The 71,686-nt window shown below is 44.9% G+C and overlaps 3 protein-coding genes across 4 annotated transcripts; all 3 read left to right on the top strand.

Moving 5' to 3' along the window:
* The first annotated feature begins 20,998 nt into the window (after nt 1–20,998).
* On the top strand, nt 20,999–25,577 carry LOC123113703 (diphosphomevalonate decarboxylase 2). Its single transcript, XM_044535010.1, has 10 exons — nt 20,999–21,364; nt 21,930–22,128; nt 22,830–22,893; nt 23,226–23,289; nt 23,384–23,464; nt 23,635–23,721; nt 23,985–24,142; nt 24,227–24,275; nt 24,930–25,051; nt 25,146–25,577. Exons 1-10 carry the CDS (start codon nt 21,149–21,151, stop codon nt 25,366–25,368), a joined length of 1,263 nt encoding a protein of 420 aa, XP_044390945.1. The 5' UTR covers nt 20,999–21,148; the 3' UTR covers nt 25,369–25,577.
* A 1,522-nt stretch (nt 25,578–27,099) lies between these two features.
* Nucleotides 27,100–35,625, top strand: LOC123113702 (ankyrin-1). Of its 2 annotated transcripts, none has more exons than XM_044535009.1 (11): nt 27,100–27,302; nt 27,416–27,589; nt 28,229–28,354; nt 29,473–29,612; nt 30,124–30,228; nt 30,351–30,479; nt 33,228–33,380; nt 34,200–34,301; nt 34,762–34,941; nt 35,027–35,103; nt 35,413–35,625. In XM_044535009.1, exons 1-11 carry the CDS (start codon nt 27,218–27,220, stop codon nt 35,456–35,458), a joined length of 1,317 nt encoding a protein of 438 aa, XP_044390944.1. In that variant the 5' UTR covers nt 27,100–27,217; the 3' UTR covers nt 35,459–35,625. The 2 variants fall into 2 exon arrangements, with proteins under 2 accessions (XP_044390944.1, XP_044390943.1); XM_044535008.1 differs by having other exon boundaries at nt 35,024–35,103.
* A 4,527-nt stretch (nt 35,626–40,152) lies between these two features.
* Nucleotides 40,153–54,099, top strand: LOC123113701 (ankyrin-1). Its single transcript, XM_044535007.1, has 11 exons — nt 40,153–40,380; nt 40,475–40,648; nt 41,112–41,237; nt 43,581–43,720; nt 44,062–44,166; nt 44,306–44,434; nt 51,741–51,893; nt 52,394–52,495; nt 53,211–53,390; nt 53,470–53,549; nt 53,822–54,099. The coding sequence occupies exons 1-11, from the start codon at nt 40,296–40,298 to the stop codon at nt 53,865–53,867; spliced, it is 1,320 nt and encodes a 439-aa protein (XP_044390942.1). The 5' UTR covers nt 40,153–40,295; the 3' UTR covers nt 53,868–54,099.
* The last annotated feature ends 17,587 nt before the right edge of the window (nt 54,100–71,686 follow it).

The raw sequence follows: 71,686 nt of genomic DNA, 5'->3' as shown, positions 1-71,686 counted from the left end.
TACCTGTCCTCTTCGCCCATTGGGCTATTGGGCCTTTGCGGGCCTGCATCCTGGCCCAACAAAAGCTTGTGTTCCTAGTCGTATGCAGGCCGCTTTGGCCCACTAGGCGGGCTTTTTTATTTTCTTAATTTTTTTGCTTTATTTATTTTTGTTTTATTTATTTTTGAGTTGTTTTTTGCTGTATTTAGAGTTTCTTTGTGAATATTTTTGCTTTAGGTACAAAAAATTACAAACTTTCTGTTAGTGTCGGTAGTTTTCAAATTTGAATAGTTTAAATTTTGAATTATTTGAAATTTGTGTGAATCACTAGTTTGTGAATAACTTAACTTTGAAAAAAGTTTTTTCGGTGATTCTTTTTACTTATGTTTAATATTAGTGTGTTTTATTATTATATTCAATTTGGTAATGCTTAGGTTATTTAAAAATGAAATGCCTTTGTAACAGTTCAGTTTTCGTCGGAAACCCTGATACTTCGAAAGAGATTGTCGATTTTGTACACGAAGTGCATCCAGTTTTTGCCGTAACCCTCTCTACTTTTTTGCACATGCTATTTGTATGAAATTATGATACCATGCCAACTTTCAACCTTTTCTGAGTTCATTTGAAATGCTTTTCAATTTCAGGGTCATTTATTAGCTGGAAAAAATCAGTAAATGCATGAAAAGAATTTGTTTGCACATAAAATTTCTTCGCGTTTCAAATGCCAAAACCGATAACTACCCTAACTATTACAGACATTCCCTCCTGGGTGTGAAACACAGAAGAAAGTGATGATAGTGAAGCCGATCACATCCCAGATCTTTGGGTGTGAAACTTTTTCTTCGCGTCTGTCCCTTTGCGCCGTAGCCATGGAAAATCTTCATCATTTAACTGGATGCTCGGGTCAATATTCACTGTGAATGGAGCAATTTCATCAAACTTTTCATAATCTTTTGACATGTCTGTCTTGTCATCCACTCCCACGATGTTTCTTTTTCCTAAAAGAACTATGTGGCTCTTTGGCTCGTCGTATGATCCATTCGCTTCCTTATCTTTTCTTTTTCTCGGCCTGGTAGACATGTCTTTTACATAAAAAACCTGCGCCACATCATTGGCTAGGACGAATGGTTCGTCTGCATACGCAAGATTGTTAAGATCCACTGTTGTCATTCCGTACTGCGGGTCTTCCGTTACCCAGCCTCGTGTCAAATTGACCCATTTGCACCGAAACAAAGGGACCTTCAAATCACCTGATCCATAGTTAAGTTCCCATATGTCCTCTATGTAACCATAATATGTTTCCTTTCCCGTGTTGGTTGTTGCATCAAAGCGGACACCACTGTTTTGGTTGGTGCTCTTCTTATCTTGGGCGATCGTGTAAAATGTATTCCCATTTATCTGGTACCCTTTGAAAGTCATTATATTCGAAGATGATAACTGGGACAGCGAGTATAGGTCATTTTGAATATCGCCATCATTCAGGGCACGTTTCTACAACCAACCGGCGAAAGTCCTCGTTTGTTCACGTGTAATCCAGTCGTCAGACTTCTCCGGGTGTTTGGGCTGTAGAAAATTCTTGTGTTCCTCCATATACGGAGCCACCAAGGCGGAATTCTGTAGAACTATGTAGTGTGCTTCAGTGAGAGAATGCCCGTCCATACATATTATTTGATGCCCTCCTAGCGTGCCTTTTCCTTCCAGTCTACCCTTATGCCGCGATTCAGGAACACCAATCGGCTTAAGGTTAGGAATGAAGTCAATACAAAACTCAATGACCTCCTCATTTTCATGGCCCTTCGAGATGCTTCCTTCTGGCCTAGCACGGTTATGAACATATTTCTTCAAGACTCCCATGAGCCTTTCAAAGGGGAACATATTGTGTAGAAATACAGGACCCAAAACGTTAATCTCTTCGCAAAGGTGAACTAGGACGTGCGTCATGATTTTGAAGAAGGATGGTGGGAACACCAACTCGAAACTGACAAGACATTGCACCAAATCATTCTGTAACCTTGGTGTATGATTTCTGGATTGATTACCTTCCGAGAGATTGCATTGAGGAATGCACATAGCTTCACAATGGCTAATCGAACATTTTTCGGTAGAAGCCCCCTCAATGCAACCGGAAGGAGTTGCGTCACAATCACGTGGCAGTCATGAGACTTTAGGTTCTGGAACTTTTTCTCTACCATATTTATTATTCCCTTTATATTCGACGAGAAGCCAGACGGTACCTTCATGCTGAGCAGGCATTCGAAGAAGATTTCCTTCTAAGAGCGTAGCTGACCTGACCCTGATGTATGCCGTCTTTTCTGTGCATACGTTGCTGGTCCTCCCGTGCCTCTGGTGTATCTTTTGTCTTCCCATACACGCCCAAAAAGACAATAAGGGTCACGCAAAGATTCTTCGTCAGGTGCATCACGTCGATTGCGGAGCGGACCTCTAGGTCTTTCCAATATGGCAGGTCCCAAAATATAGATTTCTTCTTCCACATAGGTGCGCGTCCGTCAGCGTCCTTCGAAACAGGTTTTCCGCCAGGACCCTTTCCAAAGATTACCTCCAAATCCTTGACCATATCATGTACATCAGCACCAGTACGGTGGCGAGGCTTCATCCGGTGATCCGCCTCACCTTTGAAATGCTTGCCTTTCTTTCTTACGGGATGCCTTGTCGGAAGAAATCGACGATGTCCCAGGTACACATTCTTCCTACAACTATCCAAATATATACTGTCGGTATCATCCAAACAGTGCGTGCATCCGCGGTATCCCTTGTTTGTCTGTCCTGAAAGGTTACTGAGAGCAGGCCAATCATTGATGGTCACAAACATCAACGCCTTTAGGTCAAATTCTTCCTGTACGTGCTCATCCCACGCACGTACACCTGTTCCATTCCACAGCTGTAATAGTTCTTCAACTAATGGCCTTAGGTACACATCAATGTCGTTGCCGGGTTGCTTAGGGCCTTGGATGAGCACTGGCATCATAATGAACTTCCGCTTCATGCACAACCAAGGAGGAAGGTTATACAAACATAGAGTCACAGGCCACGTGCTATGGTTGCTGCTCTGCTCCCCAAAAGGATTAATGCCATCTGCGCTTAGACCAAACCATACGTTCCTTGGGTCACCTGCAAACTCCTCCTAGTACTTTCTCTCGATTTTTCTCCACTTCGAACCATCAGCGGGTACTCTCAACTTTCCATCTTTCTTACGGTCTTCTGCGTGCCACCGCATCGCCTTCGCATGCTCTTTGTTTTGGAACAAATGTTTCAACCGTGGTATTATAGGAGCATACCACATCACCTTGGCAGGAATCTTCTTCCTGGGGCGCTCGCCCTCGACATCACCAGGGTCATCGCTACTGATCTTATAACGCAATGCACCGCATACCGGGCAAGCATTCAAATCCTCATACTCACCGCGGTAGAGGATGCAGTCATTAGGGCATGCATGTATCTTTTGTACCTCTAACCCAAGAGGGCAGACAACCTTCTTTGCTTCATACGTACTCTCGGGCAATTCGTTGACCTTTGGAAGCATATTCTTTATCATTACCAGCAACTTTCCAAATCCCTTGTCAGATATACCAGTCTCTGCCTTCCATTGCAGCAATTCAAGTGTGGTGCCCAACTTTTTTTTGTCAGCTTCGCAATTTGGGTACAACAATTTCTTGTGATCCTCTAACATGCGCTGCAACTTTGTCCTCTCCAGATCACTTGCGCAGTTTCTCTTTGCATCGGCAATGGCCCGACCTAGATCATCAGCGGACTCATCTGATGCCTCTTCTTCAGCTTCTTCCCGCATTGCCGGCTCAGCTTCTTCCCCCATTGTTGTATCATCGTATTCAGGGAACCCATGGCCAGGATAGCCGTCGTCGTCCTCTTCTTCTTCATTGTCTTCCATCATAAACCCTATTTCTCCGTGCTTGGTCCAAACATTATAGTGGGGCATGAAACCGGACTTAAATAGGTGGAAGTGAATGGTTTTTGACGTAGAGTAACTATGACCATTCTTATAGCCAGCACATGGACAAGGCATAAAACCACTCGCCCGCTTGTTTGCCTCAGCGGCCCGCAGAAAAGTATGCACGCCATTAATGAACTCGGGAGAGCATCGGTCATCATACATCCATTGTCGGCTCATCTTCATTATACAACACCGAATAGACCAAATTAATACAAGTTCATACATAAAGTTCATACATAAAGTTCATATACAACACTTAATTAAATGCAACATACAAATAACTCTCTAGCTAAAGAATTTAAATGCAACAACAAATGCGATGAAGATCACAACTAAGGTAACAATTGATCCAACAACATAATGATACCAAGCCACACTATCAATGGCATATTTTCTAATCTTTCTAATCTTCAACCTCATTTTCTCCATCTTGATCTTGTGATCATCGACGACATAGGCAACATGCAACTCCAATTCCATCTTCTCCCCCTCAATTCTTTTCAATTTTTCTTTCAAATACTCGTTTTCTCTTTCAACTAAATTTAACCTCTCGACAATAGGGTCGGTTGGAATTTCCGATTCACATACCTCCTAGACAAAAATATCTATGTCAACTTGATGGGCATAATTTGTCATAAACACGAAATGCAACAACTAGTTTTAAAAGAGAATATACCACATCCGAATCATAACAAGGACGAGGGCCGATGGGGACGGATATCAAAACCATGGCACTATGTATAACAAACAACGTACGGGTAAGATAATTATACGATTAACTATATATCCAAATCACACAAACATCAATTTGGTAATGTGTAAAACATTCATGAACAAGAGCCTCACCACAAGGTGGTGCCGGTGACGGGACGGTGCGGGCGATCGACGGTGGTTATGACGGAGATTTAGAAGGCACTAAGTAAACCACACCTACATATGCAAACTAAGTGTTATTTTTGACCTCAAATTGCATATAAATCAAATACTAGCAAATATAATTCCTCCCAAATTAATCACTATACAAAGCATTGCAAGAGCTAATCTAGCAATGAGAGTTGAAAGGACAAAGTTGCTAACCTTTGTGATCATTTGAATGGATGGGGGCCTTCAAATCTTGACAAATTTTGGGAAAAATTTGTGAGGAGCTCGAGGAAGAGAGGGGAAGAACAGAGGAGTGAGGGGAAAGGGGAAGAACAGAGTGCCTCAGGTGGACGAAGGGTTTATGTACGTCGACCTTTAGTACCGGTTCGTGCCACAAACCGGTACTAAAGGTGCTGGACGGGCCCCAGACTGACAACACCCTGCCACCACCCTATTTAGTACCGGCTCGTGGCACGAACCGGTACTAAAGGTTCGCCACGAACCGGTACTAATGAGAATGGCCGGCTAGCCATTGGAACCGGCACTAATGGACACATTAGTGCCGGCTCAAAATCGAACCGGTACTAATGTGTCTCATATTAGGTCCTTTTTCTACTAGTGTCACGCTTCTTCAATTTCTTTGCCACAGGGATGCTCATCTCGATTTTGGTGAAACTGCACAAAATGATCCGATGGTCAAAAGGTTGCAAACTTCATTTATTAGGAAGCTCGAACGTTGCCAGCAAATTGAAGCCTGGTCAGGGTTCACGGTTCAAGGGCTAGGGACTGCATGGATCGTTTTTTTCTTTAGCTGCCTCTGTCAACTTTAGTAGTAGTACAACTTTGTACTAAAGTTTGCACAAAGTTGAGACACTTATTTTGGAACGAAGGGAGTACATATTTGCTATGATCTGTCAATCATTGAGATGCAATAGCATGCATGTTAGTCTCCTTTGTATTTGATGAAATGTTGCAATGGGCAACCTTGGACGCAAGATACATGTAACAGGAGCTGGAAGCTTCATAGCATTGTACAAATTTATCTCGCTGATAAATTACAATACGTAGTACTATACTAGTACTTCCTCCGTTCCTAAATATAAGTCTTTGTAGAGATTTCACCATGAACCACATGCGGATGTATATAGATGCATTTTAAGTGTAGATTCATTCATTTTGTTCCGTATGTAGTTCACCTAGTGGAATCTCTACAAAGACTTATCTACTAGTAATAGCTAGCCCCCGCTACTAGGAATTCTCTATCCTCTCCTTGAGCCACATCATCAAAATTGATGTAGCTTTTAGATGAAGTAAATCAGTCCATAATAGCCGTATGATCTAGACGTTGAGAGGCTCCGCACTAAGCCACATGCAAGCATGCAGAAATACCGTGGCACATGCATGTGAGTGGGTTTTAAATCACATCAACATGTCTGCATGCAAGCATGCACCGGTAGCATGCATGTAAGTGAGCTTTTAAGTCCCATTAACATGTCAAAAAGAAATATATAATCCCATTATGCAGTAGGAGTTGGCTGATCTTTTTTCCTTACATGGGATGATCTAAATGATGATGGGAGTTTATTTAGTTTGGCTACCACATTTGTCATGCGGTTATAGAGTTTTTTTTAGTTCTATGAAATCGATAATTTTGCGCAGAGAGATATACCGCTGTTTCGCGGCAACGCGCAGGGACTCATCTAGTAATATTTAGGAACGAAGGGAGTACTATGTAAAGAGTTAGGTGTCACACGGTGATAGTGTGAGGTGGGCCATGTAATCACTGAGCCTGCGTGTTTTCACTGCTCTTGCACTCCTCTGCTGTAAGAATGGAGAAAATTGTAATCTAGTAGTAGTAGTACCTCCTTTGGCCGAAAGCGTGGGACATCCAGCAGTCCTACCACCTCAGTAATAAAGACCAATGGGCCATCAAATCACATAGACCCAGCAGTAAGTTGGACGGGTGAAGCAACCATGACTCTTGCGCCAGTGAGAGGTCGCATCCGCTCTGCCCGGGCATGAATGCGGCACCGATTCTTTGGAGTGGCGCTGACTATTTCGGGCAGGAAGCGCGCACGGGCGATGGAGGGGCTTTGGGTTGGCCAGGCTGGTCATGAGCGGGCGTGGCAGCTGTCCGCATGTCCCTACTGGACATGCCCGGAAACGAGAGGACGCACCGATTCTCACGGCTAAAATCATACACTACACACCATCTCTCTGTAGGAGTAGGTCGATCTATCGCACTCTCTAAGACACACATGCTGTTAAACACACACACGCACACGCACGCACCTTGGTCCCGTTGCACCTTCTAACGTGACTTACTACACCTAGACGGAGGGAGTAGTAAGTATGCGAGATACGGTGGCACACTGACTTAAGTCGAATACAAGTGCCCAAAATTTGTGTGCATTTTATAATAAGGATTCACTTAAAATAGTACGTGAGAGAACAGAGGGATCAATTGGACAGTGTTCCCGAGCAGTAGCGAGATGTGTGAGGTAAGATACACCACTGGCGCTTTTAATTTTTCTTATTAATTTTTTTGTTTCACCCTCTGACTGGTGGGACCCAATGTACTACATGGAGAGAGGTAAGGTGACTAAGGCTGCATTATTTCTGCACCACTGTGGATAGTCTTACCACCAAAGCCACATGACACGATTATGATTGAAATCCCATTGACTCCCACACACACACACAAAAAGCACGGCATGCTTGTCACACGAATGCAGGAATGTATAAAAGGTTATTTTCCTCTCGTTGAACATAACGGGAGGGTTGTGTAGCTGGTTAGCCTGTTCGCTCATCAAACTTGAGGTCTCGGGTTCGATAACTACACTTGAGCATAATTTTTGCCAGTAGGATTTTTTGACTGGTCAAAATGTTTTCTAGGGTTTGCACGCTTCACACTCTCTCTCCAGTCTAGGGTTTGCACGCTTCACACTCTCTCTCCAGTATATATATATACACGCTGGAGCCTCAGCGCTTGTAGTTGCTCTCTTCACACTCTCTCGCCCTCTCCCGCTGGAGCCTCAGCGCTTGTAGTTGCTCTCTTCACACTCTCTCGCCCTCTCCAGATCTAAACAAGACATCGTTGGCCTCTCTCTCCCCTCATTGTTGCTCAAAGAGCCGGTAGGATCCATCCGTCGGGAAGTGAAGGAGGCTTAACGCTGTCGCCGTTGGTGAGGGAGGGAATCCACTACCGGCGCAGCTGTTCACTTTCCACCCAGCGGCGGCGCGGGAGGGCCTCCAACCCCTTCTTCTTCACAGTTGTCCCGTCGCCCACCATACCACGCCCCAAGAACCTTAAGGTATATTTTACTTACTCCACATGCATTGCTCTAGCTGCATGTATACCATGAATCTAGGACGTGGTTCAAAGAGGAAAGGAGTGGGGGGAAGTAGTGGGAAAAGTTGTATATAACATGAATCTAGGACGTGGTTCAAAGAGGAAATGAAGGGGGAAAGTTGTATAGCATGAATCAAGGACGTGGTTCAAAGAGGAAAGGAATGGGGGAAAGTAGTGGGGAAAGTTGTATCGCATAAATCTAGGACGTGGTTCAAAGAGGAAAGGAAGGGGCGAAAGTACTAGTTCAAAAAGGAAAGGAAGGGACAAGGCTGTAGAGTTTGAGCAGGACTAGATTTGCTGCGCTCACATAGGGAAAGGTGTCTAAAGATAACAAAACTGGGGCAAACACAAATATGCTCCTTGGTTGTTTGTTCTTTGTTGCAACAGACTATGCATGACCACAGTACATCGGTAGATGCACATGGTGCTGGTGCATCCACTGTCCCGTGCAACTCATTAGTTGTTGTTAATCTAAGGCCCTGTTTGGTTAAAAACTCCCTAGTCCCTACCTGCTTGGTTCCAGGGACTAAACATGGACTAGAGGTTATTAAATGACATGCTAAAAGACCATGTTACCCCTAGTAATGAACTAATAGAAACAAGGTGCGATGCGTGGCAGGGGCAACTGTTGGAAAAAGTCCCAAAAAGACTCCCTCGGGGTCTTCTTTCTTTAGTCCCAAATGCCCACTTTTAGTCCCTAAAAGTCCCTCCTGTTTGGTTTAGATGGGACTGACACGGAGTTTTTGTAGTCCCTACACCAAAATGTCCCTACAAACAAACACCCTCTAATAATGCCGCTGGGATGCAATGCCACAGTTAAAAGCAAATTACATGTTTAACAAATTTTATTGTTAATATAATCTCTATGTTAATATTAATCTATGCCACCATTTGAGAGATGCTACTGTCTTGCTTTCTTTCCCATTTAGATAAGGTAGATGCTTCTTTTTGTTGGCTTCTGTGTCATCCACCATTATTGACCACTAATTGTTTCCTTTGCACCTCTGTGTAAACAGGGTTATCTACTTCACCTCGTTGCCATTGTGACCTTTTGTTGCACTGCACAAAACACTTTTGTTTTAAGAGTGTTTTGTGCAGTTCAACCAAAATGTCACACCGACAATGTTGCTGGATTGCTTGATCTTAGTGGAACTGCACAAGAGGAGATCTTACTTCCTATCCGTTAAGGCGAATTTGGTTCAGATCTTCTTCTTGTGAGTTGTTTGAATTCCACATCATGAGAGGTCAGTACTAGCCTTCTTTCACATGATTATGCAGTGTGCTTTCATATATTGTGCTACTTGTACGATAATGTTGCTTGATTTTAGTGAACTGCACAAATGGAGACAAGACTTCCAATCTGTATGTGCACCGTAATATCCCATTGAGGTAATATAAGGATATTTCACAACTGCTGGCCTGTATTTTGCCACTTTCATCAGAAAATTAAGTTTAGTACTATACTTGTGCTCCCTAATTGACATGCCAAATCTTACATTGAAGGCGAAGCTTATCTGTTATTGAACCAAGTGACGAAGGGGAAGAACAAGCGGAAGAAAAACAAAAATCAACTCCCGGTGCTGTAATGAAGCACTGGAACTGTGATGGCACAAGTAATGATATAGTTTTGCATCTTAATTTATTGCTATGGCTGGAACGAGCAATTGGTTTGCCACTGATTTGATGCCATACGTAATTATCTCTACTTGTGCAAACAGGGATCTTCTTTGAAGATACCATATGTTTTAGTGGAACTGCACAAGAAGATGTTGGAAACATTAAACTAATCGAGGAGTATATAGTAAGCATGGCCACCTTCGTGGATAGCAACAGATGGTTCCGGAGAAGTGCTTCATCTGTATGCTCTACACAATCAGCCTCCTAACAAAGGTTGGTCCTCGTCCACTGATTTCATCCATATGATTAAGCTTTGTCATCTCTATTGCTGTCGTGCTACTGTTTAGATACTGTCATGAAAAAGTGGTATTGTCCTTGAGAAGTGCTTCATCTGTGTTGTTTTAAATATTTCCTTTCCTTTTTTTCGAGCAAACAGAGATGCTAGCATTTAGTAGTCCTCTTGTCTTTGCACAACAGGATCATCTTCCTCTGAAGAAGAATATGGAGTACGTGAAGTGACTAGTTCCGATTATGCCAGGATGAAGAAGCCCTATCTATCTTCTCATCAGAAGGAGCAATTGAAGGATGGTTACATTACTCCCCACAAGACCAAACTAACTTCAGCTCAAAAGGACTGATAAATCTCCATTTTTTTGCTGTGATGCGCGAGTACAATGTTGTTCTAGGATTCTTTCTGGTGAGTTCCATTTTTCTAAAAGTGTGCTCTACATGGACCATGTATGTGCCTGTTGAAACTGTCAATTCATAGTACAGTTTGCTTTATACTAATCACTTTTTTGTATTTGTGCAAACAGGGGTGCTCAGCTTGATTTCAATGGGAACTGCACAAAATGTTCATGAATACATCGAATCATTCATTTCCACCACAAGAAAGGAGGTGCCCATAAGTTCAAGGCGTTGCAACATATAAGGGCAAAATCATACAAGCTACGCGCGAATTTGGTTGATTTTGGTGGAACTGCACAAAAGGAACATCTCGTTTATTTAGCACAAGGTGCCATGTCAATGTCCGAACTGATGGCAAACCCTGCCCATTCCACAATCCTTGGAATGGGACAACCTTGTCAAATTTTGCTCATTGATTTTAGCAAGATATGCGTTTGATATTTTCGAACGGGACGCCCTTTGCTGTCAGCAGCGTCGATCAATTTTTTCTTTATTCTTTAGTTGTGAAGTAAATATTGCCTCTGACATGTGAGTCACTGAGATGCATAATCATCGATTGTTTTGAATGTTCTCTATGAATTGCCAGGCCTGTGTGTTTGATTGCAATGTACAGAAACGCTAAAAAGCTGCTCAAACTCTTTGTACTCCTTCTGTTCCTTTTTACTTCGCACACTGTGAAAGTGCATACTTTTTTGTATAAGATTGGTCAAAGTAGAGATACTTTGACTGCAGACAAAACTTGTATGCAGACTAGAAAGGACCGGAGGGAGTGCATGTGAAACTGCTGCAAACAAGGTGATCACCCTGGGAATAATGCTAGTACGTATTGTTTTGCATGTTCATCCAATGCCAGTGATACAGGAATTCAAACTAATCGAAATAAATTCATTCATACACGGTCAGATTTCATTACATTTCATACATTCTTCAACTAAAAAGGGGTGTGCTGGAGGTATAATTAATTAACCGAAGCTACCCACCTGTGTCCCGCTGAGCCGAACAGAAGCTTCAGTGACTTAACTGTAGGTGCAGTTGCATAACTGACATGTGGCCTGTTGGGCCCACGTGTCAGTCAGCCAACTGCACCAGCAGTTAAGTAGAAGTAGCGTTCTTCTCCGGCGTAGCTCTCTGACTCCACGTCACCGCCAAGAAGCTAACCGACCATCAATAGTCAACCCGCCTAGCTTGGCTTCAAATGGACCCGAGCGGCGGCGACCTACCGTGTTCTACTCTTCCTCATTTTCTGTGTGGCGCGGCCTCGTTGGCAGCAGGGCAGGGCCTCGGCGGAGCCAGCGATGTCCTCTGTCTCGTTGCCGGCGGGCAGCGCCTCAGCGGAGCGGTAGAAATCCTCCCCCATGTTGTCGGCAGGGTGGGGCCTCGGCTGAGCCGGCGATGTCCTCTGCCTCGTTGTTGGTGGGGCAGGGGCTCAGCGGAGCCACGGTGTCCTCTGCCTCGTTGTTGGTGCCGCAGGGCCTCGACGGAGCCGGCGGTGTCCTCTGCCTTGTTGTTGGCGCCGCGGGGCGCCAGCGGAGCGGGGACTCGTCGGAGCCGGCATTGTCCTCTACCTTGTCCTCGGTCTCGCCAAACAGCGCCTCGCCCGCTCCATCGCCCTCTTTGCTAGCCTCTTTGTAGGCGGCCGCAGCCTCCGCCACCCGCATGCGGTACCGCCAGCGCTTGAGGCGGCCCTTGCGGGCGGAGCAGTACGAGTCGAGCAGTGCCTCCTGCTTCGCCCGCTCCGCAGCGATCTGCTCCTCCGCCTGCAGGTGCTCCTGGAGGAGATGGTGGTTGTAGGCGGTGTCGCCCGCGCCTCCCAGAACTGCTCCTCACGCATCTGCCTTACCCTATCCAAATATTGGGCACGGGCCTCGCTGATGGTCATGGTGTAATGCACCGGCGAGGATGGCGCGGAGGAGGGGGTTGGCGCCGGATCATCGACTACCATGTTCTCCATTGGGACGTCGTCGTCCTCCGGCTGCCTGACGGCCAGCCGGTCGGCAACAATGGCTGCCATCTCCTTGTGGTCCTTCGTCCGCCCGTCCCGAAGAGCGCTGGAGCGCGAGGAAGCCATAGTGGGCAGTAGTGGTGTGGACAGGAGAAAGGTAATGGATGTGGATGACTGCGGCTATGGCCGGCGCAGCAGTTTATATAGCAATGGTGGGCGGGCGGAGGGATGGACGTGTGGCGCCGGAGTAGCCGCCTCGGCAACCGCATATCATTAATGTGTGCGGCAGATGGACGGACGGACGGCACTTGTGTCGTTTGAAGGCGGAGCAATCGCCTGCACCGGGAAGCAGGGCGGTCGGCGCTGACTGTTTCGGGCGGAAAGCGCGCGCGGGCGAGGAGCTGACTTTACTTGGAGAGGATGACAATGGGGACCCACCAGGTCCATAGCCTCACATATGCAAGTGCCTCCTTATTATATATATATATATATATATATATATATATATAAAACTATAATTTATTTTGCTTCTTCCTGGTTTCCTGACATCACGGTCCCACACCATTGTCAACCTATGTACTCCCTCCTTTCCGGTTTATAGGGTTTATCTCAAAATTTTAGTTTTTCCATTTATAAGGCTCAATTTGGTTGTTTTCCATCACATGTTCAGATTCCAAGGTACATTAAATCATTGCATGCAAGTATTAAGAGAAAATTGACCAATGCATGTACTTTATGCATGCATGCATTACAATTAATGCATTGATAAACATATTTTTTTTAGGATAACAAGAGCATTATAGGTGCTTTTGCAAAACTACAAAAAGTATTCCACCACTCGCCATCTACCTTGATTGGTGAGATTTTTGAATTGAGCATTATAAACCGAAAAGGAGGGAGTAGTCAATAAATGAGAGAATTGCACAAGAAGCGGCCGACAGCTGGGACCAAGCAGCTCGAGCAGTATTTGTGTTTTTGAGGTGTGAGCACTGCAGAGTTTTTCGATGTTTACCCCAGATATTAATTTTTCTCCTCTGAACAACAACGAAAACATCACTGCATGTATTAACTAGGCGGGTTGTGGCCCGTCTAGCCCAGGCCAGATATGCAGCCAAGATATTAATTTTTTTCAAGCTGAAAATGGCTAGCCCAGCTATACTTTTCTTAGGAATACCCGGACAAGGTCAAGTTGTTATTCTTCGCCCCACTGGGCTGCAAACCTTTCCTAGGAGGGATGCATTAGGATTAACAAGAAAATGAGCTTTAAGAAATAATAAATGAGATGTAATTATAAAAACTAGGTAGTAACTATAAAAAATGCACCAAACAGTGATTACTTTATAAAATATTATTTTTGGATATTGAAAATTTTAATTTCATTAATTGTTGTGAGCGCAATGTTTCATTGGATTTTTACGTAATATAAATTTATATTGAAATTGTATTTAATCTGACTAGAAATTTCGGGATAAAAATATTCGGATCCCATCAAAATGTTGGAAATTTTTATTGAATTCTGTTTTGAACGGTTGGTTGAAATGGGTTGTACTTTTAACAAACTGTAAATGGGCTGTAGTAAATTCTATTAGAATTCAAAAATGGGCTACACATTCTTACAAATCTCAAATTGGCTATAAGTTCTCTACCCCACACTTCTGGCCTTACTAAGTTGACGTGTCCCCTAAAAAAACAGAGTTGACGCGTATGCAAGGCTTTGTCAACTTATAGTCAACACACGGTTCCTGCAGCAGTGGCCGTTGGATGTCCATCTAACGGATGCCGTGCTTCTTCTTCAATCTCGGATATTCTAGCTTCACCCGCCCAAAAAATGATTCCCCCCCCTGACATCTGGGGCGCACCATTTCGGAAGTGACGTGTGGGCCTACTAAGTTGACGTACCAAGGGCTTTGTCAACTTAGTCAATATAGACGATTCTAGCTGCAGTGACCGTACGATGTCCATCCAACGGCCGTCATGCTTCTTCAACCTCTGGTCTTCTTGCTCCAGCCGCCCAAAGCAGCGTCGGTCGTGCGGCCTGCTTCTGCCTCCCATGGCCGGCTGTGCTGCCGCGGAGGCCTCACCGCCCCCTACTACTCCCACCGCTGGCCAGGCCATCCCTCCACTCACCCACACCCCCTGTTATTCTGCGGCGACGGCAGCACAGCCGAACCAGTGAACCCTCGTACTCCTCTCCGCATGTGCATCCACTGCCGCGTCTTCCCTGGCTCCACATCGTCCCCTTCCTAGGCCTCGCCGTCGTCCACCGTCGTGGTGCTCTTGGCGCGGCGTGGTCAACGTGGTCAAGGAACGACTTCCATCGGACGTGGACTGTATGTGGAGAGGCTGACAGCTGGGTCCACGGCAGCCGCAAGGAAGTGCCTCCTTATTACGTGCAAAATAATTATTCCTCCGCCTAACAGTAGGGACCCACCGGATGGGCCACCGTATTTCACAAAAAAAATGATTCGCCCCCTGACTGCTGGGACCCACGAGCTACATCTTCGAACGCAAGGAAGTGCGTCCAAAAAAACGATTCGCCCCCCTGACTGCTGGGACCCACCAGCTACATCTTCGCACGCAAGGAAGTGCGTCCAAAAAAAACGATTTGCCCCCCGACTGCTGCGACCCACTAGCTACACCTTCGCACGCAAGGAAGTGCGTCCGGGCAAAAAAAACGATTCGCTCCCCTGACTGCTGGGACCCATCAGCTACACCTTCACATGCAAGGAAGTGCGTCCGGGCAAAAAAAAACAAAACGATTCGCCCCCCTGACTGCTGGGACCCACCAACTACATCTTCGCAGGCAAGGAAGTGCCTAACAGTCGGGACCCACCTGGTCGAAGCGTACGTAGCGTCGTCACCCTGGTCGCGAACGTGTACGTACATATTGGTCGATGTAGAGGCGTGCACGTGTCGTAGTAGAGGCGCGCACGTGTCGTAGTAGAGGCGCGCACGTAGCATGTACACGTACGTACAGCGGCCAGGGGGCAAGAAAGAAAATACGGCCACGTATGTGTACATACGGGCGGGGTCTCGAACGCCTCCTCGCGCATATGTACGGCGAAGGCTCGTGTTCATGGGGAGGCAACGGAATCGTCGTGTTCATGGGGAGGCAACGGAATCGTCGTGTTCATGGGGAGGCAACGGAATGCGCCGTGTTCATCGGGAGGCAACGGAACGCATGGGAGCCAACCGGCTGGGTCGGAACGGAATGCATGGTCGTGTTCATCGGGAGGGCTTGGACGGAACAAGCGATGGAAATGAGGCCTGGCGCACCGCAAAACGGTGAAAACGGACCTCCTACGGTCGAAACGGGGGTCCTGTTGATCGGGAGGGGTGTGGCGTACCGTAAAACGGAGGAAACGGACCTCCTACGGTCGAAACGGGGGTCCTGTTGATCGGGAGGGGTGTGGTGTACCGCAAAACGAAGGAAACGGACCTCCTACAGTCGAAACAGGGGTCATGTTAATCGGGAGGGGTGTGGCGTACTGCAAAACGGACGAAACGGACCTCCAACGGTCGAAACGGGGGTCATGTTGATCGGGAGGGGTGTGGCGTACCGCAAAACGGATGAAACGGACCTCCTATGGTCGAAACGAGGGTCCTGTTCATCGGGAGGGGTGTGGCGTACCGCAAAACGGGACTCCACGGGATACTGTTCATCTCCACCGTCGACCTCCTCCAGCCTCCACGGGCCACCGTCGACCTCCTCCAGCCTCCACGGGCTCTTGTTCATCCAGCCTCCACCGTGCGCTACTCCACCGGCTACTGTTCAACCACCCTCCACGGGCACCCCTCCATCGTCTACTGTTCATCCAGCCCTCCACACCACGGGGTCCTGTTCAACCACCCCTCCACGGCCACCCCTTCATCGTCTACTGTTCATCCAGCCCTCCACACCACGGGGTCATGTTCATCCAGAGGCAACGCCACCGCTCACTGTTCATCCAACCCCCCTCCCCCCCCCCCCGCAACGCTCACTGTTCATCCAATCGATTGGCTTCAGTTAGCAGTAGTAGCAAAGGAATCGCTCGATTGGGTTCAGTTAACAGCCATCGATCGATCGCTCGGGTTCAGTAACGCGTAGCCTGCAGTGCAATCGCTCGGGTTCAGTTAGAGCCCAACGCCTCGCTCGGGTTCAGTTAGAGCCAATGCCTCGCACACACGCGCGTATGTGTACGAGAGAAACGCGCATCACTCAGCCCCCGACCTCCCACCGTAACCGGCAACTCCCCGAAATTTTCCTCCCCCTCGCTTCTACCACGGTTTTTTCCGTCATGGACGGTCCAAAGAATGTCATGCAGCTGCTTCTCCGGCCCGCCCAGAACGAAAAGCCCATTTTCTGACATGTTTTTTTATCATAGAAGTAGGAGCCCACCACATCTATGATGATACCGGGTTTTGTCACAATTATCGTCATAGAAGTGTCATATGTATGACAGAAAAAAATTCCGTTCGGCCCAAAATGTCATGGATGTGTCTTTTTTTTGTAGTGTACCTTTAGCTCCTCGTTGGGTTCGACACTCTTACTTATTAAAAGAGGCTACAACTATCCCGTATACTTGCGGGTTATCACGATGCAGTGCGACATCTTGGATGAACCCCCATCATTGTTGATTTTTTTATTGTCCAAAATGTTTGCCGAGTGTTTATACTCGACAAATAACCTGTACCACATGGCAACGGTGTTGACCACTCTGTTTCGCTTGGACACTTTTCTTTGTCATGTACTAGGTTTTGATACTCGACAAAGGGTTTGTCCAGTGCGCGACAAAAAGAAGTTGACAAAAAGTTCTTTGCTTGAAGGGTGTACACCTACTATGCTTTGTTGATTGTAACACTCAACAAAGTCTTTGTCGAGTGTACCTGGCACTCGACAAGTAACGGGTTTCCAGTAGTGTCGGTCTTGTCAGTGGGACGGGCTCGATGGCGAGGAGCAACTGTGGGGAGTTGGCTGATGGTTGGGGATGGTAGGCCGAGACAAAGCATATATTTTTCAAATAAACATACCCATCACCTAGTTCATCAATCAACCCACCAACTCGGTATTAAAAACATTTCTCATATTCAATTGATGAATACATTTGAAAAAAGAGACAACCCTCTCTCACATAATATACGGGTCATGCTTCAAGGTATCATAAAACCAACTCAATCCAGCTAGTATTGCATCTACATTGTTTTTTTGGTTTCCCACCGAATGAGTGAGAGAGCCAAACGAACCATGACAAGGGGATGATGAGAGGGGAAAATGATTTACACTCAGCACCTTGCTTTAATAGTAAAGATGACCAATGGCAGGAGTAGGGCAGTCTTGGATCTCGTGCCTCACAAGAGAAACAACCATTGCTGCCATCTCGCTCCCCCTCCTCTCTTCCCTTCGGCGGTTGCACTGTCGGCTAGAGGAGTGGGACTCGTCCTCTTTGTTCCTTTTTTAGGTCATGTTTTTTTCATTTCTCTTTCCCCAGTGGCGGCGGTGATGATGCATCAAAATAAGGTCTCTTCGGCCTATTCCTACCTCAATGGCATCCAATTTGGCGTCAACCAAGAGCATGTCAGGGTACGTGTAGTCATATTCGGTTCTCAGATGCTGGGTCTATCAAGCGAACAGTTGGTTGGTTATTGGCACGACGACTTCGACCTCTTCATTTGTTCTATTCCGCGGCAAGCTCCATTTTCCACAACCCTATGGATTGGTGGTGGAGAATTGTAACTCTGCACTACATGGAGTGTTGTCCCAACCGATATTTCTTCGGCGGCTACTAGATCTTGTTGTTGGTGGCGTGTGACTATTGCAAACTTCAAAGTTTTGTATGGTGATGGAGTTTGCAGGTGTGCCTATCCAATGTATTTTTTAAGCTCCGGTGGACAATGAGAAGTGAAGGAAAAAGACGATCATTATGATTTTTTTATGGACAACGAGAAGCGAAGGAAAAAGATGACCATTATGATTTTTTTGATGTAATTGGATAGTTGGTTGTGCATTGCAATGTGGTATAATTATTCTAGTAGTTAGCTCATGATTTACCTGCACATATTAATGTGATTCTGTAAATAAATGTTACCAAATCTTGCATGTGATTTACCTTCCTAAATAAACTGTAGGATTTTATTTGATGATCAATTCTTTGGTAGGAACTATTGGCTTATGAAAAAAACATAAATTTATTTGACAATTTAATTTAAGGCATGGCAACTAAGGAAAATTTCAAGAAAAATCGATATAAATATGAGAGATAGGAGGGAAAATATCAAATGAAGAGATGAACATGAGAATGTACATAAGGTTAGACAAAGGATGAGATGAACAACATATCCTTACATTCTTTAAGTAGGAAAGATTTACTCCCTCCGTTCCTAAATACTCCCTCCATTCCTTTATATAAGGTGTATTTTTTTCAGGGCGGTGACCAAGACACAAAATTGAGGAGAATTTTTGACAAAAGTATCCTTAACCAATTGGGTAGTTAGCAGCTTAATTAGTGACAACTAAATAACCAGCGGCCTAATAAAAGGCAACTAAATCTCGCTGCATCAAAATAAAATCATTCCGTGAGATGGGAGAGAGAGAAATGTGAGTGCATGTAATCTGGCAGAGAGATTCATTTTTTTACTACCTTACTATTAGGACCTATTGCTACTTTTATCTAAGGCAGATAATGGATGGTGGAAGGGCACACACGGAAAACTAAGAGAAAAAGAGAAATACACCTTACATTGTGAATTTTTTGAGAAAAACAAATACAACCTTATATAAAGAAACAGAGTGAGTATAAGTCTTTTTAGAGATTTCAATGCATATGGATGTATATAGACGCATTTCACAGTGTAGATTCACTTATTTCACTCCATATGTAGTCCATATTGGAATGTCTAAAAAGACTTATGTTTGTACTTCCTATGTTTCTAAATATAAGACCTTTTAAAGATTTCAATTCAAACTACATGTGAATGTATATAGACGTATTTTAAAGTGTGGATTCACTCATTTTGCTACGTACGTAGTTTATTGAAATCTCTAAAAGGGCTTATATTTAGAAGCAGAGAGAGTAGTTGTCTACCATGCCTTTTGGTCTCTTTTCTATAAAAAAGATGCAAATAAATAAAACAACCCCAATACGATATCCTCTATGCAGTCCAGATCAAATAATAAGCAATACTACTCCCCGTTTTTAAATATAAGTCTTTCTAAAGATTTTAATATGAATCATGTATGAAGCAAAATGGGTGAATTTGCACTGTAGAATATGCATATATACATTCGTATGTACTTCCTCCATTTCTAAATATTTGTCTTTCTAGAGATTTCAACAAGTGACTACATACGGAGCAAAATAAGTGATTCTACACTCTAAAATATGCACATATACATCCGTATGTGGTAGTCCATTTGAAATCTCTAGAAAGGCAAATACTCGGTATTTAGGAAGGGAGGGAGTAGTTTTTTTCATGGTAATACGTGTCTCATTTATAAAATAAAGATCCGGTTACAAGGCACGCAAGCACCGACATTACAAGACTGAAAGGATAGGATAATCCTATGCAAAATACCAGCGCATGTTCCTCTCCTCCGACACCACCGAAGCGGCCACCAAAGGAAAAGAAAACAAATCACCTCTTCACCCGAGCTCGACGCGGCTCCATTGCTGATTAGCAGCTTTACGGACCTTGAAAGTAGTTTGCCAGAAGCAAAACTATTGCCGTTAAAAAAATCAAACCGGGGCAACATGTCCCTGGACACGCCATCGGACTCTAGATCTGACACCCCCGCACGACAACGACGTCGAAAGAGGAAACCAGAACTGTCGGCCACCAACCACAAACCTAGCACGGGATGCACCATCTTCCAGCTGTCACTTGCGCGGACAACCGTCTGCGCGTATTCCTGGATGACAAAACCTTCTTGCTCCACCATGACGTCGGAGATAACGCCACAACAACGGGGACAGAGCAGAAGGAGAGACACACCTGATGAAGTCGTCGCCGCCGCCTCGCCGACATCATCCATGAACCCTAACACAATCGATATGAAGGATCGGCAATCATACGATGCCATCAACTCCGAGACGCCGCCATGAACGGCACCGCCGATGTGGGAGTGAAGCTGAGGCAGATTTATTCGTCCGGGCGCCGCTCCCACCATCCCAACGGCGCACCACGACCTACAAATCCAAAACCTAACTACAGAACGGAGGAACGGGGTCCCCCCTCCCTCCTGCCGCCGGAGCAGCCGGAGGAAGAGGGGGCCAACGCCCTGGCCGACTGAGATCAGAGGAAGAAAATCGCCTCCTTAGTCGCCTGGCATGGCGGCGGCTAGGGTAGGGAAGTCGCGAGTCCCAACAGACTTGTATGGAGTAGTTGGTATTGAAATTTCTAAAAACACTTTGGGGAGGGAGTATAGTACTGTAATACTCCCTCCGTTCGAAAATACTTGTCGGAGAAATGGTTGTATCTAGACATATTTTAGTTTAAGGTACATCCATTTTTATCCATTTCTTCAACAAGTATTTCCGGATCGAGGGAGTACAATACAGTATTAATTATGATACGGAGGGTGCGCATGAAAAATACCGTCATTACTGCGGCTTTGCGGCCACCAGCCAGCAGCAGTTTCCTCCCGACTTCACTCCCCCTCCCCCCTCCCCCATCCTCTCCTCGTAGTCTCCGCCGGACGCCGACGCCCGCCCCCTACCTGCGGCGAAACCCCAGGCGCGGCGGCGGCGGCGGGACCTGCTCAGATCCGATGGGGGCGACGGAGCCGCAGTGGGTGCTGATGGCCACGGGGCGGTCGCCGACCAACATCGCGGTGATCAAGTACTGGGGGAAGCGGGACGAGACGCTCATCCTCCCCGTCAACGACAGCATCAGCGTCACCCTCGACCCCGACCACCTCTCCGCCACCACCACCGTCGCTGCCAGCCCCTCATTCCCATCCGACCGCATGTGGCTCAACGGCAAGGTGAGCTTCCCCCCCCCCCCCCCCCCCCCCCCCCCCCCTGCCTTGACTGTTTTTCTTTTCTTTCCTTTTCGCCCCACGCTCGATTGCCCTCCATTGCCGCCACCGCCTCCGAGATGTTTGTTCTAGGGTGGATGCTATCGAGTCCTCCGCCGAGTGTACCTGTGGTGATCCGCTAGATTTCAAGCTCGATCGAATCTCTGCCTCGTGTTTTGGCATAGAACGCGGATTTGGTAGTGTGAGTGCTCGTCTGATCAAATTGGCTGCCCCTTCTTAGATCTGGACCGGGACCTGTTTGAAAGATCGCTGCATTTGCAAAGGCAGTTGGCGGAGCTCTGAATTTTTGTCTTGTAAAGAAAAGGCCAAAACGCACATTTCTGTTTCTATTGTCTGCACTAGCATCAGTACTATATTGATGCCCCGCTCATGCTTTGGACATTGACTCTAGGTAAGTGGCCGGTGCAAGGTGATTCTATAGCAATGCTTTAGCCGGAATAACGGAATTGCTGTCTGTTCAGATGGTAGTGTGATTCTGATTCAGTCATCCTTTTGATTTGGAATTGGGCAGGAGATCGCGTTGTCGGGCGGGAGATTCCAGAGCTGCCTGAGGGAGATACGGAAGCGGGCTCGTGATGTCGAGGACGAGAAAAAGGGGATCAAGATCAAGAAAGAGGACTGGGAAAAGTTGCATGTCCACATAGCATCCTACAACAACTTCCCAACCGCTGCCGGTTTGGCCTCTTCGGCCGCTGGCCTTGCTTGTCTTGGTAATTCTCCTAATTCAGATGCCACTGTTATAAGTCAGGAAAACATATGTATAACCAAAATCGTGAATATTTCGTGTCAGGCTTTGATTTCCTTTTGTTTTCTGCTGTTCTACACGCACCCGAGTTGTGTTTAGTAGCAGAGGGGTCTATTTCTTATTCTCTTGCCAACATTAATTTTTGATGGGGGTAGATGCATTTCTAGCTAGAAGTGGACTGTGTTCCTATCGAGAGGTTTCTACCTTCCAGATACACCTTTGTGTGCTATTCATAATATTAGGGAAATGTTATGGTTATCCAACTGCCTAATACTGCCCTGAATCCTGCTGTTAAAGCTGTCCTATTTATCTGCAATTTGTTCTTTATTTGGTTGTATAGAGGCACCAAAACATAATAAGTAGAAAATATGTTTCTTGGTAGTGGTCTGCTGGTTAATCTTTGCAATAATTCTGCCAGACTTAGAAATGGCTGGAGTTCCATGATATACTGCTAATATCTGGTCCCTTGTCTTGTTTTCTCCTGATTGTCTAACACTTCTCTGCATGCTTGTTTTGTACAAATATCGATTACTTCATTTTGTGTCTTGAAGTTTGATAGTGCTATCCAACACAAAATGACTATTTTGATCATAAACATGCTAAGTGCGGTCTTGCTTTCATGCCAATAGCACAGCACATAATTACTCATTTGAATACTGTTTGCAGTTTTCACCCTGGGAAAGCTAATGAACGTGAATGAAGATTACGGAGAACTTTCTTCAATAGCAAGGTTTGTACTGATACATTATGTAGCAACACCCTGTCTGTGCTCTATCCTGTTTGCGATGTTTGCTTGACGGTATAGCGCAACAATGGAGTACTTCATTTTGTTAAATGATAAGCTAGCAGCTTAATCTTTTTTAGATTTCCCCTTATGGGTGTTGAGCAACTTTGTAAACCAGGCACCCCCTGTCTTTTACCTTTTTTATACTTGTACCGAACTTTAAGCTTTGAATGGAAAAGCTGGGTCAAGGCCTTTCATCTAAAAAAATGATAAGCTAGTGGTTTTATGTCTACGCTTTCCTTATATATGCTTCTCTTGGCTGACAAATTTCAGTGCAGGCAGGGGTCTGGAAGTGCATGCCGCAGTATATATGGTGGATTTGTGAAATGGTGTATGGGAAAAGTAAGTTGTCTCTTGGTTATGGCAGAGAAATTGTATTTTTTTGAATGCATGCTTTTCTGTTGGAAAACGATTGAGTTTGACTTTATACTCGTAGAATGATGACGGAAGTGACAGCATGGCAGTACAGCTTGCTGACGAGTCACATTGGGATGATCTTGTTATAATCATAGCAGTGGTATGTCAATGTGATCTCTGTTAGATAACATGATCTGTTTCATGTATGTATCATTGGAAATTGCTCATCGAGTCATGGTTTCATTTACACCAAATCTCAACTAGCTAGTGACACCATTTTACCATTTTTGTCCCAACTTATTTTCCTATTATGTTGCTTTGTGGAATTAGGTCAGTTCAAAGCAGAAGGAAACCAGTAGCACCAGTGGGATGCGAGACACTGTCGAAACAAGCCCCCTCTTGCAGTACAGGGCCCAGGTGAATGCATTTTCATCTTTAACTTGAAAGTTTTGAACAGTTCACATGATGTACAATTATTCTTATAAGAATCATCATGAAGCTGCAATATGAAATCTGAACTGTAATTTTATCCCTCCTGGCTCCTGTTCTGTGGACTGTCAGGTTTTGTGGTTTTGAAAAAAAAAACCAAAGTGTTTTGGAAATTATACTGATCAATCTCTTTAGTTGCACTTTACTGTTTCTTGCACTCACTGTGCACTGCACTGTTTGTTGTATTCCAGACTGTAGTGCCAAGTCGGATATTGAAAATGGAAGATGCTATCAAGAATCGTGATTTTGAATCCTTCGCCAGGTTAACTTGTGCCGATAGCAACCAGTTTCATGCTGTATGTTTGGACACGAGTCCTCCCATCTTCTACATGAACGACACATCACACAGGTAGTTTTTTTCGCAGTCCTGATTTTGAGCATCTGTTCCTACTGAAATTCCAGAGTTAAGAATTGCTCTCTCAACCAACTGCAGGATAATTAGCCTTGTGGAAAAGTGGAACCACTCGGAAGGAACACCACAGGTATATTCTGTTCCTGTTTAACACATGGTACCTTTTGAATTCTTCTGAACTGTGTCTGCTGCCTAGGGATCTTAAATATAGTTCTGGTATCCATCAAGGCGGGCTAAACTTAATTATGACATGGCAGTACAAGCCGTTTTTACTGCACTGGACCAAACATGTATCAGTAGCATCACTTGTTGGAGTAATTTATCCTAATTTAAAAGGTGTGAACCTTGGTAAAATCATTGCATGTTTCTGAAAAATAGCGAAAATACGAGTCATGCTATGCTTGAAGTTTGAACCCTTGATTTTGATGGAACATATTTTTTAGAGTCCTTCCTGAGTACATGAACTATTACTATAGTTCTATAGCTGGAGCTGCAGACTTTTAAAATACTTCTATAGTTCTATAGCTGTTGTATCTACCAAATAGCATCGAAAGTTTGAATTATGACAACAATGCATAAGAAATATCTTATTGTATTTCCTTCATCAAAGGATAAAACTTCATTGCAATCTTGGCAGTATTAATTTTCTTTTATTTGTCTGTCTGGTATGCATTTCACCTAAACTACAAATCATTGGTACTGGATGGTGTGATTGATCTGATACCGAAACCAACTCTTGTGTGTAAGACTTCTAAATTAGAAATTTGATTTCTTGTAATTGCAGGTTGCCTACACATTTGATGCTGGGCCTAACGCTGTCCTAATAGCACGGAACCGCAAAACTGCCACCCTTCTCCTTCAGAGGCTCTTATACACTTTCCCCCCACAGAAGAATGACTTGGACAGGTGTGTCTGATATTATCAGGATTAAAACCTAGTATTTATTCGTTTCTAGGTATACTACAAACATGTGCACATCTGACAAACATGATCATGGCAGCTATATGCTCGGCGATAAATCGATCCTAAGCGACGCTGGTTTGCAATCCATAGCCGATGTCGAGGCCCTTCCAGCGCCTCCAGAGATGAAAGCTCCAAACCAAAAATTCAAAGGCGATGTTAGCTACTTCATCTGTAGCAGGCCTGGGGCCGGCCCAAAAGTTCTCACCGATGAGAGCCACGCCTTGATTGATTCAGCCACGGGGCTTGCGAAAGGAGTGTAATTTTGAACGACGATAGGTTTCCATAACAGTCTTTGGTTGAGATTAATGTAGAATTGTCACGTTGTTGTACACTCAGTACTTTCGTCATTTTGATCTTGTACTGTACCTTCGATCTTGTACTATTTCCATCATTTTGTCCCTGACTGTTGTAGCCTCTTAAAGAACATGTATATTTCTTCAATAAAAGTTCGTGGAATGAATTACCATTTTATCGATCTCATTTTCTGTATAGTCCAATGCATGGATGGAATTGTTCTTGTTACTTTGGCATTCGAAAATAATAATAGTACATAAGAGCATGAGGACTTCAACAAATTGTTACTTCTGGTGTTCTTTATACTAGATGATCGAAAATTTTAACACAAAAAGTATCTAAAATACATTTTCCTTTTCCAGTGTAAGTATTTGATTGCAACACCTTGTGAGAAAAAAAAATTAAAATATGAACGAAAATGATATCTAGCGAACATTCGCTGGGAGCCAATCTTGGCGAACACCTTCCCTGACGTTGCATGGATCTTGGTGCAAGGTCGACGCCACGTAGATAAGCTAGAGTCGTTCACTGTAACCCATTTCCAGGCAAACGCTCTCTTTCTATCTAGAAAATGCACGGACCAATGTGGGTGAGGAGGGTTCAAAGTGGGGGTTTGTGAAATCTTGAGTTTAAGATGCTATATGTATCCTTGAAGCTATTTTGCGTTTTGATTCAATTTCTTATTTGAAAATTTGACCAAATAAAATCCAGAAAACCTGATTTTTCATTTCATCTATTTGAAAGGTCAAAGTCCTGTTTTTTTGGCCATGTGCCATTTTTTACAAGTCCATGGCAATATTATGGAACTATTTTTCACTTTATCACATGGCAGTTTATTATTTACAATATGGGCATTTTTAGTACTCCATTTTTTAAGAGTATTAATAACTTGTAAATAAAAATTACAACAGGAGTATTAATAACTTGTCATTTTTATTATTAAGAGGATTTAATTTTTATTGTTGAGAGGATGACATATTTATTATTGAGAGGATGCCATTTTTAATTTGAGAGGATGGCATTTTTATTAGTAAGAGGATGATATTTTTATTATTAATGGCATGGATTTTTTCTTTTATTGGCCAAGGCAATTCCTGTGTATGATTTTTTATTTTATTTTTTAAAACAAAACAATAGAATCTAATTTTGGGCTTATTCAGATAACATATTTCTTATTTAGAGGATGAAAGTTTTTAAAGTTTAGCATGGCAATTTTATTGTAGATCACACGACCTTTTTCTTATCATACTCATTGTAGATTTATAAATGAGAGAAATGATAGTACTCGTAATAAAGAAGCATGACATTTTTTCCATAATTAAGATCATGGAAATTAGGGTCACTTTTTGTTGATGACATTTTTTCAAAAATAAACATTCTTTGTCTCATAATATAAGACATTTTTGCAAGCTACTCCCTCCGTTCCTAAATATAAGTCTTTTTAGACATTTCAAATGGACTATCACATACGGATGTATGTAGCCATATTTTAGAGTGTAGATTCACTTATTTTGCTCTATATGTAGTCACTTGTTGGAATCTTTGGAAAAACTTCTACGTATTTGGAAATGGAGGGAGTATTATACATTATGGGGATGGAGGGAGTAGTAAACTGGGTCAGGGTCGCGCCAGACATTTTGGCGCAGTGAGCGTCAAGTGGAAGCAAGCAACCAAGGATTCCATTTCGGCCCACGGGCTCCTCCCCTCCCCGTCCGTCGTCCGGGTCTCCTCGTCTTCTCCACAGCCCCGCAGGCAGTCTTGCGCACTGCCGCTCTCGAAATTTCGCGACTCCCTCTCGCCGCCTGCTCGATCGCCATGGAGATGGAGGCGATGGGGAAGCAGCAGCGGGAGGAGTCACTCCTCCGCGCCGCCGCCGCCGGCAACCTCGGCCTCCTCAAGAGTAACCCCGACTCCTCCTCATGCTCTTTCTTCTTAGGGTTTGACGATGGTAGTACGTAGCTTGACCAATTAGTGCCTGACTCTGACTTGGCTCCCAATTCTCCCGTCGCGAAGAGATGGCGAGGTGGATGGGCTCAGGCGGGCAAGGCGAGGCCGCCGTCCTGGCGGCGGTGGAGGACGGCCAAGGACACCGCGCGCTGCATCTGGCGGCCGCGGCGGGGCGGGTCGAGGTCTGCAAGTACCTCCTCGAGGACCTCCGCCTCGATGTCAATCAACTCAACTTCATAGGTGGTGTTCCCTTCCCTGCTTCCCTTGGCGTCAATTGGCAGATCCTTCAACTTCTGTTTATGTATTTATTTATGCTGATTCTGCTTACTGTCAGTTAATTACTCCGCCACGCTGTATGGTGGAATTCGCATTTTAGGCTTCAAATTTGGTGTTGCATGCTGTATGGTCTATGCATTTGTAAATTGTCAGATTATATCTCTTTATGTATTTATGTGCTGATTATGTTTGCTAGTTAGTCACTACGTACCATGTAGAATTCACATTTTAGGCTTCAGATTTGGTGTTACATGTTGCATGGTGTATGCATTTGTAAATTGTGATTAAGTGACAAGTGGATCGATTTCAAATATCCCCATGTCCAATACACACACACAGCCCTACCGCGAACATCGTCTGTTTTCTTTGGATATGTTGTATGGGCAAACCGCTACTTGTGGACTGTATATGAAGTGTCTCCTCTGTCTGTTCGTTGTGCAACTTTGTCAATAGTAAACATGTGTCAGATGGAAAGGCATTTGATACTGCACTAGTAAAGTTCTCTTTTCACGTTTGGCTCTCTTGTGTACAACTTTTTGTATTGAGGGCAGGATTGGCGTGAATTTGTCGAGCTCCTCATTTTTATCTTTTCGACTCTCGCAGGTGACACGCCACTGTACCTTTCTGCCTTGTATGGAAGAGCTGATGCTGCAAGATATCTTCTTGATCATGGTGCTGATCCACTGGCTGGCAAACTACACTCACCTCTCTATGGCGCTGCGAATGAAGGTCTCTCTCTTTCCCAACAAGTATGCTTATTTCTAGAGTTCCAAACTTCAAATGAAGTTCATTGAAAAAAAATGCTTCTCTATGGGAATAAGGCAACCAACATGGCCCCGCAGCTGCGGGTTAGCAGGCATACGGATCCTAACCGGTGGTAGGAGGCAGCGAATGAGCGTTAGAGATAACTGGATAAAACCGTTTTCGTAATGGTTTTGCTAATTCTCAGTCAGTGAAGATTAGTCTCAGGATTCTTTTTGCTTTTGTTTTATCCGTCTGGTAATAAAATAAACTTTGAATTTACCATTGTTAGATGAAGCATTTCTGGGTCGACTGATCCAAATTGGATCCATTCCTTCAAATTATTATATTTCTTTTGATATGATTAGTCTTAATTTTGTGAAAATTTGTCTGGTAGCCTCTCTCTGTTTGGCTTTGCTAAGAGAGAAGTTAGCATTTCTGGGTCGACTGATCCAAATTAGATCCATTCCTTCAAACTAGTTATTAGTTTTCGTTTGATAAGATTAGTCTTTATTTTGTTAACATTTGTGTGGTAGCTTCTCTCTCTTTGAATAGACTTGGCTAAGGTATAAAGTAAGCAAGAAACACACATCACAACGCACAGAGCTACAACCTTCATCTTGGGATCATTACAGTTGACTACTATGACACCTCTCTTAGCTTGTGCGATGCTTGATGTTTCTATTTTAGCATATACTTGCCATATTTTTTTATGTGATTTTCATCGAACAAAGCTCCCATATACTTGCCATATTTTTTATTTGGATGATGGCCGAAGAAACATTATCGAGTGTGTGAAGAGAATAACTTTGAGGTTGGATATCCAATGTTATCCAAGGTTTTGATTATAATCTTATAAGCTCAAAATTGATGACTTCTTCTATTTCCAGGGATAAACAAGTAAAATTTGAATAGCCTCAATCCGTCCACTTTTGAAAACCTGGTTCTTGATGAGATATGTGGTAACCAAAATGGTTACTGGGCAGTTCATGATCACAAAACTGAAAACTGGTCCAGAGTTAATTTTTAGTGCAAACTGGGAAAACTGGTAACCAATGTTGGAAAATATTCTTGTCTTTCACTTTTTTTTAAACTTCGTTTTCCAGGACAATGTGAAATAGTAGAACTGCTGCTTTCAAGAGGAATCGATGGGGATTTAGATTCTGCACAGGGGACGCCATTGCATGCAGCTGCTATTTCTAAACACCATGACATAATTAAGATCTTGTTGGAGCACCATGCCAATGTAAGACACCAGTTTCTTGGTTCTCTTCTTTACGGTGAAAAATAGAACTCTGGAACGGAATATCCTGTGGCCAGTGGTACTCATGCTTCATCTGTATATTCTATTTGGGAATGCACTGGAATGGAAGATCTTGTTGCCTTTGATACTTGTGCTCCATCTGAACAAAAGATTTGCATTGTATTTGAAACAACAAAAATTCATCATGGACAGTATTTTATTTAATTATCCTAAAGTACAACATGCTCACTTTCCCAGAAGCCAAGTATATGTTATGTCTAATTTCTATGTAATATATTTCTTTCTGTTGCCTTCAGAAGTACTCACTCCGTAAAGAAATATAAGAGCGTTTAGATCACTAGTACCAATTAGTCTCTATTCCTGGAGTCAGACTAATTGGTACACACCATGAGTAGACTTTATTTCTCTATTGACATATCTCAGAATTAATTTCTCTACTAGTCCCTCTTTTTTTCCGACTAGTGTAAGTGATTGATTCTTCCACTTTTCGTAGCCTAACAAGGTTTACGGTCTTGGTTATACCCCATTGAGTTGGGTCATCCGGGCCACCGGGCCCATGCCTAGTGAGCCATTGGAATGTGTCAAGCTACTTGTTAAGGTCAGCACTCTTTCTTCGTATGGAGCTTTGTTAAAGTTTTGTAGGCACAACTTCATTTTCTTTGTGTATAGTATAACATATCAAGCACAAATAACTGATCAAATAATTATTCATTTGCACAGGCTGGTGTTGATCTGGACTTCATCGACTTTGATGGTGTTAGTTACGTGATGTTGGCAGTGAAGTTTGATTTACCTGGCATCATGAAGTTCTTACTAGATGCTGGTGCTAACCCCAATATTCCTGATGAAGTGAGTTTTACTTGTTTTCGTGTTTTGCTGTTGTCACTTGTCATCATCTACTTTCATGCATATGCTGTAAGTTAGCTGAACATTATTTTTCCATTTTTTTCTCTACGAGGTCATGTTAGGCTGTAGATTGTTGACACTTGACAGATTAGGATAATCTTCTTACCCACACTTAGTCTGACTCCAGGAATAGACTTGCATGAGGAGAAACCAGTACTTCCCAGGGCTACAAAAAGACGACATACACATCTTTTGAGATTTAACTTTGACCATCAATTAGAGAAATAATACACAAGTCGTGTAACTTAAAAAATTATACCATCAGAAAATTCTTTGTATAGTACGAATTTAATGGTATTTTTTTGTGACACATAACCCGCATTTTATTTGTTAAGGTCAAGGCTTAAGACATTTGTGACGACTATATATGCAGTATGCAATGCAGCAAGCAGAAGAGAAGATGCTGCTTCTATGCATAACCGAAATCCATTTTTCAGTTGCGAAGAAGAAAAATGCACTGAGTTTAAAATGGAATGGTTAGATTGTATTTATACATCTGACATTTACTCTGGTCAATTCCTGATGACACATGGTCAGGGGAATTCAGTAACCTTATTTCACTTCTTATTGTGTGAGGGTACCTTCTTGCACCTTGGTTAAGTATTATAGGTACTGTAAATACTAAATACATAAACAAATGGATGTAAAAATAGAGAACTTATGGTAGAGCAAAGTTGCCAGTTATTATACCATAGGCTATCATTTAATCGGAGATACTGAACTTATGTCAATATGTCTCGATCTCTTTAATCCATCTCACATTCTCACTTAGTCATGCTTGATATCGTCGATTCTCCTCCATGTAAAAGTGGATCTCCAAAAAGCCATCTGAATAATTTCACTCTCAGATCAGCATGATAGATTATGGTATTTCCCTACTCGAGCTTTTAGTCACAACCAGAAGTCAGAACCTAATAACTACCTCCCAATAGATCTACAGATGCTCTATGTCCTGCTTCACGTCCTAACAGAACAGAAATATAAAGGCTCCCGTCAAAACAAAATATCTATTATAAAGGATGCAAGTATGACGAAAATATGCATGTCTGTTTACTTTCCTTGTATCATCAGAATTGATGGTATAAAGTTTCCTGTGCCTAGATCATATATACCCTGAAGTAGGGTGTACAAGCTATAGTTGTAGTTATGTATGGTCATTTTTCTCGCACATGCTTTTATAGAGATTGCAAAAATCTAAAAAATAACATGCGAAGAACATTAGTACTGATGCTTTACTTCTAGTTATTTATAATAAAAGTTAGCTTTCTAAATAAAGGACATTTTCATTCCATCAACATATCGAGGTGATACAAGTGCACTGAGCAAATGCCTGGCCTCTGCATAGCATGCACACAGCCAACATGTCCAACACAAAAAGGACAGACCCAGTGTTAGAAGCTCCCACACCAGGTGGGGTCTGGAGAAGGATTATACTCCCTCCGTCCGAAAATACTTGTCGGGGAAATGCATAAAAATGGATGTATTTAGAACTAAAATACGTCTAGATACATCCATTACTCCGACAAGTATTTCCGGACGGAGGGAGTACAAGGCAAGCCTTACCCCTGCACATTGCAATGCAGAGACGCAGCGTCGAACCCAGGGCCTCTTGGCACAAGTGGGGAGTACTTCATTGCACCAGGCCTGTCCTTCCAACGCGTCCAACACAACTAAAAAAATGTGGATATAAGATAAAAATACAGCTATATCGGTGAAGGTAAATAAACCAATGTAAATCGCAAACCTGAAATCATGGAAGAATTCGGCACTGAAATCCATCACTACCTAGAAGTTTCTGCTGGCACGTCCCAGTGCATCGATGATTTGGTGGGGGATAATGCATCAGACGCTTAGAAGAGGATTAGACCATGTATCCCACCAAGGACCCTTTCGCCTGAACTTTGACTCTGCAGCCAGGAGGCAATGGAGGCCGGCACCAGTGCTGGAGGGATTACATGTGGACTCCACATAACCTCACTCCGGCAAGGGCAGCGTGGTGGTGTAGAGAGGGAGGGAGGGAGGGAGACAAAGAGCTGTGTGTTTGTAGTATTAGAGATGATGTCGAAACATTGTAAAAATTTGAATCTTCTGTGCTGTAAATTGCAGAGTATGTCATGTACTCCCTCCGTCCCAAAAAGCTTGTCTTACATTTGTCCAGATACGGATGTATTTGAACATGTTTTAGTGTTAGATACATCCGTATCTAGACAAATCTAAGACAAGCTTTTTGTTAGATACATCTGTATCTAGACAAATCTAAGACAAGCTTTTTAGGACGGAGGTAATATATGTTTAGTCTACTGAACTAGGAATTGAAAAAAAAATCTCTTCATCTTCATAGCCTTGTCAAAGAAATATAAAATGTTACTTCTGCAAAGATTTCTTTTACCCCTTCCATGTATATTTTGGTCTTCGTATCATCTTCATCCTATTCTGTTTTGAATAGTCCATGCAATACAACATATTAGTTGAAGCTTTCGGTTATTAATGTTAGTGTACTTCACGTAACCCTTGTCTTACAAATTTTGTTCGGAAGGATGAACGGGACTGTTCCATCATTTGCCCTTGCATAGTGGTTCTCTTGAAGTCCATCCAGCCATTTTGTTGAGATCTTAGGCTGTGATTCCTAACTAGTAAAGTGGTAATCTTTCAATTACATTTTGTATTGATGTTTGGTATTTACTCTTGCAGTGTGGTAGCACACCAATTGAAGTTGCCGCCTCGAAAGGCAGTAGGGACATGGTTGAAATGCTATTCCCTTTAACTTCTCCTATTTCAACGCTGACGGACTGGAGTATTGATGGAATAATTTCTCATGTGAAACACTTTGGTTTGAAGCCGAGGGTATGTGTTTTATTCTGTCCTCACTGGCAGTTCCATATGTTATTTATCATCAACCTGTAGTTCTGTTCTCGGGCAGTTCTGCCCATCATTTAGAATAGAAATAGTTTTAATTCACGATTATTGTAAATTCCATTGTGCAAACAAAACATTCCGTGCACAAATTTTACTTTTGGTGCATTGCATCACTATTAGCGAACTCTCTTCTTCGTGGATTGGTTGCCATTCGTGGCTAAGCATGTAATGATTTTTGCCCGGTTTTCTGTAAATTAACCGGACAACTCTCTTCTTAATTAATGAATGTACCAAAGCTTCCGTTAAAAATAAACAATTAGCAAACTTCTAGTCTTTTGGTATGACCGTACGGTGAACTATCAACGTGCTAGATTTAATAAGGTTATCTTGGATGATATTGTGCCAGCCCTGCAACACCGGACAATAGATTTTATTACAAATTTATAGTCTTATACATTAATTAGGATACATCCTGATCTCCAGATAAACCCTGCAGCACTGCAGTACAACCATAATTTTAAATAGCGGGCCGTGCCTCTTAGTGGAGGACCCCTCTAAATGCTACAGCGCGCTATTTAAAACTTCACTTCATGTGTTAGGACCAAAGTCTCTTAGTGCAGGACCTTTCTAAATGCTATAGCGGCGTTATAGCCCGCTATTTAAAACAGTGAGTACAACACAATTTTCTAGCCTTATACATTAATTAGGTGACATAAGCTGAGACTTAAAAATTTGTACATTTTTCATGTTTTACATTACAAAGATATTTCTACATATTTATCATAACAGCAATTTTTCTGCGTGCAGGATCAACAAATGTACGCAAAGAGAAGAACTGAAGTGAAACGGAAAGCTTCGGAGGCTTTTAAGAGAGGGGACTATTATATAGCATCAGAGATGTATAGTTGTGTAAGTCATCAGGGCCCATTTTTATTGCCTGAAGGAGTGCTGGCTATTTTTTTTATATCTGTAAACTGTTGATCTCAGTCCACACTATATTTTTGTTCACACCGAAAATAGGGTGCACGTACTGCCCACCTCTTTCTGGTAAAAACATGTGCTGTTAGAAACTCAGTTCTGCAGTACAAGGCAAGCACAATCTAGGCCAGCCGTCCTGCCCTCGTAGTAATTATGAGTTAGTTGAACAGTTTGTGTTGAAAGGGCTGAGGTAACACATGTTATACAGAAGTTCCTATTTTGAAATGTATCTGCTTGTCCATTTGTCCAATACATTTGCTGGTTTCATGTGTACAGAGATCTCTATATCGATCAGAATAACACTATATGCGCTTCATCCTATATATTGTCTTGTAGTACTCTTTTTTTAGGTATTGCTAAAAGCTGCATGTGATTGATATATGTGTTGTAGACAAGGGCATTTGACCCTAGTCCGGATGAGCATGCAACCATATTGGCAAATATGAGTCTCTGCGCGCTGCGTCTTGGAAATGGAAGAGGTGCTCTCTCTGATGCTACCATGTGCAGAATGGCGCGACCTCTTTGGCCAAAAGCCTGCTACCGAGAAGGGGCAGCTCTTATGTTATTGAAGGTAAAAAGAACACAGTATAGTTTTCTTCAAGCATCCGTGATCATGACCGTATAACTGATCATCTTATGGTGTGTGCTTGTAGAAGTACGAGAGAGCATGTGAGGCTTTTGCGGATGGCTTGAAGCTTGACCCTACAAGTGGTGATCTTGCAAATGCTTTAAGGTAACTGGTCCATGTTTTCGTGGTGTGTAGGGTGACGTGCAATCCTCTGCTTTGTAAGTTAAGTAAAAGAATAAATGATATCTTGATAGACAATTGTGTGCATGGAAGATGGTCTCCATCTCTAGAAGAATATTACATGGATTCAGTCATTCAAGTCTGTTAAGTTTGTTTTTTCTTGAGCTGGAGCGATTTACTAATCGCGGAAAGAACACCACCTAGTGTTGATGTGCTTATTATCATGATACAACTTCAGGGCAAGCTGTACACAGATTCCTGACAATTCTCATGTTCAAAATATTTTGGTCGCAGGGAAGCCCAAGAAGCAGCGAAGAATGCTCGTCGCCGTGAAAAGTGACCGACTGACAAATCTTACATGCAGAATCCGAGGCTTTGTTTTGTTGCTGAGCACCTTTTGTCTAGTCTGAAAACCTGTGATGATAATATCCTGTGGTTCTTAATTAAGACTCCGGTCACACCCATCGTTTTTAAATATGTCTGGGGATGAACTCGCTATCTTGATTCCAGTTCAAGTGTCTGACAAGCTTTATCGTCACAGAACGTTAAGCTTGTTATATCTTTTGGTTGATATCAGGGAATTCAATACTGAGGTTCCTTTTTGCATTGTGACTGGCAGCCATTCCGAAGTTGGTCTAGTCCCTGGCAGACAGGGATTGACCCTTCGGGGGGTCCAATGGCACTAACCACAAAGGTTTGGACTTGAACTTGGTGTATTGGGCAAAAGATCCAGGGAAACGTTTATTGTTCAGGAAATGTAGGGTATGTTCTGTGTCGTGCCCTGAAGTAGTATTACCTGATGCTTCAGGGCATACCGAATTTTTGACACAAACAACAAACAAGAGCCCTACCAAATTTTCGCAAAATCGGAATGAGCATGAGAAAACTCTATTTTTAAAAGGTTGTCTAAAGGTCGGTGAATTGGGCAAAATATCCAGGAAACTGTTTACTGTCTATCTATTCTGTCTCGTGAGCAAGGCCTGGTTGAAGAAAAATAGTGCAAAAAACGACGTAGTCATGATTGATTGCCTGCATGATAGTTGGCGTGGTTTCGCAGTGTGCGGGCTCACATGTTTGGTAGCGGCGGCTTGCCGCATGCGATGAGAGGAGTATGAAGCTTGGCATGGAAAATGAGAAAATTTTCCTCACCTCATGATCTGCATGAGCGGAAACTGCTAATTCGGCTATTCCTCCTCAGCCTTGTCCCGGAGTGCTTTAAAAACTGTGTGACGCAAGGAATTGATGCGAGTCAAGTAGCCAATCACCTTGCGAAGTAAAAGATTTCATCCATATGCAGTCTACCAACCATCATGTAGCCACCCAAACACACTCTAGTAGTAGTAACTTGATGACGCAAGCCAACCAACGCGCATGTCGCCAAAGGCAACTGGCGATGGTTTTGTACAAAATGGATTAACAACCCAAATATCCATTTCTGAGCCCAGACTTATCTGCACCCAGTCAAAAAAAATTCATAAAAATACAAAATAAATTTTAAAAATCTTTCCGATTTTTTTTGCATGGTATATAATTTGGTGCATGAGATGCGCTTCAAACTTCAGATCATTTCAACATATGAGTAGCTCTCAACAAAAAAGACAAATTGGGTCAAAATAATACATGAACAATAAACCTTTTTACAAACCCCAAATTTAAGAGACTCGTTGCGCCTCAGGAGACTCACCTCGAACAAGGAGCAGTATGCCACGGCGAGAAGCCATAGGGGCGGAAAGCATCAGCGCCGTCCATATTGGGTTAGGCAGAGGAGTCGGGATGTCTTCCATGTCGCTGCGTGCTCACGTCGCGAAGAAGTTTAAGCGCGTCCATGCTTAAACTGCCTTTCAACTAGTTCAAATCATTTATCGGCTTTGGTAAAAAAAAAGCTTGATATTGCCAACAAACTTCATTTTGATAAAGATTGCTCAAAAAATGTGGAAATAGTGCGAGGAGAGATGTGTTTGATATGTGGTTAAAACTCCTTCAAACATGACGGGGTGTGTAAGGAGAAAGTGATACAATATAATGTGATAAGTTTTCGCAGCGAAGCCCCACTAATAAAAGTCAGGACAAGAGTTTTTACCCCGCACATGAAGCGGTGTTTTAATCAGTATCCTGATAATAATAGATTGTTCGGCAGTGGCATCTGGCAGCACTAGCGGAGCTACCCAAAATTTGTTGGGCGGGCCAGAGGGAACCAGGCTAAAGGAAATGACCGAAAATTTGCTCTCAAAGTCCATATTCCCCTTCACTCTTCATTGTTTTCTCTTGGGCTTGGACGGACCATGGAACAGTTTTGTTTGCATGTAGCTCCGCCCCTCTGTGGCACCGTGCTTGGCAAAGAAGGCATTGACAAATCGGCGGGATGTCTTCCCACGACCATCAAGAGGCCGTCCATGTCTTTGCGCGGATCTGGCGTTGTTACTCTAGTGCTTCATGATTTGCCAAAAAGGCACTGGCAAATTGATGGATGCCTTCCCACTTTCTACCACCGCCTCGGCCATCAAAAGGCCACTCATGTCAAGGCACGGATCTACCGTTGTCACTCTACTCTCTCTACATTAGCATTGTCGCATCCACATATCATCAGGGTCGTTGCGAATCAACCTGTGGTTGGATGGTTAGATGGACTGTGGTATCCCCAACCCATCAGGGTTCAAATTCTGGTGCTCGCATTTATTCCTGGATTTATTTCAAGATTTCCGGCGATGCGCATTCAGTGGGAGGAGACGTTCCCGTCGACGACGAAGGTGCCTACGGTGACTTCGTAAATTTCAAGATGATATGCCGGCTCAGTCTTTCGGAGGTGCTCATAGAGGTAGGGTGTGCGTGTGTACGTTCATAGGGGTGAGTGTATGCGCGTGTATATGAGCGCTTGTGTCTGTACTGATGTTCAAAAATATCATCAGGGTCGTTGCCCTGATTCTAGTGCTGGTGTCATGAACCCCTTCACCAGTTTGTAATAAGTTATGATCGTAGGATCAAGTATTGATGCAATTTATTACTACAAGGCAAAATTGTTTTCCTTTTGTACTCCCTCCATTTTTAAATATAAGTCTTTGCAGATATTTCACTATGGACCACATACGGAGTAAAATGAATGAACTACATTCTAAAATACATCTATATACATCCGTATGTGGTCAGGGGCGGAGCCAGAAAATTTAGCCATTGGGTTTGCTCATTGACTTAGGGTAAGGATTTGCGATGAATTAATTAACTATAAAGTCCAATTTTAGACCATCGACAGTAGTATATCACTCAAAGACAACATAACAAAAAGAAATATAATAGCAACTATAGGGAACGTACGAGCTGGATAATTATAAAACCGCTTTACATATTGTAAAACAGATCAAGTAGTGCCAAAATACCTTCATAGCTTCAAGTACCATTTCTCGTCCTCCTGAAAACATCTGAAAAAAATAGCAAACTTAAAATAAGCATCTTCAAACAAAAAAGCATGTAAAATCATCACATTTATAGTGTTCCCTTCCAATTTTTCATCAACTAAAGAATATTGTTTGGATTAGTTTGGATTGCTTACCACATATGTCATCTAAAGAATATTAAACACATAATCATTACTAATGGTAGAAAATATATCTTTCTTCACATAGCAAATTAGACAATCAATTATAAATTGATAGGCCATTTTATAACACAATTCTTTTTTTACAACATTCAAAGTTGAAAATAATCTTTTCACTGATACCGTGGCAACTGGCAATATCACAACACACTAGCTTTAGAAATCGATAGGCCAGAGTATAGAGAATTTCACATTAAATCTTCGTGGAGCATCCCCAATGATCCTCAACAGATAACTAAAATCAGGTGGTGACACGAAAGATCCCCTGGTTAAATATCTTCACCTAATTTCATTTTACTTCTTAGTGGGATCATCTAAATTATTTTATCTGTGAATAGAAGGTTCTGAGAGATTGCTTGCTCTTAGGGAGTATATTATACTACTATAGGTTAGATTGGACATGCACAAGACGAATTGGGGAAGAAGATGTAGTGATGTGACCACGTACCTTGAATTTGGACATCAGTTGTTTGCCCTAGCCGGCTTGCCGAGGGGCGGCGATCGGCAGATGGGTGAAGGGAGCGGCAGAACGAAAGAAGCGAGAGTCTACCGATAGGGAGTAACCAATCGCGTCAATTCTGGAGGCGTGCGGCGTGGTGCGCTATGTAGGATGGAATCGAGTAAATCTTGAGATGGGTTCAGTTTTAATACGTTAGAATGGGCTAATCACGTTAAGAACACTAATGGGCACGGAGGCAATTAGCTTGTGGGCTTCTGGGCCTTTCGATGGGGTCAGCTTTGATTTTTTAATGGATTCAAACCACTAAATACCTGTACGTCTATACGTGCCAGTCAAAAGTTGTTGGGTTCAGCTGAACCCAACGACTATACGCGGGCTCCGTCCCTGTATGTGGTCCATAGTAAAATCTCTACAAAGACTTATATTTACGAACGGAAGGAGTAGCATCTTCTAACGGTTTGGTATCTCCTTTGCTTATTTGAAATGGAAACCAAGCTGCCACTGTGTACGAAGTCGATCAATACCTGATGATCAGAAAATATAAGCAAGGCCACTCTCCGCATCAGGAACGGTGATGGTGGTCAAAACACCAAACAACACGGGAAAAGAATTTTATGAGACCAGGTCTCACGGATTAGCCGGTGAGACCCATCCTTTAGATGCTTTGTGATTTGTGAATGTCACGTGTCATCCATCAGGGCGGGTCTCACCTGCTAACCGTGAGACCTGGTCTCCTATAATTTTTTTCCAACAACACGCTCACGTGCTCTTTTTAACTGTGGTGGCTTTTATTATCTGCTAAAAAAATCATACAAATATGTATGCATCCCATTTCGCAAACAAAAAATGTATGCATCCCCCTACATATTCGTGTGCAGATTTTATATAATAAAAATAAAAATAAGAAACAAACCGTGGGCTTCAATGTTTACCTAGGCATGGGCCACGGCCATGGGCTCACCAACCATCAGAACAAAATCACATTTTCCCCGTCACAACATCTTGCCTGCTCCCGTGGCCCAGGGCTCACGGACTCCTCCCCTCCAGCTCTCCCTTCTTCTCCACCCCGCAGTCTCGCGCACTGCCGCTCTCGAAATTTCCTCTCTCCTCGCCGCCTGCTCGATCGCCATGGAGATTGAGGCGATGGGGAAGCAGCAGCGGGAGGAGGCGCTCCTCCGCGCCGCCTCCGACGGCAACCTCCGCCTACTCAAGAGTAACTCCGCATCTTCCTTACGCTCTTCCTTCTTAGGGTTTGATGATGGTAGTATCTTGACGGATTTAGTGCTCCCAATTCTCGCGTTGCGAAGAGATGGCGCGGTGGATGGGCTCGGGAGGCAAAGGCGAGGCCGCCATCCTGGGCGCGGTGGAGGACGGCGTAGGGGACCGCGCGCTGCACCTGGCGGCCGGGGCGGGGCAGCTCGAGGTCTGCAGGTACCTCGTCGAGGACCTCCGCCTCGATGTCAATCAACTCAACTTCATAGGTGGTGCTCCCTTCCATGCTCCCCTTCGCGTCAATTTGCAGATTCTTCAACTTTTATCTATATATGTATTTATGCTGATTCTGCTTACTAGTTAGTTACTACCATGTGGAATTTGCATCTCAGGCTTCGAGTTTGGTGATACATGCTGTATGCATCTGTGAATTGTAGTTGAGTGATAAGTGGGGTTGAGAAATGTCCAATGTATGCACGCACCCATCGATTTCCTTTGGATATTGTTATACGGGCGAACCGCTACTTGTGGACTGTATATGTAGTGTCTCCTCTGTCTGTCGTTGTGCTGTTTTGTCGACAGTAAACATTTGTCAGATGGAAAGGCATTTGATACTGCACAAGTGAAGTTCTCTTTCCACGTTTGGTTCTCTTGCGTACAACGTTTTGTATTGAGGGCAGGATTGGCGTGAATTTGTTGAGCTCCTCATGTTTACTTTTTCGGCTGTTGCAGGTGACACGCCACTGTACCATTCTGCCATATATGGGAGAGCTGCTGCTGCAAGATATCTTCTTGGTCATGGTGCTGATCCACTAGCTGGCAAACTGCACTCACCTCTCTATGGCGCTGCAAAGAAAGGTCTCTATCTTTCTCAACAAGTGTGCTTATTTATCATATATATATGTGTGAGCGTGCATACATAGTCAGTTTGGTTTTTTGCCTTAGAAAGCCACATCAAAGTATATAGGTAGCATTAGACTCCGAAGACAAACTATTGATAGATCTGGGAGAACTGGAAAGGGGTTCAGGAGAAGTGATTCTCTTCTTTGATGCTGTCAATCGTTTTGTTGCGATTCCTTCAGGGTTCGCTTGGATTTAGGGATATGGAGGCTTGGAATAAGAAATGCTTGCTGCAGTTAAATCTAATACTGTATTTGAATGGAAGGAATTGTAAAAGGAGAAGGATAGGCATATGAACCTGCGTTTTCAACCCAAGGGGGGAGGCTAGGTTATGACGTGGAAAAGGGCATGGTCAACATTTGTTTGGTGGCCTCTCTCTGTTGGAATAGACTTGGCTAAGGAATAAAGCAAGAAACACACGTCACAGGGACAGAGCTACCTTCACCCTTGGGATCGTGACAGTTGACTACCACCAGATGTTATACCACGCGTTGCTGCGAAATTTGTTAAAATATATAGGATCAATATTCATGTAGCGACGAATATTTGTTTGACACGCCAATATGATAGGTGCAAGATAAAATATGCATGTTGTGTGTTTGCATGAAAATTCATTGTTTAATTGTAAAATCAAAGACATGTATCATGTATGAGAGTTACACCGGATCCATTCTTTTTCAAAAGCAAAAATGCATTGTTATTGTGATCGGCGTGTTCTCGAAAGAAAGGTTGGAAATGCATTATTCCATTTCTTATGCAACTACCAGTTACAAATGGATAATCTTATGGTTTTGGTAATTTCGTAGTATTCTTAGCTTCTCAATTTCACCATTATATGTATATGTGAACTTGCCTTGGCCAAACAGTCTAAGAACGACCAAAACATAATTACAAATTTTGTGACATTTTTTGCAGGTGGTATTAGGTGGCATCCTAGGCTGAAATCTAATGCAATTTGTTACATAGTGTAGAGACACTGATGTGAAAGGGAAAAAATGTACATCAAACAAACTTTAACACAGGTGTTGTCAATACGTGATTCATCCCAGAGACAGACGCTTACTTGGACACAAATAGTTTTCTGGTTCTGAGAACTATGGATAAACTGGATTACTTGCAGTCACTAATATCAAGCAGATTCGAACTCTAGGCAGTAGCAGTAGCTCACTTAAAAATATTCTAGGAACAAAAGGGTGTAAAAATTCTTATTTTCTTAAACATATTTGTTTGGTAGCTGAGGCATTTCTTCAAGCACCTAACAGGCAATCTAGCAAAATCTTAGATAAATGGTGTTTAAATAAAGTACTACTCTCAGATTGTTTGGCCAAGGCACCATAAGAAATTCAACCTCTGGAACCACAACAGGATCTCTAATCTTATCAAATGCCAAATGCTCACGGTTCGACACCAGGCAACAAATTTTAGATCAAGTCTTGCAATAAGGTAGTGGGAGATTTGCTTACATGGATGGCTGCATGTTGATTGGTGATGTGGATAGGCTGCATGTCAAGAGAAACAAGGTAGTGGAAGGCTCCTATTTAGATATAGTAGATGACACCTCTCTTGGCTAGTGCGATGCTTGATGTTTCTATTTTAGCATATCTTGCCATATGTTTTTATGTGATTTCCATCGAACAAAGCTCCCATATATATGATTTGGGTGATGGCTGAAGAAACATTATCATGTGTTTGGAGAATAACTTTGAGGTTTGGAATTTTGAAGTTGAATATCTAATGTTATCCATTGATTATAATCTTATAAGCTCAAAATCGATGACTTCTTCTATTTCCAAGGATAAACAAGTAAAATTTTAATAAACAAAAAGGTTATGGGGCAATTCATGATCACTAAACTGAAAACTGGCCGAGAGTTAATTTTTTATGCAGATGTAAAGCCTTGGCGCAGTGGTACCTTGTGACCATGAGGTCACGGGTTCAAATCCTGGAAACAGCCTCTTACAGAAATATAGGGAAAGGCTGCGTACTATAGACCCAAAGTGGTCGGACCCTTCCCCGGACCCTGCGCAAGCGGGAGCTACATGCACCGGGCTGCCCTTTTTTATGTATAGTCAGCTGCATCTGAGGTAAAAGCTGTTGCCTTGATGTGTTAGTCCTGGAAACAGCCTTTTGCAGAAATGTAGGTAAAGGCTGCGCGCGTACAAAAGACCCAAAGTGGTCGGACCCTTCCCCGGACCCTGCGCAAGTGGGAGCTATGTACACCGGGCTGCCCTTTATGTAAAGTCAGCTACATGTTGGAAAATATTCTTGTCTCATTAATTTTTTTGAAACTTGGTTTTCCAGGACATTGTGAAATAGCAGAACTTCTGCTTTCAAGAGGAGTCGATGCGGATTTAGATTCTGCACAAGGGACGCCATTGCATGCAGCTGCAATTGCTAAAGATCATAACATAATTAAGATTTTGTTGGAGCACCATGCCGATGTAAGACACTAGTTTCCTGGTTCTCTTCTTTGCGGTGAAAAAGATAACACTTTAACGGAATATCTTTGGCCAGTGGTACTCGTGCTCCATCTCTATATTCTATAATACCTGTGCTCCATCTGAATAAAAGATTTGCATTGTATTTGAAGCAACAAAAATTCATCAAGGACATGTTACGTCTAATTTCTCTGTAAACATATTTCTTTCTGTTGCCTTCAGAAATACCAATATACACACCACAAGTAGATTTTATTTCTCTATTGACGTATCTCAGAATTAATCTCTATTGGTCCCTTACTTTTTCGACAAGTTTAAGTTATTGATTCTTCCACTTTTCGCAGCCTAACAAGGTTTCCGGTCTTGGTTATACCCCATTGAGTTGGGCCATCCGGGCCATCAAGCCCATGCCTAGAGAGCCGTTGGAATGTGTCAAGCTACTTGTTAAGGTCAGTACTCTTTTTTTCGTAGGAGGCTTTGTTAAAGTTCTGTAGGCACAGCTTCATTTTCTTTGTGTATATGTCTTCTATGGCTAACATAGCAAGCATTAACTCAAACAAATGATTAAATAATTATTCATTTGCACAGGCTGGCGCTGATGTGAATTTTATTGACTTCGATGGTGGTAGTTACATGATGTTGGCAGTGAAGTCTGGCTTCCCTGGCATCATGAAGTTCTTGCTAGATGCTGGTGCTAACCCTAATATTCCTGATGAAGTGAGCTTTACTTGTTTTCCTGTTTTGCTGTTGTCACTTGTCATCATCTACTTTTCATGCATATGCTGTAAGTTAGCTGAACATTGTTCCATTTTTCTCTATGAGGTCATGTTAGGCTGTAGACTCCTGACACTTGATGGATTAGGATAATCTTCTTACCCACACTTCGTCTGACGCCAGGAATAGGCTTGCATGAGGAGAAAACACTATTTCCTCCGACTACTAAAAGATGGCACACACTTTTCAAGATTTAATTTTGACCATCGATTATAGAAACAATACACAAGTCGTGTAACTTCAAAGTTACATAATTGGAAAATTCTTTATATACAAATTTAATGGTATAATTTTTGTGGCACATAACCCTCATTTTATAAGTTAAGGTCAAGGCTTAAGACATTTGTGACGACTATATATGCAGTATGCAATGCAGTAAACAAAAGAGAACATGCTGCTTCTATGCATAACCGAAATCCATTTTCCAGTTGCGAAGAAGAAAAAGCACGAGTCAAACTTATGCAGGATTATAAAATGGAATGGTTTGTATCTATACATCTGATATTCACTCCGGTTAATTCCTGATGAGACATTGTCAGGGGAATTCAGTAATCTTATTTCACTTCTTACTCTGTGAGGGTACCTTCTTGCACCTTGCTTTAAGTATTATAGGTATTGTAAGTACTAAATACATAAGCAAAAGGGTGTAAAATTAGGGAACTTATGGTAGAGTAAAGTTGCCAGTTATTGTGCCATAGGCTATCAATTAATCGTAGATACCGAACTTATAGCAATATTCCTCAATGTCTTCAATCCATCTCACAGTCATGCTTGATATCATCGATTCACCTCCCATGTAAAAGCGGATCACAAAAAATCCATCTGAATAATTTCACTCTCAGATCAGCATGATAGATTATGGTATTTCCCTACTTGATCTTTTGGCCACAATCAGAAGTTCAGGACCCAATAACTGCCTCTCAATAAAAAAAATCCATCTGAATATATATATATATATATATATATATATATATATATATATATATATATCTCGGTGAACACAGATAAATCAATGTAAATTGCAACTCTGAATTTGGAGCATTTGGCACTGAAATCCATCGCTACCTAGGTTTCTGCTGGCACCAACGTCCCAGTGCCTTGATGATTTGGTGGGGGACACTTCTATCAATGCATCCGACGCTTAGAAGAGGATCGGACCATGTGTCCACCATGGACCCCTTCGCCCCACCTGAACTTTGACTCTGCGGCCAGGAGGCAATGGAGGTCAGCACCGGTGCAGGAGGGATTGCAGGTGGACTCCACATAGCCGTGCTCTGACAAAGGGCGGCAGTGGTGTAGAGAGGGAGGGAGGGAAACAAAGAGCTGATGATGTTGAAACATTGTAAATTTGAATCTTCTGTGTTGCAAATTGTAGAGTATGTCATTTAAATGTTTCTTGTCTGCTGAACTAGGAATTGGAAAAAATCTCCAACTTCTTTATAGCCTAGTCAAAGAAACATAAAATACTACTTCTACAAAGGTTTCCTTTGCCCCTTCCATGTATTTTGGTGTTCGGATCATCTTCGTCCTATTCTGTTTATGCAATACAAGATATTAGTTGAAGCTTTTGGTTATTAATGTTACTGGTAGGAGCTAGGGTTCTACCTGGTCTAGGGCGTAGCCTGTAGGGGAAGGAGGGAGGAGGGCGAGCGTGCGCGCGGCCGGCGGCTGGGCGCCGTCCTTGCGGTTGATGCGACGGCGACGGACATAGGAGGCGGCTAGGGCTTAGGGTTTCCGGCTCCTCAGGGAGCCGGGCAATAGAATTGTCTTATTGCTTAATTCTCAAAAGAGTCTTACAACTTCTTTATATAACCACGATGTGAAATAAAACTAAGATAACTTGTGGGCTAAGACCCTAACTAAGCCTGCCCTGTGGGCCTCCTACGGGCACAAGTTTGCCCGGTCATAACATATCTCTCCGCCTGCGCAAACAGCTCGTCCTCGAGCTGAAACTCTGGGTAGTGTTGGCGGAACTCCTCGCGCTGCTCCCAAGTGGCTTCCTCCGCCAGAAGTCCAGCCCACTGAATCAACACGTACCACACTCCGTGACGTAGCTGGGCCTGCAACACCTTCTCCGGTCCTGGAAGAAGACGCCCGTCGGCGGCCGGAGGAAGCGCGGGAGGAGCCGCACGTGGCTCCCCACGGAAGGGCTTGAGCAGCCCCACATGGAAGACGTCGTGGATGCGAGCACCCGGCGGAAGCTGAAGGCGGTAAGCCACCTTCCCGATGCGCTCCAGGACAGCAAATGGCCCGGCATAGCAAGGACCCAACTTCCACTTCGCGCGTGGGTCAAGTGACTGCGTAGAGCGGTGAAGAAGATGCAACCACAGCCAATCGCCCACTGTGAACTCCGCCTCGCGATGGTGGTCGTCGTCGTAGTGCTTGGCCAGCTGCTGGGCCTGAAGGAGGCGTTGCCGGACCTCTGCCAGCATCTCGTCACGGCTCCGCAGAAGATCCCCGGCCGCCTCGGTCCGAGCCGTGGCTGGATCGACAGGTAGAATCGCCGGGCGCGGCCGGCCGTAAACCACCTCAAATGGCGTGGCGCGTAGGGCGGAGTGATAGGAGGTGTTGTAGCAGTACTTCGCCCACGAGAGCCAGTCCACCCATGCACGAGGAGGATCACCTGTGACACAATGCAAATACATGGCAATCACCTTGTTGACGACCTCGGATTGGCCATCCGTCAGAGGGTGGAAGGCCGTGCTCAGGCGGAGCTTCACGCCCGCCATCCGGAAGAGATCGCGCCACACATGCCCCATGAACACGGGGTCCCGATCGCTGACGATCGAAGAGGGAAACCCGTGGAGGCGGACGATACCGTCGAAGAAGGCCCGGGCCACGGACGCCGCCGTGTAGGGATGATCGAGCGCGATGAAATGAGCATACTTGGAGAAGCGGTCGACCACCGTGAGAATGACCGACTTGCCGCCCACCCACCTTGGAGAGGCCCTCGATGAAGTCCATGGAAATGTCCGCCTAGACCTGAGACGACACCTCGAATGGCTGGAGCAGACCAGCCGGCCTCAACGTCTACGTCTTGTTACGCTGGCACGTCACACAAGACCGCACCCAGTCGCGGACTAGGGCCCGATCACCTGGAATGTAGAAGCCGGCGGGGAGACGATGGAGGGTTTTCTACACACCCTCATGGCCCGCCGAGTGGCACTTGGTGACGGAGATCGTCGTGCGTGGGAATGAAGGCCCGGCGCCCATGTAGGAGCAACACGTCGGCGAGGCGCCACGGCTCCTCCAGCTCACCCGCAGCCAGCTGCTGCTGAAGGAGGAGCGCGTCCGACGCGGCCGCGTCGCCCGGCGGATGTCGGTGAAGAGGGCGAAGGAGGGCCTGAGCGGATGCAGAGTGCCGCCCCCTCAGAGTCATCGATGGCGGTGTCCGTGTCATGCCGAGACAGGGCGTCGGCGACGGTGTTAAGGCGGCCCGGACGATACTCGGCGGTGAAGTTGAAGTCGAAGAGCTTACTGATCCACTGGTGCTGCGGTACGGTAGACAGCCTCTGGTCCGGCAAGAACTTGAGGCTGTAGTGGTCCGTATGGATTTGGAAAGACCGACCCCACAGATAGGGCTGCCAGTGATGCACCCTCCTGCACCAAGCCAATGAGCTCGCGCTCAGGCCGCGAGCTTAAGATGGCGCGCGGCAAAGGGTCTGCTGAAGAAGGCGAGGGGTCCATCGCCCCGATGAAGGACCGCGCCGAACCCCGCACCGGAGGCGTCGCAGTCGGTGATGAACAGGCGATCGAAGTCAAGCATCTGAAGGATGGGGCCCGTCGTGAGGGTCCCCTTGAGGGCATCGAATGCCGTGGTCGCCTCATCCTAGGCAAAGGCGTCGTGACGGAGCAGGCGCGTGAGCGGGGACGCGATGAGGCCGAACTCCCGGATAAATTTCCGGTAGTACCCCGTGAGGTCAAGAAACCCGCGAAGAGCCCGCAGTGAATGCGGGATCGGCCAGGCGGCGATGGCCGCCACCTTGTCGGCGTCCATGGACACCCCCTCGGTTGAGATGACGTGACCGAGGTAGGCGACTGAAGGCGTCCCGAACAAGCACTTCGAGTGCTTAAGATGAAGATGGTGCACTCGAAGCTCGTTGAAGACGATGGCGACGTGCTGAAGATGCTCCGCCCACAAGGCGCTGTAGATAAGAATATCATCAAAGAAAACGAGCACAAACCAACGCAGGTAGGGGTGGAGGACGTCGTTCATCATAGCCTGAAACGTCGCCAGGGCGTTTGAGAGACCAAACGGCATGACCAAGAACTCGAAGTGGCCGTGGTGAGTCTGGAACGCCGTCTTGGCGATATCATGTGGGTGCATGCGCATCTGGTGGTAGCCCGATCGGATATCAAGCTTGGTGTAGAAGCGCGCCCCATGTAGCTCGTCTAGGAGCTCATCGACCACCGGAATAGGAAACTTGTCCTTAAGAGTCAGGGCATTAAGGGCGCGATAGTCGATGCAGAAGCGCCACGTGCCGTCCGACTTGCGGACGAGGGGGACCGGCGCAGAGAACGGTGATGTGGAGATCCGGATGATGCCCAAGGCGAGCATGAGCGCGCATTGCCGCTCCAGCTCGTCCTTCTGGAGCTGAGGATATCGGTAGGGCCATACTGCCATCGGTGTCGAGCCCGACAGAAGGTCAATACCGTGGTCGTAGACCCGGGCCGGCGGAAGGCCCTGCGGCTCGTCGAAGAGGTTGTTGTGCTGCTGCAGAAGGTGATCCAACAGAGGATGCTCGGCCTCGGAGGTGGCCGTGGCCAGGTGGAGCTTGGGCGTCGCTGGCGAGGCGCCTCCAACGCCCTCCCACCGGACGCGGCGGCCAAGACGCCAGAAGGTCATTGGCAAGGCGTCGAAGTCCCAGAGGATGTGGCCGAGAGTCCGCAAAAAGTCGACGCCGAGGATGAAGTCGAAGCAGCCCAAGTCGATGCCGGCGCACATGATGGTGAAGTGCTCGTTGTCGATAGTGATGGGCACGTCTCGTGCAAGCCCATGGCACCGGAGGCGGTCACCGTTAGCCACGGTGACCCAAAGTTGCTCCCCGCCTGTCGGCTGAAGCGCCGCATGGTAGCCTCAGGCAGAAAGTTATGCGTGGAGCCCGTATCCAGGAGGGCTACCAGGCGCTCGCCGTGAATCGTCACCGGCAAGAGCATAGTCCGCTCGTCGCGGATGCCAGCCAGCGCATGGAGCGAGACGACGAGTGCCGTTGTCGGGGCGGGCGCAGGCGCGGGCTCCGCCGCGGCGGGGTCGCCGAGCCCGTCGACGGGTGTGTCCTCCTTGGCATAGTCGTCCGTCTCCAAATAGAAGAGGCGCGGGCAGACATGGCCCGGCGCGTAGGGCGCATCGCAGTTAAAGCAGAGCCCCAGGCGTCGGCGCTCGAGCTGCTCCACCTGAGAGAGCCGATGAAAAGGCCGCGTCGCGACCGGGGCGGCTGCTGGTGGAGCGGCCGGAGGTGCAGGTGCTGTCGGGGGCGGTCGGGAGGGTTGTCGGCCCCCTCGAGTCGGTGTCGCCTGCTGCAAGGCTTGGGCGCGACGCTCAAAGGCCCGGGCATAGTACATGGCCGTCTGGAGGTCCTGGGGCCCCCGCAGCTTGACGTCCACGCGGATGTGGTCTGGGAGGCCGCCCACGAAGAGCTCGGCCCGCTGAAGTGCCGTCACACCCGGCGCATGACACGCCAGGGCTTGGAAGCGATCGGCGAAATCCTGCAACGTGGAGGTGAAGGGTAGGCGGCCTAACTCCGCCAAGCGGCTCCCGCGGATCGGTGGCCCAAAACGAAGGAGGCACAGCTCGCGAAAGCGCTCCCACGGGGGCATGCTGCCCTCGTCCTGCTCGAGGGCGTAGTACCATGTCTGTGCCGCTCCGCGGAGATAGTAAGAGGCGAGCCAGGTGCGATCCGACGCGAGTGTGCGTTGCCCGCGGAAGAACTGCTCGCATTGGTTGAGCCAGTTGAGGGGGTCCTCCGTGCCGTTATACGTGGCGAAGTCAATCTTGGCGAACCGTGGCCGACTGACTCGGCGGTGCGGAGCAGCGAGGACGGCGATGCCCGGTCGATGGTGGGGCGGCCGACGTAGGGGCCCGCGGAACCTGACGGGTCACAGTACTGTAGCGTGGGTACCGGCAGTTCCCCGGCCTACGTGTAGACCGGCGGCGGTGACGTCCCGGTCAGCCAGGCCGGAATCGGGGACGGCGACGACGGAAAGCGAACCTGCTGTATGGGGAGGCCTCCCGGCGCGGACTGCCCGGGACCGGAGGTGGGCGGCCGACAGCGTTGGCTGCTGCTGGACCGACGCGGGAGGCGCAGTGAGGGCCGGCGCCGGGCACTATGGCGCGGTAGCGGGCGGCTGCTGGAGCGACGACTGGGCCCCGGCGAGTGCCGCGGGTACCGAGTACCAGGGCGGTCCGGAGGAGGCGACCGGCGGCAGAGGTGGCGGCGGCCCGTACGGACTGGCCAGGAACATCCGGATGCCCTGGACGGCGGTGACGAGGTCGTTGAGGATGCCGGTCATCCAGCGGCGCGGTGGCGGGTGGTGGCGGCGGACCCATGGAGGGGGGCGGCGATTGGCCGTGGAGGCGCCGACGGTGGAGCCCAACGGCGTGGTGGGGAGGGCCAGCGGCGCGGTGGAGAGGATCGGTGGCGGCACGGTGGTGGTGGGCAGCGGCGGGATTGGTGGTGGTGCAGACATGGTCGAAACCGAGCTACCTGATACCAAGGTGGTAGGATCTAGGGTTCTACCCGGTCTAGGGCGTAGCCTGTAGGGGAAGGAGGGAGAAGGGCGGGGGCGAGTGCGCGGCGGCCGGCGGCTGGGCGCCGTCCTTGCGGCTGATGTGGTGGCGGCGGACACAGGAGGCGGCTAGGGCTTAGGGCTTCCGGTTCCTCAGGGAGCCGGGCAATAGAATTGTCTTATTGCTTAATTCTCAAAAGAGTCTCACAACTTGTTTATATAACCACGATGTGAAATAAAACTAAGATAACTTGTGGTCTAAGCCCCTAACTAAGCCTGCCCGGTGGGCCTCCTACAGCATAAGTCTGCCCGGTCATAACAGTTACTGTATTTTACGTAGCCCTTGTCTTACAAATTTCGTTAGGAAGGATGCACGAGGCTGTTCCACCATATGTCCTTGCATAGTGGTTCACTTGAAGTCCATCCAGCCATTTCGTTGAGTTCTTAGGCTGTGATTCCTAACTATTAATGTGTAAATCTTCCAATTACATTTTGTATTTATATTTGGTATTTACTCTTGCAGTGTGGTAACACACTGATTGAAGTTGCTGCCTCTAAAGGCAGTAGGGACATGGTTGAAATGTTATTCCCTTTATCTTCTCCTATTTCAACGTTGCCGGACTGGAGTATTGATGGAATCATTTCTCATGTGAAACACTTTGGTTTGAAGTCGATGGTATGTGCTTCCTTCTGTCCTCGCTTGCAGATCCATATGTTATTTATCATCACCCTGTAGTCTGTTCTTTGGCAGTTCTGCCTATCATTTAGAGTAGAAATAGTTTTTTCATGATTATTTTAAACTTCATTATGCAAACAAAAACATTCCATGCAAATTTTACTTTTGGTGCATTGCATCACTATTAGCAAACTTCTAGTCTTTGGGTATGGCAACATGGTGTACTATTAATGTGCTAGACTTGACAAGTTATCTTGGATGATATTGTGCCTGCCCTGAAACTCCGGACAATAGTTTCTATTATGAGTTTATAGTCTTATACATTAATTAGGATAGACCCTCAATTCCGGATATACCCTGCAACACTGCAGTACAACACATTTTTTCTAGTCTTATACATTAATTAGCTGATATAGGTGAGACTTACAAATTTGTGCATGTTTCATGTTTTACATTACAGGCTAGTTCTACATATTTTTTGTTACCACTTTTTTTATCAGGATAAACAAAAATGCGCAAAGATAAGAACTGAACTGAAACAGAAAGCTTCAGAGGCTTTTAAGGAAGGGGAATATTATATGGCTTCAGAGATGTATACTGGTGTAAGTCACTAGGGCCCATTTTTATTGCCCGAAGGAGTGATGGTTATTTTTTATATTTGTAAACTGTTAATCTCAGTCCACACTATTTTTTTTGTTCACACCGAAAATAGGTTGCATGTGCTGCCACCTCTTTCTGGTAAAACATGTGCTGTTAGATACTACCTCTGTCCTGGTTTACTAGTCCCCCTCATATTTTGGTTCATGTTTTGAACATGATTTTAACTGATAAAATACGTTGAGTAAGTTATACGTAGCAAATTTATATCATTGGAAACTGCATTCAAATACAAATCCAACAATATAATTTTCTATGCCATGCATTAACATTTTGCTAGTCAAATATGTGGTCAAACTTTGACCCAAAATACAATGGGGACTAATAAACCCAGACTGAGGTAGTACTCAGTTCCACAGTAGTACAAGGCATACAGAATCTAGGCGTTCTGCTCTCTTAGTATTATCAGGTAGTTGAGCAGTTTGTGTTCAAAAGGCTGAGGTAGCACATGATTTTTTTTTTAGAATGCAGGTAATACAGAAGTTGCTATTTTGAAATGTACTAGTATCTGCTTGTTCAATACATTTGCTGGTTTCATGTGTACGGAGATCTCTATGTCAAAGAATAACACTGAGCGTCATCCTCATTGATATAATTACTGTCTTGGGAGTACTCTGTTTTAGGTATCGCTGAAAGCTGCATGCGACTGATGTGTTGTAGGCAATGGCATTTGACCCTAGTCCAGATGATTGTGCAATCATATTGGCAAACAGGAGTCTCAGTACGTTGCGCGGTGGGAATGGAAGAGCTGCTCTCTCTGATGCTAGCATGTGCAGGATGGCGCGACCTCTTTGGCCAAAAGCCTGCTATCGAGAAGGGGCAGCTCTTATGTTATTGAAGGTAAAAAGGATAGTAGTTTTCCTCAAGCTTTCCTGATCATGGTCATATAACTAATCATCTTATGCCGTGTACTCTATAGAAGTACGAGAGAGCATGCGAGGCTTTTGCGGATGGCTTGAAGCTTGAGCCTTCAAATGGTGATCTTGCAAATGCTTTAAGGTAACTGGTTCATTTTTTCATGCTGTGTTAAGTGAAAGGATACATGATATCAACCATTGTTTGTGTCCATGGAAGATGGTCTCTCCATATCTGGAGAATATTACATGGATTCAGTCATTCAAGTCCGTTGAGTTATTTTCTTGAGCTGGAGCGATTTACTAATCGCAGAAAGAGCGCCTAGTGTCGATCTGCATAGTGTTATGATTGATATTCAGGGCGAAGTTGTACACAGATTCCTGACAATGCTCATGTTCATAATATTTTGGTCGCAGGGAAGCCCAAGAAGCAGCAAAGAATGCTCGTAGCCGTGAAAAGTGACTCACGTGTCAAGTCGAATCCGAAGCTCTGCTTTGTTGCCGAGCACCTTTTGTCTAGCCTGAAAACTTCTAACAATAATATCCTGTGGTTTTTAAGACTTCCGTCGCACGCATGGTTGGTGAACTCGCTAGCTGTAGTAATCTCGATTCCAGTTCAAGTGTTAACAAACTTTACCATCACAGAAAATTAAGCTTGTTGTATCTTGGGTGGAATCATGGAATTCAGTATTGAAGTTTTACGGGTAGCCTGTGAAGGAATACTAGAACAAGTTATTGATTTCGCCGGTAGCCTGGTTCGCCCCCCCAAAAAAAAGGTTTTATATGGCATCGGGCATACTTTGCGGAGAGGTTTTTGTGTTAGGACGTATTATGTCTTTGTCGGGCTGCCGGCGAAAATGTAGTTGGCTTGTTCACTCTCGACCATTGAAGCCGAGATCACATACCCACGTATGTCAACTACGTCTCGGAATGCCTGAATTTGACTTGCATCTCGATCATTTTGATCCCATCTGCTCCTCTTGTCTCAAAACTTCATTGAAGTCCCCAATGTTCATTCATGGAAGGTCTGAATCAGCCTTATAAGAAACTTAATCATGTTCCGTGTGAGATGCAGCAAGCTCCTATTCGCCTCCCCATACAAGCATGCAAGGCACCATGGTTGTTTTCCCACCCCCTGCACCGTCATATCTACTTCCTCCGTTTCAAAATAGATGACCCCCTGCACCAGTCATATCTACTTCCTCCGTTCCAAAATAGATGAAGTGCAAAGTTGAGTCATCTATTTTGGAACGGAGGGAGTATGTGATACTTTGAACAATTTCTCAATGCCAGATCCAAGTTTTCTTGTAGATGCACAAACCTCCACTCATGCCTGAACTCCCAACTCCATAAGCATGATCAAATCCTTGCCACACCCTCCACATGGTACTTTGCTATCTGGGTCTCCACAACGCAAAGAACTGTTGTGCACACACTTGTGCGAGATCACACGACTCTTGAACTGTCATGGAGTCGCCTAGCCACGATAGTTCCATCATAGGGTATTCATTGCTCCCAGCGATCCTCGAGGGAGGCCGTTGATTCATTATCAGACTTCAAAGACTTGCTCGGGGACGATCCTTTTTTCACCCTCTTCCTTTCCTTGGGTGTTACATAACTTGGCGGCGGCGGAGCAATTGGAGTACCTCTACCTCCCAGTCCACTGCCACTCGTGTCATTTAGTTCTATTGTTAGCCTTCTGTGTAGCCTCCAGTGTAACAACCTTTTGTTTATCCACTTATCTTGCTGCCAAATGTCAAGTTTTTTTCTTTTTGCTGTCTCGCCCGTTGCAAGATGCAAGTGGTCGTGGGCCGGCCCACTGTTATAGCACTGGTTTTAAATGTTTTCCTTGTTTTACATTGGATTCTTTGATCCTTTTCCTTTTTCTCTTTTTCTTCTTTTCATTGGTTTTCTTTGTTTCCTTCTCGGGTTTCTTTGGTTTTTTGTTTTGTTTTTTAACACGTCTATTTTTTTCACACAAATTGTACATTTTTATATACATCAGAAACATTTTTATACATGCTTAACATTTTTCAAATAATAAAAACATGATTAAAATTTTCTAAAATATATGTTTTGATCTCTACTTTCTAATACACATTGTGCATTTTTCGTATACATCGGAAATATTTTTGAAACATTTTTCAAATATATGTTTTGATATCTAATTTTTTTCATGCACATTGTGCATTTAACGTATACACCAGGAATTTTTTTATACATGTTTGAGAGTTTCCAAATACACAATTAAAAAATTTCAAATCTATGTTAGATGTATATTTTTATGTACAATGTGCATTTTTGTTGTACATCTAAAACACTATTTATACACATTTAACATTTTAATAAATACATGTTCTTGAACATTTGTTAAATACGTGCTAAACATTTTTTGGAATGATGTGAAATAGTTTTTTTAAACTATGTGAACATTTGTGTACGTTGCATAAATCACGCTAACAAATTCGTGTACATTTTAAACAATGCACACTACCAAATTGTTTACATTGTGTTAACATTTTCCAATATCATGATTTTTAATTTTTAGTGAACTTAAGTTTTCAAATATACGTATTTATAATATTTTAAAAAATATAAATGAAAGAAAAAAACAAAGGAAGAAATTAACTAACCTACATGAACTAAGGGCGTGTTTGGTTCAAGTTGTGAACAGTTCCTGCATTGCATACACTTCTGAACCCAGCCTGGTTGAGCAAAAACAGGCCCTAATGCTCCATCTACAAGTTGTTTAGTTGTCTGCATCTAGGGTCCCTGCATTAGGTAATGCGCAAGTGCACTTTGTTTGGTTGCCTGCATTGGCCCAAGCGGCACATGCACAAGGTGTTTGGTTGCATACGGTGTACATGATGTGCTTACCTTGTACCCTGGTTGGTGAGCTTACCCACAATGATCATACCTAGCACGGCAACGCCACATCATAGCAATGGTGATGAACTGGGTGAAGATGATGAAGTTCTTCAGTTTCAGCCCAAACTGACGATCCACCTTAGCACCTTCCACTTTGACACCTCCAACCTTGCCACTGTCAACACTGTTGCCTCTCTGTGCTTTCGCACCCAGACGGAGTAAGCTTGTTCGGTTGTCTGCCTAGTTTTGAACCCTCTATGGCTGCTATTGCTATCGATGTCACTTGTGCACTGGCTTCTTCCCATGAACTGTAAACCCCTGGAGCCTTACCGATGAACACGGCATACCACTTGCCCTAGCAATGCACAAGAGCAAGAGTTGAAGCAGCAAACCAATGGAACACACAAGTAGCACACAAACAACAATGGTGCAGAAGAGAAGAAGTAAAGCATGCATGATCATACGACATAGCAAGTTCTACCTAGCACTACCATGTTGTTATTCTACCACCACATCCAGAAGAGGGTGTCTTCCTACCACCGCAAGTTCACCATCATCGTGAGGGCTTAATATGTACCACCTCACCAAAATATACAGACCATCAAATAGTTTTCCAGACCTAGCTACACAAAATGTATGTCATCATCATCATCGTCGTCGTTGTCGCCACCGCCATCGCCGTCGGGGATCATGCACGCTCACAGGTAGCACTACTTCTAGTAGTAGTGCTTGCCCAGACAGCTCCTGAGCCACAGCACCCTGTGAGGGTCTGCCATGGCAACGAACCCAACACCCTGGGCCTTGTTGTCAAGCAGGTGGCTGAGAGCTGCCATGAGAGCCTCATCGCTGAAGCCACCCTAGGTCATGTGAGCGCCATACAGGTCATGGTGGACGTCGAGGGGCTTGCACTTCCTGATGGCTATTGCCACCTCCTTCACCGCCTCAGTCATGTTGCAAAAGACATTGATCTCCTCCTCCATCAGGCCTCCTCTCTTCCTCTTCCTATCATGGTGTAACACCCACGATGCGGCTATATCTCCCACGTGTCGAGGCACGACTTAGAGGCATAACCGCATGGTGGTTTTGTCGCAAGAAGGGTCATCTTCACACAATCCCATGTAATGAACAAGAATGGGATAAAGAGTTGGCTTACAGTCGCCATTTCACACAATGAACATATAATTCATACATCATTCAGAGCACACACATAGTCCGACTACGGACGAAGCCAAAAGAAAAGAAGACAACCCAACTGCTAGATCCCCGATCGTCCCAACTGGGCTCCACTACTGATCAACATGAAACAAAACATAGCAATGACCAAGATCTTCGTTGAGCTCCCATCTGAGCTCGGTTGCATCACCTACACTAGTATCATCGCCACCTGCAACTGTTGTGATAGTATCTGGTGAGTCACGAGGACTCAGCAATCTCAAAACTCGCGAGATCAAGACTATTTAAGCTTATGGGTAGGAAGTGGTAATGAGGTGGGGTTGCAACAAGGACTAAGCAAATATGGTGGCTAACATACGCAAATAAGAGCGAGAAGAGAAGCAACGGAACGGTCGAGAAGCTAGAAGTGGTCAAGAAGTGATCCTGAAACTACTTACGCACAATCATAACACAAAGACCGTGTTCACTTCCTGGACTCCGCCGAAAAGAGACCATCACGGCTACACACACGGTTGATGCGTTTTAATTAAGTCAAGTGTCAAGTTCTCTACAACCGGACATTAACAAATTCCCATCTGCCACATAATCGCGGGCACGACTCTCGAAAGTTTATACCCTGCAGGGGTGTCCCAACTTAGCCCATTATAAGCTCTCACGACCAACGAAGGATATTCCTTCTCCCGGGAAGACCCGACCAGTCTCGGAATCCCGGTTACAAGACATTTCGACAATGGTAAAACAAGACCAGCAAGACCGCCCGAATGTGCCGACAAATCCCGATAGGAGCTGCACATATCTCGTTCTCAGGGCACACTGGATGAGTCAAGCTACGAGTAAAACCAACCCTCAAGTTTCCCCGAGGTGGCCCCGCAGGCTGCTCGGTTCGGACCAACACTTAGGGAAGCACTGGCCCGGGGGGTTAAAATAAAGATGACCCTTGGGTTGGCCTGCCCAAGGGAGGGTTATAGGTTGTTAGTCAAATGTAAAACCAAAGTTGGGCCTTGCTGGAGGAATTTTATTCAAAGCGAACTGTCAAGGGGTTCCCATACACCCGGTCGCGTAAGGAACGCAAAATCAAGGAACATAACACCGTATGACGGAAACTAAGGCGGCAAGAGTGGAACAAAACACCAGGCATAAGGCCGGGCCTTCCACCCTTTACCAGGTATATAGATGCATTAATTAAATAAGAGATATTGTGATATCCCAACATAATCCTGATCCAACATGGAGCAATCTTCAACTTCACCTGCAACTAACAACGCTATAAGAGGGGCTGAGCAAAGCGGTAACATAGCCAAACAACGGTTTGATAGGAAAGGTGGGTTAGAAGCTTGACATGGCAATATGGGAGGCATGGTAAACAAATGATAGGTAGCGCAACATAGCGATAGAACGAAGCAACTAGCAAGCAAAGATAGAAGTGATATCGAGGGTAATGGTCATCTTGCCTGAAATCCCGCAAGGAAGAAGAACGAGTCCATGAAGAAGACAAACAGACGTAGTCGAACGAATCCTCACAACTCCAGAACGAAACCGAAGCTAACAAGACAAGAAAACCGGAAAGAAGCAAACGACATGGTAAACACACAAGCATAATCATGGCATGATGCACAATCAAGTATGATGCACGTCCGGTTTAAAGAGGCATCACATGGCAAAGTGCAACAAACAATACTACAAGTTAAGTGGAGCTCTCATTTAGGTACACAACAATATTAAAGGTTATTAAACATGGCAAGAGGTGAAACATAAGAAAACTACCTATCTAGGCAAGTTTAAATGAGGCCGGAAACAACAGACGACAATTCCGGAAAATCCTCATGTCCATATTTCGAATTTGGTACTGTTATGCCTATACATAATTTTAGAGTTGTTAAACAGTAAAACAAAGTGCACCAAGTTAATCTATGCATTTTTCCACCCCATTTACATAAAAAGTTTATTTAAAACCGAGCTACGGTTATTTAGTTATGAAATAAATCATTTTAACATGGCATTTGAGCAAATTTAAACAAACATCATTTTAAACATCTTAAACATGGATGATAGTGTCATATTATGAAACTAGACAGAAATCTAAGCATTTTACATGTTTAAATCATTTTAATCTGATGCATGATCTAGAAGGACTTTTTTGTAAAACAGTAACTCCTGGATAATTAGCAAATCATCCAGAACTGAAAAAAAACGTCGCCGGGCTGAAACTGGCTGGCCCATTAGTGCAAGGGGGGGCGCTGGATTTGGGCTTCTCACCAGAGGGCTTGGCCATAGTACATGAAATAACACTTCAGAGTAGTTTTTTCAATTCGGTTGTTTTTGTTTTCGAGCGTAGAAATCATAATTTCGGGGCTCATAATCTTGCCAAGTTCGCTTGTAACTTAGGAGTAGGTCGGCATGTTTGGCTGGGAGTTCCCCATGACCAAAACCGTGTACCATGAACATTGCTATCATATAATAAAGTGGCGAGATTTCTCAAAAAAAACGAGAGGCCTTGGCGGGCGCTGCTGGGCTGCGGCCTGGCGCGTTGGAGGTGCGGTCAACGCGAGGTGAGGCGCTCGTTTCCCTCGCGAACAAAGACGAGCAGGCAAGGCAGAACCCGTGCGGCGCAGCAACCAGGCTCCGACAAGCTGGGACTGCGATGGCGCTGATGGCGGATGGAGCTTTTTCTCCGACGACGCGGCGGTGCAGTGAACGAAAGGAGGTGTGGAACCGGGCGCTGGAACGGGTCAACGCAGGGGGGCGGCAATGCTCGCTCGTTCGCTCGAACCGGATGAAGCAGAGGCGACGAGGAGGGACTTGGCGGAGGGAGACACCGGAAGCAGAGGAACCACGCGATGACGAGGGCGGCGCACTGGCGTGAGGCGACAAGGAGCACGAGAAAGGCCGGATCCAGGCGCTGGAGATCACTGGGGTCCCGTTCCCGGCCGGATCGAGCAGATGCGAGGTCATCGGGGCGGCAAGCTCCTATTCAAAAAGACACAGAGAGTGAGATGTGAGGCGAGGGAGAAAACGAAGAAGGAAGAGGAAGGAGGCAGGGAAGCGGGGACGGCCTGGCCGGAGAGGTCGCAACGCGATAGGGAAGGGGAGCAGCGCGGCTGCCAGTGTCGGAGACGAGCGGGAGGAGGGCCTCGGGCCTGCTGCTACTGGTGGATGGCGGGGACGGCATGATGTGGGAGGCGGCAGGGAGCTCCTCTCCCTGGCTCGCGGCGAGGGGAACGGGGAGGTCTGCGTGGACTGTGGTGGTTGGATTGGCAGGGGAGATCGAGCAGAGGAGTGGCGGCTGCGGTAAATCGAGGAGAAGCTGGAGGCTTGGCTGTCCCAATCGGGAAGGAGGAGGCTGGTAGGTTGGGGATGGATCACTAGGGGGATTTGGTAGAGAGTGGCAGCGGGCAGGAGGATGGATGGGACATCTTCCCTAGAAACTAGGGTTGCACACTATATATAGCAAAACAGATAAGTTTAGGGCGGTAAGGTCCCACCGATCATAATCGGATGGTCCGAGATAAAAATGTTAGGGAAATCCGAACAAAGAGCCGAAGATATTTTACGGATGATCCGGACCCATCGGTCACGACGGCCCGGGTCTGGTTCGGGACAACTTTCGAACGCGCGCGAGGGGGGTCGGTGGCTATGCAGAGAGGGTCAAAGGTCAGACAAGAGGGAATCAAAACCCAGTTGGACTCGGATCGGTCAACGACAGCAGGGGGGAACGCGGCAACTACGAACGGATGCAAGCCTTATGAAAACATGCAGATGTAATGCACATGATGCTATGAGATGAGATGCATGACAAGAACAAAATGCAAAACGAAAGACAAAACCCAACCACGGAGGAAAAAACATAACACATAGCCGGAAATGGCAAGAGTTGGAGTTACAAATATGGAAAGTTACATCCGGGGTGTTACAACACTCCACCACTACAAGAGGATCTCGTCCCGAGATCTAGGATGGCACCAGAGAGAAACGAAAGAGGAAGAGAAGAGGTAAAACTAAGTTGCTTCTTCGACCAATGAGTGAAACCAAAGAACCTTGAGAGGTTGAAAAGTTGAAAGAAAGAACATAACAAAGTTGAACACAATGAAGAACACTGCGGTAGAAAAATAGAAACAAGGAACACCATTTGAACCTTGGAGCGGTTGCAAAGCTATGACTGACGAGTAGAAAGGACAAGAAGGAATTGGAACCACTCTGGTTGAAACGAGATAAACAAGGAACAAGGAAGAACAAATTCGGACAGCACTCCGGTTGAAAAGAGATGCAAGACTTGATAAGATGAAAAGAACTTGAAAGAGAACACAACACTCCGGTTAAATGGATAAGCAAGAAAATAACATGATCTTGACAAAACGAGATGATGGGTCAACGAGAGCAACCTCACAAAGCCTCTGGAAGAAAGAATAGAAGATAGATCATTGGAATAATAGAATGGAGAAGGAAATGCCAACTTCTGCCACAAATGAGTTTGGAAAGCACCCTTCCAAGAAGGTTATAACGGAGTTGATGGAAAACCAACAACGAAACGAATAAACTTGTAGTGGGCCTATGGAAAACTTCTCAAAATTGAGGCGAAATTCTGCCACTACAGAAACAAATAATATAATTGATAACACCAATGAGATGTTCTTCCACCAAGATGATAGAGAGAAAACTTGGACCATTGATAATCACCACAATAGCAACATTCCTTAGGGAAGGCTTTAGGTGAAATATGACACAAGATAACTCCAACAAAGAGATTAATGGATTTAAAATACCTCATTCTTGACAACATGTGAATCGCGAAACATGAATGGAAATTGTCAAGAATGATATAACGCCATCTCGAAGATAAGGTAGAAGGAATTGCACTTTGGAATGCAAGATGAAGAATACTTGAACTCCTCAAAATAAGACATGTGCTGAACACCATGTTTATTTTAGAGTAAAGCTTTGCGGATCTTAACTTCAAGAGAAATCTTGAAGAACAAATCAAGAATGAAAGGAATCCTTGACGAACCACCATGTAGAGCCTCCATGGAGAACTCCGGTAATAAAAGGATGATAGGAAGAAAGGGAAGTTGAAAACACAAGGTGAAGCCTTGCGATGATTTAGATGGAGCTTCGCGACGAGATAAAGCGGAAAACTTGGAACTCCAGAAAAGAAAAGGTGAAACATCTCGAACTGGGAAATGTGACATGATGAACAACTCTGGAAAGAAGAAACTAGATCACTTGGATGAAACAATAATAAGAATTATGTTATGCGTATCCTTCACCAATTTAAATTGATGGCAAGCAACGGATTTGGCATACTACTTATTCTTGTAGAAAGGATTAAGAGAGATATAGTGCAAACCTGAGAAACTATTGATGGAACCACCGGTGGGATTTGGAAACAACGAATGAATTGATATGATAACGAAGGAAGTGAAATCTTGAACGAACCACCGTAAGAATTGAAAATGAAAGTAGCAAAGGCACAATTCACCGAGAAGAATTGGAAAACGAATGAAGATACTTGAGGGGATTTAGATACATGAGAACGAAGAGATCATGAACTGATTAGACGGTTTTCGAACGATGCACCGATAAGATTTGGAGAATGAGAGCTGAAAGCTGAGGATGAATAATCATTCTGAGATGATGGCCTCCGGATAATCAAACTAAAAAGACTCATGAAATGCTCCGGATGGGTGAAAGGAATTCTCACAATTGAAAACAATTATGGGAGGATGGCATGAAGCTAGAACCATGAATCTTCAAGAGAATGAAACAAGATTTTAGGAGAAATCTCTTCCTCGGTCTTCTGTGTTGAGAATGACAATGAGAAACACCACCATGAATTGTTGAGATATTCCGGGAGAATGAAAAACAAATAGGTTGAGCCAACAATGAAAAATAATTTGAGATCTATCTTGGAAAACATCTGACTGATGAAATTCATTCTTATGTCAAACTTCGAAAGGAATTTGGGAATGGCTCCAGGAAAATAAAAGAGTCAGGTAAGATCCTGGGAAAAGACCTGTGGGTTAGGGCCCACTCAAGAGAAACACGTTGAAATGATTTTACAGAGAGATTGCACCGGTTGAATAAAATGACTTGAATGAGATAATAATCTCGAAATAGCTTGAACGGATTGATAATGGAGACACAAATCTTCTGAGATATCCTCGGCACTTCGGATATGAAGAGAGAGAGGTGAACGACTATGAGATGCACCAGCATGGGATAGCATTTGAACAAGGAAAGGGATATTATCAACACCGAAAGCTTGAGTTAAATCCACTGGAAAAGAATACGAGAATGAAGAATGATGAACTTGAAGCTTCGTTAGTATCTTCCTGATAATCACCGGATAAGAGCATTGACGGAAAAAAAATGCAGAGACTTCCCATCAATAAAAGGATAAGGAGCACGGCGGCGCTTCCGATTGTGGAAGATGTCAGCCTGCTGGCAAGGTGCAAGAGAAGCCTGGGCTATGGTGAAGACGCGCTACACCAAGCTGGACCCGAACCATATGGCCGAAGTCGGACCGGCAGGGCCAGATGGGCAAGAAATTCCCGTGAGTCTGGTGTATGACCAGGTAGCGTTAGCCGCAAAGTATTCCCAACAGGATTGTAAGCTAGATAGCTTGTTGGATGGTATAGAGGAAGAATATAGTCAGTCCAAGTGACTATGTAATTCAATGGACATATGTAGTCCCTAGCCGGATTAAAATCATTTGTCATGGCGGACCTTTTCGCTTCAGCCCCCGGATCCGACAGTCCGGGGTGTATCCGAATACCCGCTCAGTTATGCAAAACTGGGGTATGCGTGGAAACCAAGCATAGGGGTCATAAGTGCTTGAACAGACAAGTACCCAACTAGTTATGTTATATTACATGGATAGTAAGAAACATCTTCCAGGGAGAATAGTTCCATTAGGGGTTCCTTTCCCTGGGTGCGCATGCATCAACGTACATGTCCGGACTGCGAACAGAGACGTAGGATAAAAACATCTGGGGGTTCACGTTGTAATAAATGAAAAAGAACATCTTTTGTCCACCGACCGAATATTCCCTTAAGAACGCTAGCTTTCGGCTTCACCCAGTCTGAGGTACACATCCGGCTCAACCGGCAGTAACAATCGCAGAGGTGCTCCCCTTATGCCCTAGCCAAATTAACGGGAACGTAGGGCATAAATAAAGAGCCAGGCAACCCAGCATGGCCACATCTTAAGTTATATCGATGCATATAATGGTGAAGAAAAGGCACATATGGAAAAAGAACGCATATGTGATAGGCAAGAAGCCATGAAAGCAATTATATTTAGCTTCCGTATAGGAAGCCCCCAGGCATGACTTACACACATAGTGCGGTCGGAGCGATCCGAGCATCCGCACTGTATTGAGTAATTTGTGTGAAGAATGAAAAAGAACGAGAAAGGAAAAAGGGGAGGAACATAATGAAAAAGGAGTGGTAAGGGGACGAACACTGAGTTCGGCGTTAGGCGTAAAATCTCCGGAGTCTGGACGCGTTCCATGGGTTCGGCTCGAGTCTGTTATCGGATGCATTACGTAGGCAGTACGCTCCTCCGATGAGAACTTTGTCAATAACAAAGGGACCCTCCCACTTAGGTTTGAGCTTGTCCTTCTTCTTCTCCTGTAGGCGTAGAACGAGTTCGCCAATATTATAAGTTTTGGCCCGCACTTCTCTACTTTGGTACCGTCGAGCCTGCTGCTGATAGAATGCGGAACGGGCCTTTGCAACGTCACACTCCTCCTCCAAGGCATCTAAGTTGTCCTGCTAGTCTAGCTCTGCTTTATTCTCTTCGTACATGCGTATGCGAGGTGAATCATGTATTATATCGCAGGGTAGTACTGCTTCTGCGTTGTATACCATAAAAAATGGTGTGTATCCGCTGGTGCGATTTGGCGTGGTCCGCAACCCCCAGAGTACGGAGTCGAGCTCCTCGACCCAGTGCGTGTCCAATTCTATCAGGGAACGCACTAGTCTGGGTTTGATGCCGCTCATGATGAGACCGTTTGCACGTTTGACCTGGCCGTTTGTTTGGGGATGGTAGACGGGGGCGTAATCGAGCTTAATGCCCATGTTGTCGCACCAGGTTTTCACTTCATCAGCTGTGAAGTTTGAGCCATTGTTAGTGATAATGCTGTGGGGGACGCCATACCGGTGTACCACCCTGGATATGAAGTCTATCACTGGTCCGGGTTCGGCCGTTTTGACTGGTTTGGCTTCTATCCATTTGGTGAACTTGTCCACCATGACCAACAAATATTTTTTCTTATGGCTTCCCCCTTTAAGGGGTCCGACCATATCCAGCCCCTAGACCGTGAAGGGCCAGGTGATGGGGATTGTTTGGAGAGCGGTAGGGGGCATGTGGCTCTGATTGGCAAAGAGCTGGCAACCGACGCAGTGTTAAACAAGGTCTTGTGCGTCTGCTCGGGCTGTAGGCCAATAAAAGCTTGTGCGGAATGCCCTGCTGACAAGTGCCCGAGCTGCAGCGTGTGTCTGCCGAGTCTGGCATGGATTTCAGCCAAGAGCCGTCGCCCTTCCTCTTCGGAGATGCATCGTTGGAGCACTCCGGTCGCGCTTTTCTTATAAAGTTCCCCCTCGTGGACCTTGTAGGCTTTGGAATGCCGCACGATGCAACGTGCTTCATTTTGGTCCTCGGGGAGCTCCTGCCTGTTTAGGTAGGCCAAGAAAGGCTCGGTCCACGGGGCAATTACAGCCATGATTTCGTGGGCCGAAGGTGTTATTTCGGTGGCGGAGCCTCCGATTACGTCTGATGGTTCAGAGTCTGGGGGTGTATTCGGTTCCATGCTAGTGTTGCCGGACTCCCCTTCCCATACCAAGGATGGCTTGAACAGCCTTTCCAGGAATATGTTAGGTGGGACAGGGTCGCGTTTAGTGCCGATGCGGGCGAGGATATCCGCCGCTTGGTTGTTTTCTCGAGCCACATGGTGGAATTCGAGCCCCTCGAACCGAGCTGACATTTTGAGGACGACATTACGATAGGCCGCCATTTTCGGATCCTTGGCATCAAAGTCTCCGTTTATTTGTCATATTGCTAGGTTTGAATCCCCGTGCACCTCCAGGCGTTGAATGACCATAGAGGCTGCCATCTGAAGACCATGCAACAGAGCCTCATATTCGGCTGCGTTGTTGGAGTCTGTATATAATATTTGGAGTACGTATTGGACCGTGTCTCCGGTGGGAGATGTCAGGACTACACCTGCTCCCAATCCGGCCAGCATTTTAGAGCCGTCGAAGTGCATGATCCAGTTAGAGTACGCGCCGTACTCTTTAGGGAGTTCGTCTTCTGTCCATTCGGCAACAAAGTCGGACAGTACTTGCGACTTAATGGCCCGCCGTGGTTTGTATGTTATGTCGAATGGAAGGAGCTCGATGGCCCATTTAGCAATCCGGCCTGTAGCGTCGCAGTTATTTATTATGTCGTTGAGTGGTACTTCGGAGGCCACCGTGATCGAACACTCTTGGAAGTAGTGTCGTAGCTTCCGGGATGCCATGAAGACCGCGTATGCTATCTTTTGATAGTGTGGGTATCGAGATTTGCATGGGGTGAGGACCGTGGATACGTAATATACCGGCTTTTGGAGCGGGAATTTGTATCCGTCAGCCTCTCGTTCGACGACGAGCACTGCGCTTACAACCTGATGTGTTGCAGCTATGTATAGTAGCATAGGTTCGCCAATATTTGACGCTATCAGACTGGATTACTGGCCAATAAGGTCTTTATTTCGTCCAGTCCGGCCTTGGCTGCATCCATCCACACGAAGTGTTCGGTGCGCCGAAGAAGGCGATAAAGAGGTAATGCCTTTTCTCCTAATTGGGAGATAAAGCGGCTTAGGGCAGCCACGCACCCAGCTAGTTTCTGGATATGCTTGAGGTCTGTTGGGATAGCCAACTGCGACAGAGCTCAGATTTTTGCCGGATTCGCTTCAATTCCTCTATTGGAAACAATGAAGCCGAGCAATTTTCCGGAGGGTACGCCGAAAACACATTTTTCCGGGTTTAGCTTGGTGTCGTATGTCCGGAGGTTATCGAACGTAAGCCTCAAGTCATCTATTAGGGTTTTGACGTGTCTTGTTTTTATGACCACGTCATCCACGTATGCCTCCACTGTTTTGCCGATTTGCTTCTCCAGGCATGTTTGAATCATGCATTGATAGGTTGCGCCGGCATTTTTGAGCCCGAAAGGCATAGTGTTAAAGCAGAAAGGACCATATGGCGTTATGAAGGCCGTTGCAGCTTGGTCGGACTCTGCCATTTTTATTTGATGGTATCCAGAGTGTGCGTCGAGGAAACACAGTGAGTCGTGTCCTGCGGTGGCGTCGATGATTTGGTAGATGCGGGGGAGGGGGAAGGATCCTTGGGGCAAGCCTTGTTGAGGTCTTTGAAGTCGACGCATAGGCGCCAGGATTTGTCCTTCTTCGGTACCAATACCAGGTTTGCCAGCCAGTCCGGATGCTTGATATCTCTGATGAATCCGGCCTCAAGTAGCTTGGCTAGCTCTTCTCCCATGGCTTGCCGTTTAGGCTCTGAGAAGCGCCTAAGAGTCTGTTTGACTGGCTTGTATCCTTTCAGTATGTTAAGGCTGTGTTCGGCCAGATCGCGTGGGATGCCCGGCATGTCAGAAGGATGCCAGGCGAAAATGTCCCAATTCTCGCGTAGGAATTCGCGTAGTGCGGCCTCCATTGTGGGGCTCAATTGTGTCCCGATGGAAGCTGTCTTCGTGGGGTCCATTGGATGGACCTGGAATTTGACTATCTCGTCTGCGGGTGTAAATGATGTGGACTTGGGTCGTTTGTCGAGTATCACGTCGTCCCTGTCCACTGTGGTGCACAGCGTTGTTAGTTCTTCGGCCGCTAGGGCTTCAGATAATGCCTCGAGGGCAAGTGCTGCAGTTTTATTTTCGGCGCGGAGTGCGACATCCGGGTCACTGGCTAGAGTGATGATTCCATTGGGTCCGGGCATTTTAAGCTTCATGTATCCATAATGGGGTATAGTTTGAAAGCTTGCAAATGCGTCCCGCCCTAAAAGGGCGTGGTATCCGCTGCTGAAAGGAGCCACTTGGAATGTGATTTCTTCAGACCTGTAATTCTCTAGGGTGCTGAATACTACATCGAGTGTGATTTTTCCCGCATACCGTGCCTCCCGACTAGGGATGATTCCCCTGAAGGTTGTGCCGCTGATGAGGACATGACTATCATGGATACGATAAAAAATATTGCATACATGTGTATTTGTGAGGTGATTTCTAATGCAAACTATGCAATAATTTATTTATGTCATCCAGGACAAAAATACTTCACAAACTTTTATGTCATTTCCAATTGCAGGTGTATGCTACATTTGTACAATCCACATATGAAGATAAGGGGAAAAGAGATGTTTAAGTTCTGTTCAAAAAGTCCTCTCACGTCACTTTTGGGCCAAGAGAAGATAGAGTACAAGTCTCTCACGTTCTGGATTCAGATTCGGACTACACAGACACACCTGACTCAAAATGTCAACAACTTTCTCGTACGGACTCCGAATTGGGCTATTCTTTTTTTGTTGAAAAGTAGATTTCGTGCTCTTTGCAACCCAATTGGAATCACCTTGAAATCCGTTCGGAGCGTTGAGTTATCAACGAAACAATCTGACGCTGCAGCAGAATCCAAGTCAAACTACAAGTCCAAAGGTGTTGCATCACCTCCACTTGGGCCCATGAGCCTTGTACGACCTAGGGTTAGTTTTAGGCTGCCTTGGGATGTTCTCCCACCTCCTTGGCCGCCACCCCTTGCTCCTATATAAGTAGATACATCTAGTAGCTTTTCCCTTGTGATTTGTTTAGTTAAAAGTTAGCCATTGCAACTTCGGGTATTTCGTTTGTGTCCAATGACCAGACCAAGACCGCTTACGGATCCCCACCTTTATCAATACTTCATATATACTCGCAATATTCAGATTGCTTTTATCATATTCTTGCTTGTTCTTCGATTGCTTGCAGGAATAGACCTTTGTGGTCAGGTTGATTGTGCTTCGATGTGGTCAATAACCTCTCGAAGTTGGTTTAGCGATTGCTAAGGCGCAACGTCGTGCACATTTGTAGTCGGATCGTCAAAGTCATCTTCACCAAATCGATAGTTATCATCACATCGAAAGATCGGGACACCCCGCCTCTATCAAGTGGTATCAGTTTTCAGGTTGCTCGGTGAGAATTTCCAGTTTTTACTAGATTAGATTTTTTTTCTTACTTATTGTCCAAGAAAAAGCCACACAAAAAAGTTAGATCTATTCATCCTTTGTCCAAGCCAGTCTGAGCCTTTGCAATTTCCTTTTCATTGCTTGCATAGTTGAATTATGGGTTGCATCGTCGTGTCGAGTTGCTGGTCTTAGTGTCTAGTTCGTTTAGAGTTTTGAGTTTTGTTCACATTAGTCATGCCGCCGCTGCATCATTATCCTTTCCGCTGTCCACCACCCGTCCATCAATTTCCTGTACGTGCTACCCATCGTTCATTATCATAATCATAGTTGAGATCGTTCACATCTTCGCTTAATCCAATCTACATCGTATGTAGTTTGTTTTGGAAAGAAGGAGAGAGAAAAAAAGACAGAGAGAAAAAAAGTCAGAAAAAAAGAAGAGCAGAAAAAAAACAAAATTCGGATCTATCTAAACTCAATCTCGTAGTTGAATTCGGATTGGAATCTGTTTTGTGCACAGTTCAGTAAAACAGGCATAACTTCCTCATACGAAGTCCGTTTTGGCTCCGCGAGTACTCAAATGAAAGCTAGTGATGAGCCGCATCTAAATAGTTGTAGAGACTTATTCAATATTTGGCACCTCAAATTGGCTTCTAAATAGGTCTTTTTGCCCTCCGAAGTTCGCGAACACAGCTTATTCCAGTTTTCGAGCAAGTTTTAGAATTATTTGACTCTCATATCAACTCGGAATTGAGTGATTATTTCTGCGTTTGAAAGCTTGAGTTAGTGCCATTCTTCAGAACTTTTTTATAGAAAATTGGCACAAACTTTTCCAGAGAAAAGTTGGAGAGAAAGTTGTTGTATATCCTGCTTGGTAGTTGTTTTTCATCATTATCTTTACTGCCGTTGTGATCTTCACTTATATCTTGCTGTCCAGAGCTACTTAGTATCCTTCATTGATGCTAGTTATGCTACTCCGTGACCTCATTAGTGTTCTAGGCTCACGTCTCTAGTCCGGTCTAGCCTAGGACCAGCACAGTACCGTCGTTGAGCGTTTATTCAACATTGCATCTTTGAATTGATTATTGCTAATTTTTTGCTACCATATATAGCCAACCCAACTCCACATATCTCTACACTGTGTATACGTACGTTCCCCTGGCAATCACTTTACACAATCTTCAGAGTTATTTGACACCGCTGGTTGCCTGTCACCACCTGCTGCATGGTAAGAACTTGTAAGATATTGATATTTGCTATACTGTGAGCGTTTTACCACCACATCCTAGTAGTTCATAGGAACATTATTCTCGGATTTTGTTTCTTGTTTTCTACTAACTATGGCAGATTCCGGAGTTGTTAGTTCTTGGTCTTCATCGACCGTGGGAGATTTGCCACCACCTAAGAAAATACAACAACCATCACAAGAGGAGCAACAATACCAGAATGCACATAATCAGGTTAATATTTTCATGCCATCATTTATTGGTCGTTTTAGGCCTGATTTATATATTGAATGGGAGTACAAAATAAATGCTATATTTGCTTCCCATAATTTTGATGAGCGTGGAAAATTTCAAGCTGCGGTTAGTACTTTCAGTAGCTTTGCTTTAGTTTGGTGGAGTGAATATTGTTGGTTAAACCCTGATTTCATACCTACTACTTGGGATGATTTAAAACTTGTCATGAGAGATAGATTCGTTGATGTTTATTATACTCGTGGCATGATTAAAAAATTACAACATTTAAAACAAGGCACTGACACGGTCAAACAAATATTATGATGATTTACAAACAGCATTGTTGCACTCATTTTTAGAAGAAAGTGAAGAAGATTTTATGGATAGATTTTGGGGAGGATTAAACCGTGATATTCAAGAGATACTAATTCATGAAGAGTGTTATCATATGGACCATTTGTTTCTTCTTGCTTGCAAAGCTGAACAGGAAATAAAACGATGTGTTGCCCACAAGGAGAACAAGCGCATGGTGCACATTCCAAGTGTTGATACAGATGTTTCTTCAACTACTAGGCGTGCTATGACA

This window comes from Triticum aestivum, chromosome 5B, assembly GCF_018294505.1.
Source record: "Triticum aestivum cultivar Chinese Spring chromosome 5B, IWGSC CS RefSeq v2.1, whole genome shotgun sequence".
In the NCBI taxonomy this organism is placed as follows: Eukaryota; Viridiplantae; Streptophyta; class Magnoliopsida; order Poales; family Poaceae; genus Triticum; species Triticum aestivum.
Note: the sequence above shows the minus strand (reverse complement) of the source record. Positions and strands in the feature narration are given on the sequence as shown.

Coding starts and splice junctions, on each gene's coding strand:
- LOC123113703 (XM_044535010.1), top strand. CDS start 21,149: ATGGGGGCGACGGAGCCGCAGTGGGTGCTGATGGCCACGGGGCGGTCG. Junction 22,894..23,225: donor GAACTTTCTTCAATAGCAAG/GTTTGTACTGAT, acceptor ATTTCAGTGCAG/GCAGGGGTCTGGAAGTGCAT. Junction 24,276..24,929: donor ACTCGGAAGGAACACCACAG/GTATATTCTGTT, acceptor TTGTAATTGCAG/GTTGCCTACACATTTGATGC.
- LOC123113702 (XM_044535008.1), top strand. CDS start 27,218: ATGGAGATGGAGGCGATGGGGAAGCAGCAGCGGGAGGAGTCACTCCTC. Junction 27,590..28,228: donor CAATCAACTCAACTTCATAG/GTGGTGTTCCCT, acceptor CGACTCTCGCAG/GTGACACGCCACTGTACCTT. Junction 30,229..30,350: donor GTGTCAAGCTACTTGTTAAG/GTCAGCACTCTT, acceptor TCATTTGCACAG/GCTGGTGTTGATCTGGACTT.
- LOC123113701 (XM_044535007.1), top strand. CDS start 40,296: ATGGAGATTGAGGCGATGGGGAAGCAGCAGCGGGAGGAGGCGCTCCTC. Junction 41,238..43,580: donor CTATGGCGCTGCAAAGAAAG/GTCTCTATCTTT, acceptor TTGGTTTTCCAG/GACATTGTGAAATAGCAGAA. Junction 43,721..44,061: donor TGTTGGAGCACCATGCCGAT/GTAAGACACTAG, acceptor CACTTTTCGCAG/CCTAACAAGGTTTCCGGTCT.